At 45.4% G+C, this 69815-nt stretch overlaps 5 non-coding genes and 9 pseudogenes across 5 annotated transcripts; 9 read left to right on the top strand and 5 right to left on the bottom strand.

Annotated features, from left to right (window-relative positions):
* Positions 1 to 43470: 43470 nt before the first annotated feature.
* LOC118772253 lies at positions 43471 to 43578 on the bottom strand. The gene has a single exon (XR_005004653.1). It is a non-coding gene; the product is annotated as a U6 spliceosomal RNA (small nuclear RNA).
* A 373-nt stretch (positions 43579 to 43951) lies between these two features.
* Positions 43952 to 44086, top strand: LOC118772238 (annotated as a pseudogene).
* A 930-nt stretch (positions 44087 to 45016) lies between these two features.
* On the top strand, positions 45017 to 45135 carry LOC118772230 (annotated as a pseudogene).
* A 1257-nt stretch (positions 45136 to 46392) lies between these two features.
* LOC118772252 lies at positions 46393 to 46500 on the bottom strand. The gene has a single exon (XR_005004652.1). It is a non-coding gene; the product is annotated as a U6 spliceosomal RNA (small nuclear RNA).
* Positions 46501 to 46873: 373 nt separating this feature from the next.
* On the top strand, positions 46874 to 47008 carry LOC118772242 (annotated as a pseudogene).
* A 928-nt stretch (positions 47009 to 47936) lies between these two features.
* On the top strand, positions 47937 to 48055 carry LOC118772229 (annotated as a pseudogene).
* A 2753-nt stretch (positions 48056 to 50808) lies between these two features.
* Positions 50809 to 50916, bottom strand: LOC118772251. The gene has a single exon (XR_005004651.1). It is a non-coding gene; the product is annotated as a U6 spliceosomal RNA (small nuclear RNA).
* Positions 50917 to 51289: 373 nt separating this feature from the next.
* Positions 51290 to 51424, top strand: LOC118772241 (annotated as a pseudogene).
* Positions 51425 to 52351: 927 nt separating this feature from the next.
* On the top strand, positions 52352 to 52470 carry LOC118772228 (annotated as a pseudogene).
* Positions 52471 to 53727: 1257 nt separating this feature from the next.
* On the bottom strand, positions 53728 to 53835 carry LOC118772250. Its single transcript, XR_005004650.1, has one exon. It is a non-coding gene; the product is annotated as a U6 spliceosomal RNA (small nuclear RNA).
* A 373-nt stretch (positions 53836 to 54208) lies between these two features.
* LOC118772237 lies at positions 54209 to 54343 on the top strand (annotated as a pseudogene).
* A 928-nt stretch (positions 54344 to 55271) lies between these two features.
* LOC118772227 lies at positions 55272 to 55390 on the top strand (annotated as a pseudogene).
* Positions 55391 to 56641: 1251 nt separating this feature from the next.
* LOC118772249 lies at positions 56642 to 56749 on the bottom strand. Its single transcript, XR_005004649.1, has one exon. It is a non-coding gene; the product is annotated as a U6 spliceosomal RNA (small nuclear RNA).
* Positions 56750 to 57122: 373 nt separating this feature from the next.
* On the top strand, positions 57123 to 57257 carry LOC118772240 (annotated as a pseudogene).
* The last annotated feature ends 12558 nt before the right edge of the window (positions 57258 to 69815 follow it).

The following is a 69815-nucleotide window of genomic DNA, read 5'->3' as shown; positions in this document are numbered from 1 at the left end:
ATAGGCCCACGAGCCTACATACCTTACCAGTTTATGATTTACGTCAACGTGCCACAACGACTGTGGCCCAGGAACGGGAGTACTGCCTCCTTGAGATCAAAGATGCACGTAGGGTCCCTTTAAGGACACCTTCTGGATCCACTCTGTTCATGCTCTTGCGAATGCAACATTGTTGAATTTTATGGCCCATGGAGAGCAAGTGCCCTGTCATCATCTTATGCCAGTATTCGGGAACTGGCTCAGAACATTCTCCACCAGAGTATCTAGATCTGCATCACTTATGTCGGAGTACTTATGCTGCCCGTCCAATTGAAATTCTTTCAGACGGTGTCTTACAGTGTTTGGGTGAACACCAAGACATGCTTCTATTCTTACAGCTGAGTACCCACAATCTACAAACTGCGCAAGACTGTCATAAGATATATTCAAACGTGGCTTCCAATAGCACCACACGATTCAGGGCAGAAGACTTAACTGAACGAGGGGCTCCGGATCGTTAAAAGCAACCTCTCTTGTGGCCTCGGCCACCAGCTCCTCTAGCCTTGGGTTTATCAGTACCCCGCTGGATTGGGCATTACTGATAAAACTACAATGCCACTCCAACTGAATCGACAATATTTCATCGTTTATTTGGTTCTGAGCTAAATTCCTGCAAAAATGCAGTTTTTTGTAGAAAGAATTCTTCTACTTCTCCAACTGTATGTGCTGCGGCCATTGGCGGTTAGAGAACGCTGACAGATATTCACAATACTTACTGTATGCCAGGAGCGCGGCCAGGAGTCCCAAATACAAGATGGTGCTCGAACTCTGAAGAACAAGTCATGGGTAATCGATCCAGATCACAGTGGATGGGCGGGGCCATGTGATTGACAGCTGAACAGCAAACTAAACTCTAACTGCTCAAACTCTTGCAAAAGTAAATGAAAGGCACTTGAAGTAAATGGTGGCGCATGTAACCGAATGAACCTGAAATGAAGCACATCCATCAAAATGAAATATAATTTCAGCTTCAAATTAAATTTTGCTTCAAATTAAATGGCATTTAATTATCATTGATAGTTTTAAATTGTATGAATTTTATTTCTAATTTACGTTTAATTTAAATATAACTTCAAATTAAATTGCATTTAATTATCACTGATAGTTTTAAATTAGGAATTTTATTTTCAACGTTATTTTTAATTTAAATGTAACTTCAAATGAAATTGCATTTAATTATCATTGTTAGTTTTAAATTGTATGAATTTTATTTTTCTAATTTACTTTTAATTAAATATAACTTCAAATTAAATTGCAGTTAATTATCACTGTGTGGTAGGAAAAAACTGTATTAGCTTAGCAACACTGTGTATTAGCATGAGCTCACCGACAAAAAATTGTATTAAGTGCAACGTGCTGGCCTGGGGATTACTGTAGGGCAGGTGTAATGGACTCAGAGAGCTTGGGCCACTGCCAACTTAAGTTTGGAAGGATTCCACCCGTTTTAAAAAAATATAGCTTGGCTTAGCGTGAAGATAATGGAAGAAAAAAACCAGAGAAGCCTGAGACAAAATAAAGAATGGTTATGAGAGACAAATAAATAATAGTGTAAAAGTTTAATCAGACTGAAAAGGGGAAAAGAGGGAGGACCAAGAAAGGGGGGCTAACAGGTAAGCCCCGCAGTGGGAAGGTTTAGGAAAAAGGTATATAAGAAAAGATAGTTGAGGGGTATCCTCAGACCTGGGTCTCAAGGGTGAATGTGACTGCTTTGCTCCACGTGGACCAGCCCGGTTTACTGTATGTGATCTTTGATCTATATGCAATAAACCCATTTACATTAAACTTTGAGGTATAACTTGTATTAATTTTGGAGATTGTTATTTCTATATTTAAAATAGTATATTAAAGGCACAAGATCGGAAAGGAACCTCTGGCGGCGAGTGGTGGAGCTACCACAACTGATAGTTTTAAATTTAGGAATTTTATTTTCAACTTTATTTTTAATTTAAATGAACTTCAAATGAAATTGCATTTAATTATCATTGATAGTTTTAAATTGTATGAATTTTATTTTCTAATTTACTTTTATGTGGTAGAGAATGTGAGGCCTTATGTGAGGCCTAAAGCACTAGTATGCACTAAAGCACTGTTATTAATGAAAGGCATTATATTAAGTACTACAATAATAAGCATTACATGATATTGTTGTTTTACTACATAAGCACTATAATCAATACTATCATTAGGTGCTTATTAATTGAAGTGCCGCTATTGGAAAAGCATTAAGTACTGTTATTAATATGCTGTGATTCTGTATGATTATGGGTTTGGGTAAGGCCAGAGGTTATTCTAGGTTATAAGTATTTGAAAGCTATTGCAGGACAGTTGATGTCAGGATATGCAACCTTGAAGAAGGAACACTGCCTTCAGCATTGCCCTTCCTTGGACGTCACCCCAGAACCTTTGTGCGCTATGTTGTTGTTTCATAGTCATGCCATCCTCTTCTATTGGTTCATAGTCTACGCTTATTGTATCTTCTCTCCCTTCACTTCTATTGGTTCATAGTCTACGCTTATTGTATCTTCTCACCCTTCACTTTTATTGGTTCATTGTCTACGCTTATTGTATCTTCTCTCCCTTCACTTCTATTGGTTCATAGTCTACGCTTATTGTATCTTCTCTCCCTTCACGTCTATTGGTTCATAGTCTACGCTTATTGTATCTTCTCTCCCTTCTCTTCTCCTATTGGTTCATAGTCTACGCTTATTGTATCTTCTCTCCCTTCTCTTCTCCTATTGGTTCATAGTCTACGCTTATTGTATCTTTTTCCTCTGACTCATAGTCATGCCACCTTCGCTTATTGTATCTCCTCCCCTTGACATGCCCCTACAGCATGTCAGCCTGTTTTTGCCCCTTTTAACATATGCATCCCATTTTAGTTTTATATTTTCTTTTATGAGTTATACAGCTAGAAAATAACAGCTGATTGCCTGCATTGGCCTAGCTGACATCTACTGACAAATGCTTGCAAACTGTATGTGGATTTCCTGCAATTTGTCATAGTTGCCCATCATAGTAGTGCTGAGCTAATGGCCCCCCTTTGCAGGGTTTAGTTCTCCTGGCCCATCTCCTGGACCGTGTCCAGACGGGGCCTAGTTCTTACATTAACCCTTTGTTTTAAGGCCTAACCTTGTAGCTTATGACACATAGAAATCTGTGTGCCTTCTTACTGTCTGGCTAACGGAGTTATTTAACCCTTTTTATTATTTAAACGTGGGCCTGGAAATAATGGTGATATTCCAGGCATATATGCTTAAAAATAAAATGAACTCTGTATTATTCAATTATGTTTAAAAATCATATAGGTGTGGAGTGGAATTAATGGGAAATTTCAGAAGTGTTATGTTTAAGAATAATATACAATTTATGACTATGGTGTTTATGGGATTTTCTAGGCGGGGTAAATGTAACAGTTTAAAAATTAAATAATGGTGTATCAAATGGAAGATGGGGTGATCTTGAAGGGGGAGCCTGGGAGGAGTTGGAAGTTGGGGTCTGAGATAGGAGGAGTGAGAAAAGGCATAAAGGATGGATGCAGGATGAGGGGAGGGCAGAATGTTTGGGGATATGCTTGTGAATGCATTGTAACCTGTTGCTCCGCGGACCAACCCGGTTTGCTGTATATGACTGATCACCATATGCAATAAACCAAAAGCTAAATTACATCAGACTCTGTAAGAACTCTTATTTATTTTCCAGAAGGCACCGAAGTGTGGAGGAAGGCCCTTGGTCCCTCTGGCCCAAGGCCGGAGGATAGGCACCACATTTAATTTAAATATAACTTCAAATGAAATTGCATTTAATTATCACTGATAGTTTTAAATTTAGGAATTTTATTTTCTAATTTACTTTTAATTTAAATGTAACTTCAAATGAAATTGCATTAAATTATCATTGATAGTTTTAAATAACATGAATTTTACTTCCCAATTTACTTTTAATTTAGTTTTTGTTACTTCCACCCCTCATAGGAAACAGGTCTGCGAGAGGAAGCTGAAGGTTCTGCAAGGTAGAGCCGCCTGTGGCGGCAGGCCGCAGACAGGGACGGTCGCCCTCTGCCACCTGGCGGTCAGCACAGTACATTTAGCCAAGCTAGACGTGTGAAATTTCAGCTCCCAAAACGACTTTGGGCTATTTTTACTGATTTTTTGTGGTCGAAATAGGAATGATAGACCTCTCAAACAGAATTTCGAAGATCACTGTCAATCAAACTGTGTTGTTCAAGGCATCATCTCAAGCACATGGATACTTAGCATATTTCAACAAAATTACCATTACCACCATGATTTTTCTACAATTATTTCATTTTTAAGGGAGAATAAACTTTATCTAATGGTTGAATGTAATATGGAATAAATGTAATAAATCATTCACTGTTTGGTTGCTTACAAAATATAAATAAGGAGGAGAAAGTGTTCTTTTTTTTAAAAAAAAAAAAGAAAGAAAAAGAGTTTAAGAACACAAACACAAGTAAAATTTTAAAAATGATGAAAAAAGTTTTTTTTAAATAATTAAAATAAAGACAAGAACAATTTAACTATACAATATTTACAACTTAATGTCCGCTAGTGTTATGGCCACAGTCATCGCCAGGATCCCGTGTGCATATTCAGGGTCACATCCTTAAGTCATGGCCGCCTGGGGGAGAGTTGGAAACGCTGCTTGTGCACCGCACTGTGCCACAGGAGACCAACGATGAAGGGGGCTGATGTTGCATGCCCCTAAAGGAGAGGACTGCAGCTGGCTTTCAGAAAACAACACAACCACTGAGCGAACAAAAGAAACGCGGACTGAGCTGGCCTGGGCCAAGTTGAGGATTGCACGCTGGAGCTGGCCGGGGACGCAAGAGAGATTGCATTGTGGGGTCAGTGAGGTGCCTCAACCCGGTAAGCACCTTTATCTTTGTTGGCTGTCATTTCAAGCCCAGGATAATTCAACTGTGGTACAGTTGAAGGAGGCGTGCAAGGAATGTTAGGGTGTGGCAAGGGAGGTTTCCCCGTAGACCAACAATGCTTTTAGCACAGTTTGCCTCCTAGCTTACCTCTTGTGTCCACCCATAACACTAGCCACTGCTCCACAGTTCTGCCGTCGGCCCGGGAGAAGGTCTCCCTCTTGTAGCAGCTGTGGCCATATTCCTTGGTCTTGGGTTGGCCACAGAGCCTGCACGTGAAATGGGAGACCTTCCGAAATGGCTTCAAGTGCAGTCCTTCCTCCCGAGCAGGACGTTCCTTCTGCCTTCCTTCTTCCTTCACCTGCTGGAGCCTGTGCCTCCATGCGGTGGTCCGCGGAATAGGTCTAGCAGGAGAGGCGCTGGCGGCTGCGGATGGAGCAGTGGCGGCTGTGGAGGGGGCACCCACGCTGGTGGACAGGGTGGCTGTGGTGGCTGAGGCCGAGAAGGAGGATAAGCTGTCCTTGGCAGCGGCGATGATGAGGTCGTACACTTCCGGGGCCAGCGGCCCTTTGATGGTGGCAGCCAGACCAGAGGCGTCACGGGCAGGTGGTGCTGGAGAGGCTGGTCTAGCTGCTCGGGCTGCTGTGGCAGAGTCCTTGGGGCAGGCAGGGGTTCTGCTGCCATCTGGGGTGCGCTGGGCCCCGGGACCACCATTGCGATGGTCTCCCTCATCATTGCCTTGCTCCTCTGGTTGTGCCTGCGAAAACCAGACACAAAAAAGTGGACATTAGTAATCAGGAACACACACACATCATGGCACAAAAAGGATCGGGTCTTACCATTGGGTAAGGGTCCGCTGATTAACATCGTATAGCTGGATGCGGGTGCTCGCCATGAGGGTGAGGCAATTCAGGACGTTGTCCTGAATCCGACGGTAGTCCCTCATGTCGGCACCCCAGTGATGAATGCGGACCCCGCGATCGTAGTCGCCTCGCGACTGTGAGCGTGGCACAGTTCTAGCATGACGGCTTCCACAAGCCTGCTGGCCTTTGGAGACTGTGCCGCACCCGCCCCCTGGCCCAGGACGACATTGCAGAGAAGAGAGAGAGAGAGAGTGTGTGTATGTTAGTGAGGGTGGGTGACTGACAGGACAAGAACCCAAGCATGGAAGTGTACTTGCTGTGAATGCTTACCGCTTCACGCTATCCGCTCCTGGTGTGTGAGCGCGCCGGTGGCTCGTCTTGAAGCGGCCCTGGACGAGCTGGTCCTGGTGGCGTGGGGGGAAGGTCACCGCCGCCTTGTCCCGGTCTGACATCTTCTGCCAGAGAGCAACGATCCCTCTGGCTTGTCTCTGGGTGACAAAGGTGTGGTGGTGCAGCTGCACGAGGGCATGGGCCAGGGCCACGACGTGATGGTAGCCGCCGTGACCGTCTGGCCCGACTACGTCCTGCAAGAAAGCGCAACACAGAGACAGCTCGTGAAGCCACACAGCAAACCCACAGCTGACCATCACAACAGATGTGAAAACCGTGCTGTCACGTCCTCCTCTACCTCAGCCTGCTGCACCTCCATCCCGTGGTCAGTGCCGCCGTCTCGGGATGGAGGTGGGCGGGTGGATCCCGACTGGGACATCAAGGCCTCTGCGATGACGGCGGCGGCGGGCGCACCGCTGGGCTCCGCTGCCTGGAGGAGAGCAAAGTGGTGTTCTAGGAGATGGATCTCCTCCACCACCTCCTCCTCCTCAAAGCCCTCATCGCCATCTTCCCAGTCCTCCTTGGCCTCTTCGGTCCCATCCGGAGTGTCGGGATCACCCAGATCCCGCTGCAGCACAGTGCCCGTCTGGGACTACAGGTACTCCACCCCAATGAGTTCCCCTACGCAGACAAACACACACGGGTGTTAAATCACAGATGCCGCAAAGCAGCAGCAACAAGGTGCTGTCGCTCAGGTAACTTACCTGTGTACTTCCTGGGCTGGGTGTAGGTGTCAACTGGCGTGAGCCCAAGGAATTTGTGGCTCAGCTGGTTGAAGCTGTGCTGTAGCTGGACACTGTAGCAACGCAGCGCCGAGCGTTGTCCTCCCTCGACTGCCGCCCTGCCGCGGTTCTTGTTCCCCTGCACCAGGCCCTCCAGCAAGTACACCTGAAAGTGTACGTCGCTCGCAGATGTACCTAAAACAAAGAGCAGAGCCGCACAGTTAGTTTGAGAAGAACTAAACAAACATATATACAGAAAGCTTTTCTGCACGCGCGCACGTGGAAAAAAGACTCGCCTGGAATAAAGCGGCACAGGTGCAGGTGGAACGACTCGAGGAAAGTGGAGCCTCTGGCGCACCTGTAGATGGGAAGTTTCACCCCGCCTTTGGTGAGCTCCCCCGTCTTGGAGTAGAGCTCCACTCCCGCGGGGTCCTGGATGCAGTCGAGGTGCCGGCGCTGCGTGCTCCAGATCTCTTCCATGCGGGCGCGGTCGATCAATGCGTCCCCCATGCTGTCCGTCACCTCCCAGAAGGCGTCCAGCACCTCCCGGAGAAGCCACTCCGTCTCGGCCACACCACGGGTGCGGCGCCGACAGTGATGGGCGAGCTCCTTGCCAGACAGCTTCACGTGGGCGTTCCTCCCCTCAAACTGCTTGGCCTCCCTCAGGTAGGCGACGTCCTCTGCGTCCCACTCGAAGATGGCAAAGGAGAGCCTCGCCATGAAGGGGCCGTAGAGCTGGTGGCTGTCAGTGGTGACACCTCTTGCGAAGCGACACATGAGGTGCCACACGTCGAGTCTGACCACCAGCTTGTGCCACTCGTGGAACATCTGCGATGTCTTGGCCTGTCCCACGGTGACACATCAGTCCCGGTCCACGTACAAAACCTTGGGAGGGACCTTCCCGGCTTCGCGGTACTGCCGCATCAGCCCAGCCGCCATGTCGGCAAGTCCGTCCCCCTTGGCCGACGTTGGTGACCCAGGCGGCCGTCCCGGTGTCACCTCCCGCAGTGCCGCGCCCGGTGCCCGAAGCTTGCGAAGCACGGAAAGGTACAGCATCGACTGCGCCATCCACTCCCTGGTGTGCTGCTCCACCAGAGAGGCACGGAGGCGAGACGCACAGTTGCCCAGAGTGCGCTCCTTTAGCAGCCTGATCACCGCTCTGTCGCAGGACAACCTGGGAGGGAAATCACAGTTGCTGTGTTGAAATGTATTAAAGTGACTTACTTGTACGTGAGAACAGCTGGGAATTGCTCGCGAAGGGCGATGTCCAGCTGTTCCAAGATGTCCCGCGACCAGCCCGCCAGCTTCTTGTGACAGGAGCCGCATTCAAGGTACTCAGTACCCATGAAGTACCAGCCGCTCCTGTCCAAGACCCTCTGGACGGTTTTGTAGAGTCCAGCGCCCACGAGCTTGCCCCCACAGGCAGGGCAGCGGAAGTGGTATGCCCACATCCTGTAGGGCAGCCGGAGGCAGAAGGGGCGCTGGAAGAAGGGGTGGGCTGTGGCGGGTGGCTGCGTGTAGAGGGGCCGGGCGCCTGGCGGATACCACCACAGGTGGAGTTCAGAGGTGAGGACAACCTGCCCGCTGGCTGTCCTCCTGAACAGTGCCCGGCCCATCCACTCGTGCTGCTCCTCGGGTAGCGTCAGCCTCCAGGCACATGGTAGCAGCTGAAACACACAGCGGGATCAGACCGTTAAGGCCCATTTATACCCTCCGGTAATAACGGAAACGGACGTTTTCATCCGGTTCCGGAGGTCGTTTCACCCATCAGTTTGTCCGTTGGTCAAGAGCTTAGCAATCCGGTGAGCTCCGGGCGAAACGGAGCAATACCACATAAATGTGTGGGGGCAGTAGAGAGTCAGAAGTGTACAATTTCGAAAGTCCACGAAGAAGAGTGGGGTCTACGTCACATCCTTCTTTGGTCTACGTGAACTGTCAACACTGGACATTTAAAAATGGCGGCTAATTTGTAGGAGAGGATTTGCGAGTTGGTGAGGGGCTATGTACATCTGTACGACTCCACCGTACCGAGTCACCGTGACAAACAGCGTTGTAAAAACAGCTGGGAGGAAATAGCGGCAGTTGTGGGACTCCCGGTCAAAACAGTTGTTAACAAATGGACCCTTGCCCGTGACCGTTACGTTCGGGCGCACAACAAGGCAGCGGCAAAGAGGAGTGGGGATGCCGCTGGAGGACCCGAACATCCTGTCCTCCAGCGTCTAGCCTGGCTGAAGGTGCATGTGAGGCACCGAAATACTGCATCCAATTATGATGTAAGTGTATTATATTTATGTTTATTTTATATTTATTAGTATTTAATTATTTGATCATTTATTTGTGCTTTGTAAAACCATCAGTGTTAATGAGTTCGTTGTAGGTGCCATAGTCACTCACTTTGGTTATTCATGTCACATATGAATCAGTATTGGTTATATTATCTGTATTATTAGCCTAATAATAATAATAATAATAATAACAATTTTGTATCTTTACAGACTCAAGATCAAGCGGGGGGAGAGGAGCTGGAGGGAGAGGAAGAGAGGGAGGAGGACGACAACGACAATGAGGGTGTTTCCCTGCCTGCAGGGCCTGTGTCCACATCAGCACATGTGGAAAGTACCCCCTCTCAGAGTCCCCACCCTGGATCTTCAAAAAAGAGGAGGAAAAATTCTATGGACGAGGTGGATGCTGCATTGCTGGCAAGGCTGGAGGAGTTACGAAAACAGGAGCAACAAAATAAAAATGTCTTCAGCACCTTTACAGCCTATCTAAACACCGTGCTTCAAGAGCTTCCTCAAGCTGAAGCAAAGAAGCTGATGAAAGAGATCCAGCAGCTGATGTTTAATTATCAGTAAATTATCAGTAAGATGTAAAGTGTTTTTATTACTGTTTTTACTGTTTCACTGTTTTACTGTTTTTTTTTACCAAAGAGTTATGAAGCAATAGGTTCTTGTGGATTTAACTGTGTGTGTGAATTTTGTACCATCCCTGCTACTGAGGCTTGGGATACGCGCTGGGCGCGCAAGCCTGAGTAGTGAGTGAGTGCTCATTCAGTTTTGATGCCTTGAGTGAGAGTAGAGTATACTGTAAATAGTCATGAGAACACAGAACACATTGAATGAGGTGTGTCCAAACTTTTGGCATGTAGTGTATACACTATGTATTTGTTCATATGCTTTTCAGTTATCAATTTAGGTGTGTGCGTGTGTGCTCTTCTTTCAAGAATTTGACCATTGTATTATATTTTAGTTATATTTGCCCTTGCACTGTTCACTGTTCCCAGTGCCTATGGAGCTTAACTGTACTGTTTTAGGAAAATAAATTATCACTTTGTAATTGCCATTTTCCGACTGCCGGTATTTATTTGAAAACTTATTTAATTGATGCTTTTGCATTTTCCATGTCAAACAGGTTACTCCAAAATGCACTAGAATACAGTAAATTGCATCTAAGAAATCCATGGGGGATTTCCACCACAATACACATATAAAACATATACAACAAGGTAAAAAACTAACAATAAAAAGGGACCTAGTTTAAAAGTGTGCCACGTCTGACATGCCTGTCCTGCCACTCAATTCTTCCTTGGTCTGTTTGGAAATATTCCTTAAAAATCTCCCTAACAACCATGCCATCCTGCGTGGCTCTTGCAGCTGTGATGCGGCGGGTGGGGAGGAGGTTGGTGTCTCCCTGAATCACCTGTCTCCATTCTCCAGGAGCACCTTCCGTGTCGACCATTCCGGGTGGTATGTACCGCTGTTGTTCAGGGAGGGATTGGTCTCCTTTGGACAGGAAATTGTGCAGAGCCACACATACCTTTGTGACATCCTCTGCTGTTTCAATTGAGCACTCCATCGCCCTTCCGAGGATCCACCACCGGGCAGCAAGAATGCCAAAGGCGTTTTCGATGACTCTCCTGGCTCTCGAGTGCCGAAAATTGTAAACCTTTTCCTCCAGAGACAGTTGCTGAGATCCTATTAACAGAATATAATTAGGCTATTAGAAATTATATTTACAGAGGATAAACACATGTTGCAACAATGTAGCTAGTCAGAGCCTTTGGGTAAAAGGCAATAAGGCTCCATTATAATTAAATCTTAATGTCAAAAATGAATTAAAGATTTATTAGAAAGGCTACTCCACTCACTTACCAGGGAATGGGCGCATTAGATTTATCTTTTGTGGAAACGCTTCATCGGCCACAAAAACCGGAGGTGTGAGAACATCTGTTCCAGGCAGAGGAGCATGTAGAGGCAGAGGGAGACGTCCCTGGATTAGCTGCTGTCCAAACTTTGTTCTTGCGAAAACCCCAGCATCACTCTCCTTGCCGAAGGCTCCGATGTCAATGAAAGTGAAGCGATAATGTGCATCACAGGCAGCCATCAAAATAAAACTAAAAAAGCCCTTGTAATTAAATAAACTACTGCCGCTGTTTGCCGGGGCTTTCACGCGGACATGTTTCCCGTCCAGGGCTCCAATGCAGTTGGGGTAATCCCATAACCTCCAGAAATCTCCACGGATGGCTTCCCATCGCTCTCCATGTGGGAATCTGGCGTGGTCCTGCAAAACTACCCAGAGAGCCCGGCACACCTCCTTGATGATGTTGGACACCATCGCGGTGCCCAATTTGTAACTTGCCGCCAGGGCTTGTTGACTAATCCCAGCAGCCAGAAATCGGAGAGTGAGGGAGAGGCGCTCTGCCTCACAAACGGGAGCTCTATGTGACCCTACATGGGTGATTTCTGGTGTTAACTGGCGAAGCAAATAGTCAAAAGTTGCGGCGGACATACGGAAATAGGAGAAATGCCTTTCTTCATCCAGTTCCCGCATCGGCAACACGAGTGAGAAAAATTCACCGTTCACAAATCGGTCTTCATTCAGTGGCCTTACATGCCACCGCCTCGCAGACCTCTGATTCTTTCGTTTTCTCCTATTTCTCAATACTGTCAGTATGATAACCTCCTCTACTGAAGCCATTACTGTTGCCGGTAAGCAGCTGACCACTGTATGCAGCCAAAGATACTTAAGTTATCTTCCTTGAAACTCTCTGATGCAGCTGACAGAAGCGTTGACAAGGCAACGGCTGCCATGACAACGGCTCTGTAATTTACGACTCAACACTGCCCCCTAGAGGACACACTGACAAAACGCTGAAAACGGACAGAGGGTATGAACACCAGCTCCGGGAGCAACGTCTGGAAGGGAAAGACAAATTTCATCCGGATCTGGAGGGTATAAATGGGCCTTTAGTGTGCTGAACTGAATGTAAAACAGACACACGCACATAAACACACATTAACACAATCGCCATTCCGATCGTTACACATACATTACACGTGTGTTATACACGTGTGCACGGCATGATTGGGTTTTTGTAAAAATGCGTGCTTATGGGGAGAGTCGACCTCAATGCCAGCGGCCAGCAGCTCAGCGTCTGAAGGAGCAGCAGGGTCCGTGGATGCAGCGCCTGCTCGTACAGGGAACAACAAAGCACCGATTACGCGCCGACGCATTTATAAAAGCTGATATTCATCGCACAGACTTTTGCGTAGATACTGTAGTTACCCGGACGTGGGAGAATATGTGCCGGCTGGGCTTTGGGCGTCCTCTGCTCCTCATCCCGGGCCAGCACATACCTCTTCAGGTCGTGCATCTTGGACCCTGCTCCCACCTTCAGCTGCCTCACCCACTGCACATAGCTGTAAAGATAACAGAGCAAACACAAAATTAATCTCTCCGTCGCACACGCGCACACAAACGCACACACACGATACTTACGATCGACTCTCGGCATCCCTGGCCTCATACAGGGACTTCAAAGTGCGGTGGCCGTGCACTCCGATCCCCACCAGGCTGTCATCCAGGCCCCTCACGCTCTGGGAACCCTTGCGCATTCCTACGCCTGGCGATGGTTTCCGCCATCGCTGGGAAGAGCCTGGCGTAGGAGGCAAGGGCGTCCTTGTTCTGCATGAGGGGTGTCTGCATGCTGTCCCCGCCCTCTCTCTCCCCCTTGTGGGACACACCGATGGAGGACGCGTAGCCCACGTCGTTCTCCAGCAGCCACCAGAAGGTGTGACCCCGGTACTGACTGAACTGCAGCTCGCTGTTGGCCAGCACCGCCTGGAGGTCTTTTGGGTCACCGCCCTTCTCTGCCACCCTAGCCCTCGCCTCCGCGCGAACCCTGTCGGCCCTCTTTATCTGCCAGGCAGCACCCCCCCCCCCCCCCTGCGGTATTGAAGGGCCACCGCCTGTGCTGCGGCAGAGGGCTGAAGGGTTAACTCCTGGGACAAGGGCTCAAAGCGGAAAAGTGGCGCAGAATCCATTTTCTACAAGGAGAAGAAGACAAAAGAAATTAAAGCACACTGTATGGAAAGCATTTTGAAGACATACACACACAATGAAAGACAGTAATTACACTGATCACACTGCTAATACACATGAAACTTTTACACTCCCCGTGGAGCTGTTACAATAGCACAATAATGCACAGTTTGACAGTGGTTTACACACGTGGCCGTTCATTCACACACGTGTTTAACATAGCAGGGGTCCCATTTACACATCTAAAACATATTTAGACCTTTTATTTCGATTCCACACTGTTGTAACAACATCTCAGGGGTCTGAAAGGGTTAACCAAACAGTCTGATCGCGGTTTAAATGCATTTTGAGAGGTCGCCAGGTGATTTTAGAGCACTGATTGAAATTAGCATTCAAACGCATCGGAATGAATGAGCTAATAGCGGGTAACCGTGCTAATGCTTCTAAAGCGTACTTAAACTTTGAATTTAGATGGCACATGGTAGTAATACAATCATCTCCCAGGTGCCAACATATGAACCAAATACACAGATCGTGTTTTAAAGGCATTTTACCGCCGCGATCAATCTTCTACACTAGCGATTACCAGTAGTCAGGCTAGCGCGGTAGCATGCTAGGTCTGCTATAGGTCCGCTATATTAAGGTGAAAAAGGGCTTTTCGTGTAAGTAATCTCGCAGGCAGGTACCGACACATAAACCAAATACTCCGATCGTGTTTTAAAGGCATTTTTCCGCCGCGATCGATCTTCTAAACTGACGATTACCGGTAGTCAGGCTAGCGCGGTAGCACGCTAGGTCAGCTATATTAAGGCAGAAAAGGGCTTTTTCGTAGAAGGTAATGCTATTTTTTCGCCATAGCACATAGTGTCAAACATGAAAAAGTTGATAAAGTTGATAAAGTTTATGCAGTTCGACTTACCGCTGGGTGTTCTCCGCAAAGTTCAAGTTCAGAATGAAGAGCGGCGGGCTAAGTGGCGCTTGTCGAATCAGAGGGTGGTCTTGAAATGGAACAGGCCAATGAGACGCTGCAGCTTTTTCCCATTGGCCTGTTACACATAGAACGAAAGCCAATGAGAGCCCCGCTAGACCGGAAATGAGGGACTAAGATAAATGGAACAAGGCATAGAGAAAATGGGTAAACTGGAGGTGCAAAATCTCCTCTGTATCATTCCAATTTTAATATATGTGCTGTTGTAGCAAGCACACAACAGGCCCTCAGACATCAGCTATATGCCGGCAGTTGTTGGCCATCAGCTCCCATTCATGGTTACTTGTAAATAGGTGTTGTTTTCAGCCCTTCTCAGCTGTATCGGAGCGATGCAGCAAACTTCATGTTACATTCCTCCCCCTCAGTACCTTTTTGCGCTCTAGTTCTCTTTCTTCATTCACTCTATTTCTCCATTTTCCACTTATTACAGTAATTGCGCAATATTAGACAACGGGATACCTTAGGTAGCATCAGGCCAGGTAAAAATGCAAATTCAATTGGTCCGTAATCATCACTATTGGCAGATGTCAACATTAGACCCGCCCGCACAGATTTTTAGCCACGACTCTTTTCGTATTGCACTTTCCAAACCTACATTACTGCCCGGAGCAGGACCCCAAATCCCCGACGAGCTGAAGAGAAGTCGAAGATGCAGGGCCAGTACCAAACGGAGAGCAAGGAGGAGGAAATATAAACCATTTCTTCCCTCGATTGTCTTGGAGAATGTGAGGTACCTGGTGAATAAGATGGACAAGCTCTGGGCGCTGAGGATACAGTGGGAATATCGGGAATGCAGTATTATGTGTTTCACTGAGACATGGCTGCAGGAACATATTCCGGACTCTAATGCCACCGTCCCCGGCTTTCAGATGGCACAGGCTGACAGAGATTGCAGACAGCAAGAAAGGAGGGGGGGGATTGCAGTGTTTGTGAACAATAGATGGTGTAATCCTGGACATGTTACTTGGAAGGAGTCTTTCTCTAACCTGGACATCGAACTGTCAGCCGTGAGTTTTCATCCATATTACCTGCCGATTAACTGTATGCAAATGTGAGGGATGCACACAGCTCCACTGCCACCCCCCCCCCCCAACCCACCCCGGCCCCTTGGCGGGTCAGATCACAATCTGGTACTTTTCACCCCTACCCCTACCCCTTTGCATACAGGCAAAAGCTAGAGAGCAAACTCCAGCAAAACAATGTGCGGGATGTGTGGTCAGGAATCAAGAAGATTACAGGCTTCAAGGTGAAGAGGGATCAGGCTGAGGGAAGCCTGGACAGAGCCAAGAGAGTTGAACATGTTCTTCAACAGGTTCAGCACAGGGTCCTCAGCTGCCTCCTCCCCTGCCCCCAGCCACACAGACCCCACACCCTGCTTCCCTCTCACACCTCCCCCGATGATCAAGACCACGGACTCACACTGTGCCTCTCCTCACCCCCCAACCCCACCATGGACTTCAACACAGCCCTATCAACACCTCCCCCCATGTCAAGAAACACTGAGCCCCCCTCTACCTCCCCCACCCACCTGTCTGTTTCCAGCAGTCAGGTAAAGAAAGCAGCTGGAGAGACTGCGCCAGAACAAGGCTGCAGGTCCGGATGGTATCAGCCCCAGGGTCCTGAAGGCCTTCGCAGACCAGCTATGTGGGGTTCTACAGCACCTCTTTAACCTTAGCCTGAGCCAGGAGAAGGTTCCAGTGCTGTGGAAGACATCCTGCCCTGTTCCGGTACCTAAGAAGTCTTCTCCATCTGCCCTCAATGACTATAGACTGGTTGCCCTAACATAGCACAAATCCTGGAGAGACTGACATTGGCCCATCTCAGACCTGAGGTGAGCACCCCCATTGCAGTTTGCCTACCGCCCTGAGGTTAGAGTTGAAGATGCCATCTTCCACCTGCCTGCTTCAGCGAGCCCACTCTCACCTGGACAAAGCAGGCAGCAGTGTGAGCATCATGTTCTTTGATTTCTCCAGTGCCTTTAACATGATCCAGCCTACACTGCTGCGTGAGAAGCTCCAAAAGATGCAGGTAGATGCCTCCACAACCTCCTGGATTATTGACTACCTGACGGGCAGACCACAGTTTGTGCAGCTGAGGGGATGCATGTCTGAGCAGATGGTTAGCAGCACAGGAGCACTGCAGGGAACTGTACTCTCACCTTTCCTCTTCACCCTGTATACCTCAGACTTCCAATACAACTTGGAATCCTTTCATCTGCAAGGGGTGTTCCTGCAAGGGGGCCTAGTGTGTAGCTGAGCACAGGGGACAGCCACAATCCTCTGGACCTCTTCAAGTTGTTCTTTTCAGAGGATACTGTGGAAACCCTCTGCAAGGAACCCAACAAGCAAGCTGCCAGGAACATAGCCAGAGGTGCAAAGTATAGATGGATGGATGTTGGAGTTGCTGAACTTTACAGGTACATTGGACTGATATTCTACATGGCCATGAGGACAGAGTGAATGATGCCAAGAGGAGAATCTTAGCGCATGACAGACTGTTCCGGGTCAAACCCCTCATGTACACAATTCAGAATGCCTTACAGGCATTCTGTCATCCCCGTAGGAGTCTTGCTGTGGATGAACATATGGTGCTGTCAGGCTTTCTGGTAGAAGGACCCAGGCACAGACTGGGATGACAAGCCAGGCGTTTATTGAAGGATGTCCAAAATCATAGTAACAGAACAGTCCGAGTCAAAACCAGAGAATCCATGAGCAGAAAATCCAAAACACTAGGCAAGGGACAAAATCCAATGAAACAGGCAGAGAGTCAAAAAAAAAAACCCAGAGCAAGCAAACAACAAACAGGCGGGAACAAAACAGACTGAAACACTGTGACGAACTGGCAAAGAAACAGAGCAGATAGAGGGGTATAAATACACAGACTGATGATGAGACAACAGGGACCAGGTGTGCAGGATGGGCTTCAGGTGGTGGGTGTGGCAGCAGGGCAGATTGGTGGGACAGGAGGTGGGGCAATGGCTGAAAACAAAAACAAAAGCACATGCACGCAAGAAAAACAAAACAAATGACACACCCACACTGACAGACCGGAAGACAAAAAATGACACAAGCAGGACATCACATGGAAAGACTGACAGGTACCTTCCAAAGGACATACTGGCATGACACAGTCCATGAGGGACAAACCAACCAAGTGGGGTTTCAAGTTGTTTGTGATTCCAGATTCCAGCAGTGGGTACGCTGTGGACTTTTCTGTATACACTGGAAACTTCCCCACAGGCCATGGACTCTCTTATGACTTTGTCATGTCACTGATTGACAGAAGGTATTTGCGGTCTGGGTACCATGTGTACATGGACAATTTCTATACAAGCCCAAAGCTTTTCAAGGACTTGTTTGCTTGTAAGTTTGGTGCTTGTGGAACATACAGAGAGTCCAGGAGGGACTGTCCGTGCAGTGCTGTCAATGTACTGACAAAGAAGTCACCTAGAGGAATGTACCGCAGGATAAGGGACGGTCCTCTTCTCTTTGTGAAGTGGATGGAAAACAAAACAATTTTTTTAAATTACAGATTGGAAGATTCAGGGGCTAATTAAAACAGAAACAGAAACTGAGTTTCAATGCTCCAGTAGAATACCTTGATGATTATATAACCGTTACAGACATAGTTGTAAATATATAACGCATTTCCTTATACCTTATTCCTTATAAAATGTAGAAGACTTGACAACTCAGTTTCACATATCCTCCTTAAAGAACATAAAATGGCAGTGTTGACTTAGGTAGCTAGCCATGAGCTCATGAAATAAATGTTCTTTTACTTATCAAAGATGTAAAGATGCAAATGAAAATGATCTAAACAATCACACAAAATAATACAATAAATAGTACATATTAAGTTACAATAACACTCTTCAGTACTGGTAAATTGCATGATTGAAGTTACATGGATTTAAAGGACTATACCATATCGGAATAGTTTGCTCCAGGCTCTCCAAAAGTCACCATCAAATAGTATTAGGCCTAAGTGTGCTTTTTCATAAAATATAGTTAGCAGTAGCACTGTAACAGCATCCTTTCACAGCCTTTGACAGCAAGCACCAAAGCAACAGGTGAGCCAATGAATTACCAACTCTGCTCAGTGATGCTGTGGCACTGTAAGCTCTACCCAGCAGGTCATCCGTACGGCGGCACTCTGCATTTGGGCAGCAAATGACCTGACATAGGGCTTCATCAGGAGAAATTATAAGGGAGGCAACACTGGGCTCCACTGTAGGCAGTCCCCTGAGCCCCACACTGGCAGGCTCCGCCATTGCTACCAGTGCGCGAATGGTCCGCTCCAGTCTGGACGACATAGCTGATTGGTATGCTTCAGTGAGAACACCAGTGAAGTCTGGGCACTGCGGCATGCGAAGCTCATGAGGTGAATTTACAGAGCGCCGCAAGAGATTACTTGGTCCTGGCATAGCCTGTGGGTGTCCAGTTTAAGGCGGGCGAAGGCTACCTTGAGAGTGCTCTGAATGGGGGCTGGTGCAGAGGCTGACGCCGACGTAGAGCTCTGGGTGTCTGATCCACTCCCACTGAGTGAGTGGGCTGAAGGGGCATGCACTGCAGCAGCCACCTCCACCTCACTGTGATCTCTGTCTGAGCCATCAGTAAACAGGGACTCAAAGGCAGTCACTGACACAGCAACGGAGTTGATCTGGGTGAATGAGCTTACACTAGGCTGTGAGAGGGGTCAGGGAGGAACCTGTTGGCCCTCCACCTGTAGCTTGTCAGCGGGAGTCAGATGTACAGCAGTCAGCAACACTTGTAGATGCTCAACACTGGAGGATAGCTCAGATATTTAACGAGCTAATTCAGCAGACAATTTTCTTTTTTTCACTTTTGAGCCTGATATATCTCCAGATTTCCTCTTCTTACCATCACCAGCGCACACACCTGGAGGGGGAAGGGTGGTGTCTGACCCTGGGTCCAGCCCAGCTAAGGGCAAACGGCGCAGCTCCAAAGGCATTACGCTACAGGCTGGGCATGAGTCAATCAGTGCCTCATGTAGGTGGTTGATACCCAGACAGGGTGCACAACAGGGTGCATCTCCTGGAAATTTAGAGTGGAGCCGTTCAAACACGGGCACTCAATGCGTTGACTAGCAAGCACACTTACCAAGATTCCAGCGTTATCCGGTTAGCGATGTGTCAGTTATCCAGTAAGCTCACCGTCTGTGTGGGTGCTCACGGAGAGGTAAACAAAGCAAACCGACAAGCCCGGGTTTAGCAGGTGTTCGGCTGCAATGCCAATATAAGCAGTTCCTCAGGCTATCAACTCGGGCGACAGCTGTCAGCGGTGTCCCGGTGCAAAGCGAGTGGAGCTGATCAGTACAGGGGCACTCGACTCAATATTCTCCGAATCGTTGGAGAAAGAAGTATGAGTGGAGTCAACTCAAACTCAAATAGTCGCCTAGACAACACAATAGCTAGTGGAGCCGATCAACACATGGACATTCAGCTCAATTCACTTAGGGAGAAGCCTATGGATTGAGTGAGTGGAGCCGTTCAAACGCGGACACTCAGCTCAAATACTCACCTAGACAGAATAGCGAGTGGAGCCGATCAACACATGGACACTCAATTCACGTAGGCAGAAGCAACGGCTTGAGTGAGCGGAGCCGGCCAGTGTACGGGCACTCAACTCAATATACTCACGTAAGGGAGGAAATCCAAACGGAGTATCTAAACCTTCTGAGACACAGCCGGGGAGGGCAGAAGCCGCGGCTCCAGAGGGGCTGCATTGGTCTCAGATGATTGAAGTAATCCAAACAATCCAAATCTCAAGATCACGGCGAGAATGAGAAAGAGGAAGTCATGACTCGTGAGCAGGTGTATATATACCTCGCGTTTGTCATGATCATGTGGTGACAGACGTTTATACATTTCTAGACCAATGAGCGAGCGCATGAGGATTTCCATTAGTCTATTGACTGCCTCTGGCAGTCCGTAAGGACTGAAATAGAACCGAGAAAGTCCGGCGAAACTAGATAATTTACTGTATCAGACTATATACTTTTCATCTAGAATACAAGTAACTGACAGCTATTGACTGTATGTTTTGCACATTTCTTCTAATAATCACATGATCACGGAAAAGTAGAGTGGCTAAAAAAAGAGCGGCTGTCAATAGGTAGCTAGTTAGCTATCACTAGCTCTCTAGCGAGATAACCTTTTCACTATTTGTCAATCAACGTTAGCCAGCTAGTATTGTCAAATAGCTATCAGTCAATCTAATACAGTGATGATATATTGAAGGCTTAGTTTGTTGGTTAAAATAAGAGGTGATTTTGAACCTATCCCTCAAAGCTTTTAAAACGGTAGCTAAATGACGGGAAATACTCCGTTAAAGGAATCCCTGACTGTTCTTCAAATTTAGCTTTTTATTTAGCAAATCTAGCAAGTTGAACATTAAAAAATCAGAATGATTCAACTTTTTACGTTGTTACTGAATATTTTTTGTTATTATACCTCGAAGAACAGCCAACGCTGCTTGTGACTAGCCACTATTAGGAACTATTCGAGCCTTCGAATAGTTCCTTCTCTTCAAATAAGGTAGGATCTCTTCAAATAAGGTAGGATCAAGCCTACAGACCTCTTAAAAGACCATCACACATGTTTCCTTTATTTTCCTGTCTACATATTGCCTGTCTCTCTTCTATAATGACCGTTATTTTTGCTGTGGTTACCATATTGTTTTGTTCGGGACATAATGTTTGACACAATGTCTTGCAAAACGGTTGTGATAAAAACAGTTGCAGTATCTACTGGCAGTCGTTACAGTTGGAACACATTGTGTAGTGCATCCCTAGGTGGACCCTTTTCTGACATTGTAGGCTCCATGACAGAGCATTCTGTTCTACCATGTAGCCTGTCATTCCATCGTTCTTGCATATTTTGTTTTTGTTAAAAATGGCATGTGCTAATGTGTACAGAGAAAAATAGTCAAATGGTATGTGTGTGTGTGTGTGTGTGTGTGTGAGAGAGAGAGAGAGAGAGAGAGAGAGAGTTTTTTGGCATCAGGCCATTCTTGTGGGTACTTCTCTATAGCGTTACTGTAGAGCACTTGGTATAACAAGGTATATAGTGTTGTTGCTGTAACCTGGTATCTCGGATGTGATGCTGCTGTTGCTGCAGCATGAACTATTGATGGGCATAATGCATTTGTTAGCCCACCCACCCAATATCACCACCAGCCGTCACTGAGTGCAGTCATATGTAAACATAAAATCATTGGGCTCTAGCGCAACTAGGTAAGAGTCAAAGTAGTTCCCTGTCTTGGACAATAACTATGACTATCATCGATACTATTAGCCTATCTATGCCTGTTGACCGCCCCAATATGGCGACCACGCAGACACATGTTAAATCGCAAACACGGTATGTACGTTTCTATAGCCTATCTATGCGGAAAAACCTACTCAAGTAGGTACAGTAGACGTAACGACAGTAAGATACTTGTAATCCGTTACTATGCCACCTGTATTTGAATACCACTTTCTGGTGAAATTATTTATTACATTAAAAAAAAATCTTAAAGCAAAAAACAAAATTGAATTGTATCTGAACAAGATAAATGGGAAATGTGAAACAGCAGAAGTAAAATGTTTTTATATATGGGATTTGCTGTGTTATGAGCCCAGGATCATAGCTTTTGGACCACATTACTTTGCAACTGCATCGCACCTCACATGAGAATGAGGATTCGCGAAATAAATGGACAGACTGAGGTTGCTGGCCTAAGCTATATATATATATCTCCATGCATGATACCGGTTTTCACTTCACTTCGGAGACATATTGCAATTACGAGCGCTTACCACTGCTTTCATCGTGTTAATTTTGTGATCATGAAGTATTTGACGCATATATAATATGACAGCTATGCACGGGCGCCTACGGCTGTACGCACAGTACCACGAGATTGCCGATTTTTGAGCGCTCCACGAGAGAGAAAGATGTGTATTGTGTATATTTGTCATGCCTATAAAGCTCTTTGGAACTGAATTTTGAAATTTAAAATTGAGATTGAGAGAGAGAGGTGTCAGACATTAAAAAGGAGGAGACAGACCACTCGTTGAAACATGAATGGCATTGGCCGTAACGCTCAGTGTGGTTGCATTAAGAGAAGTCCCGCTTTTACACCAAACGGCCAATCGCTTTGTTGGTAAAGGCGTAACCTGGAAAAAGGCAAGCCTATCATATTCTTAAGGCGAAAATGAACACCCACAGCCCACTCTACTGTCACAATTATAGGTATGCAGCACACAAACGGGGCAAATCTACAAAATGAGTAGTAATATTAGGTACCAAGCAAACGTCCTATAGGCTATAATGTCTCTGATGTAGATCAGCGCATTATTGCGCCAGCAATGTCACCCGTTAGAACGCGCAGAAAGAAATTACACATTACCAAGCGAGTGTTGTTACTGCACCCTCGACAAGCACCCAGCCAGTACACAGTGCGACTACCCAGCAGCAAACGATCGTATCATCATTTTCCCATTAGCTTAGTTTTGTTTCATTCTAACAAATGAGAAAACAATATATGTTAAACTGTTGTTTTACACAGCCCAAATAAAATTCATGAATGATAATCTGTTACATAGGTATTCCTATCGCTCAAAAATACAAAAATGATCAAATTCAGGTTTGTGTGTTTGCTTGTCTTAATACATGGGCTTATAGATGCCTGGTAAATGGTTGAAGCCGTTAGTTTCCTTGATGTGATTATGTATGGTATGGTTAGGACTTCTCACAGCCAAATATGTGGGTATTTTATGTTATATCGTTAAATACAGTAAGTCTACTACTGATGGGTAATGCGGGTAATGCAGGTGTAAGACCCGTTATATTTGTTATAGGTCCACAGTCGTCGGAGCTCCTCAGTCCAACACCAACCCCCCCACGTTCCTTATTTCCATTTTAGGAAGTTGGCAACCCTAGTGCAAATTCACTTCATATTTCTCCTCCGAGTAAACACTCTTCAGTTAGACTATGTGATCAATGTCTGGTCTGTGAGGAAGTTCTCAAACAATTTTATGAGAAGGAGAGTAAATAGGTAGGCCAGATTTAATGATTCATTAGCGTTTCTCTCTCTCAGCTCTCTCGACGTGTGTGCGGAACAGGTGTCTGTGTGTACCCTAGGTTGACATCCTGCAGGCGACCCTGCAGCTATGCGTTTTAGTTTATCGGTTTTGTCGTACACTGTACGGAAATTCCTTATGCTCTGGAATTAGTTTTCACTTGAAACCCATTTGCGAATGGCTACCGTAATAGTACGTAGTCTGGGAATGGCAAAATTTCAAGGTTTATTAAAAAAAGACTTTTAACTTTTTAAACTATTCTCACTACTGCTGTCGGCCGTATTAACGGATATAAATGGTTGATGATTTTCTTCCTCAAATGCACTCTGTAAGGTCTGGCTCAAATTGTCATTTGAATTGTTAATATATCATGTTATGCAAACGTATGTAAACATGGAGAAAAGTGCAAGTCTCTGAAGCATGGGTTCAAAAGTCATCTAACCAGATTCATGGCTGCTTATCGTGTTATAACACCATATTTAATAAAAAGAGGAAGACAAGTTTGCTTTGTTGTGTTTTGATTTCCATTTATTTATTTATTTAGTTATTTATTTATTTCTAGCCAAAGAAAAGGAATTGGCAAAGAGAATAAATACACCGATGGAGGAGAAGAATGAGGCTGTAATGAGGATTTTACAGCTTAAAGAAAAAGTAAGTCTGTTTCCTCTAAATGGAGTTATTGGGAACACCTTAGATTGTCTGGTTTCTTTTGCCTTTACATCTTAGATGAAACAACATGAAAATCATGAGGACAATGTTGACAACCTGGTGGCTTCTGTCCAAAGAGACAACAAGGAGCTGAAGATGAGAGGCTGAAATCGACAATTAGCCCAGATGTTAACATTGTTAACACCTAAAATAGATACATCTTAGATTCATGCATCAAGAATTATAATGTATGTATTGTGGTTATTAAGCGTATATATTTGGATTGTGCATGTGTATTCATATGTTATAATTGTAAAAGAACTTTTTCAGGAAGCTTGTAAAAAGTGACATAGAAAATTGAAAAGTTCCAGTCCAGTGCAGAAGGGAACAGAGACAGCAAAGAACACCAGGCTGACAACATTAGACAGAGGCTTGAAACTGAACTCCAGATAAGCCACCAATACACCTCTGACCTTCCGGCACATTCTTAAATAGTTCAAACTATTGGTGGAGGAGAAAGATGTATAACTTTATATAACTACAGTAACTACTATAACTATAGAACAGCAGTACATAAGAGGCTTATAATATTGATATGAGCAGAAGTTTGAAAAGCCCCTGTGTTCCCTTTATTGCAGGAAGTTACGCCCCATCCATCAGGAACTTGTGCTTCGCCAGCTATTCTGACAATAGACACTAATGTTAGAAATTATGTATATGTGTTAATGAGAAAAAAAATCAGAAAAATCCAGTTTTCACCAGTGCAATTAACAGCAACTTTTGCAGAAGTTGTAAGCTTGTATTGTTTCCTTCTGCAGAAGGTGGGACAGCTACAGAGAGCCCACGTGTCCTTCCAGGCCTTTGGAGGATGGGTTTCAGTGGAGTCCAGGTCCTACATCTTTGGTTAGTGACATATTTATTCCGAGAACAGATTCTTTAACAGTCCAATTTTGTTTGTGAGCACATATCTGGAATGTTTGATATTTATTCTGTAAGGCTTCTGAGGCCAAATGTTTCTGATTCAAAACTGATGTAGTTTTTTAAAGTAGTACTGTTGAAGTGAGTTTGTACCCGCAGTTTCAATGACCGTGATCTTTTTCTCAGCACACCACAGAAAATCTGTGGCACTTTTCTATTATCTCAGGGTTGGAAACCCAGCTGTGGTGGTTTTCTACAAAAGAGCAGTCCACCCTGAGCCCAGAGGTAGGAGAGGTTTCTACCTTATACCTCACTGTGAAAAATGTAACAGAACATTGCTTCGTGCAGTAACAGATTGCTTTTCACCCTCATTACCACTATTACCTGGTCATCTTGTCTTTACAGGGCATCCCACAGCACCACACTGTAGAACAGACAGGTACTGGGATCCAGGTAAGACCTTAGGATTATATAGACCAAGTATGTGACACAATATTTCTCTACACCAATAAAACAAGTGCAATGTAAAATATACTGTATCTTAGAAATAGATAGATTGCTGTATATTCTTCCTCAGCTTTTCTCAATTATCAATTTCAGTGCTTTTTCTGTCTGGCTCTAAGGTCATTTCTGTAAATTGGGTTTAGCTTATTGTGTCAGGGTTTCCGGGGCGGCTTCCCACAACGACCAGCAGGCGTCCTCATAACAGCCTATCTGTCCTGGCGCCTGCTGCTTCCTCGAGCATCCACCAGAGGGACTTTTCTTCCTGTTTGTGTTTGCACTGTGTGTGTCTAATCATTGTCTGATTGTTCACACTGTAATTAGTCTTGAATGTTTGGTGTATTTAAACCCTGCCTGTGGCAGTGTTCCTTGCTCAGTCTTGAGCTTGCCTGTGTTCTGTGCCTTCATGTGACAATGTTTGCCTGTGTGGTAAAGATTCTTTGTCTTTTCTTTTAAAAAAGTCCCTCTGTGTTTTGAATGGTCTCTGCATTTGGGTCCTTCCTGCTCAGCTGTTACATATTAGGTCAAAGGTGGTCCAATTTGGGACGTACTGCTGGACGCAGACTTCCTGTCTAACAAACATTATAACTACCAGGTACACAGACACAGTGCCACAACAGAAAATGGATAAATGGATTCTTTTAATTTGTTGTTATAAATTACATATATGCTACATGTTTTATACACATACATATTCACTACTGACAACTGTATTTGCACAGAGGTCTTCTGACCCTTAGTTACATTATGTATTATTGTGGCGGGGGTCACGTTCACTTTAAATCTCGGGTAGTCTCACGGTGGTCATGTGACATGACGCGACACTGGTAGTTCGCAGCACACGGCTCTCTTTTGTTGTTTTAAATTTCATTCAGGCGGTAAACGCCAAATGAATAGCATCTGCACAAGTTCGCTGTGCTGGCGGTGAGAAAAACGGATAACTGAGACCGGGTTGTGGGCCCGTTGAGTTTTAAGATCTAGCGATTTGAAAGTAGGTATCTCTTGGTATTTTCCCATTCATTGTTAGTCAATCTGTGTACCTTACTCATGCACTCGCGTTATCTGTGCCATAGTTTCACTTGAGGAAACTTGGAACGGAGGACATCACTTTAGAGCAACGTTTGTTTGAAACTGAAGTTTACCGAGGTAATTTATACAACGTGTATTTAAGAGTGTTTTGTGGGCTAGCTATGCTCTATGCATGGCGATTGTATTTATATTTTATTTATGGCGTTTGTATTTATTCCGTGACTCTAGAATGTAATGTTATGTGTGGCTGCTGTTAGTTTGCCAATGGTTGTATTCATGCTATTTATGGCGACCCTGTGCCCGCTATGCATCAAGTATATGATGTTATTTATTGGTACTGCAGGTTATCAACGATTCCTGTGTGCCTGCCTGATCAGGAAACAAAGGCAAACTACAAACGTTAAGGTAGCCCTGTTACACATTGTGATATTTGTCTTTTTAAAACTTTATACAGTGGATTTGAGACTGATGTTTCTATCCTCTTTTGTGTTTTGTTTCTTTAGAATGTTTATGTAGCCACTGTTTTCCCTATCATTATTTTGTAGTCAGTGCTCAACTTAGGAGGCTACACAGGCCTACTACTAACTATTACTGTGCCTGCTAGCTGGGCCTGTAGCCTCAAGGAAATCTCATTGTGAAACCACCTCCAATCTTTCATTTTGTTGGTTTTATTTTCTTATTTTCTTTTCTTTTCTTTGGTCATAGCTGTGGCTGGGAACTTTTCCATGGGGAAGTAGATTGGGTTTCTGTACCTTCTCGGTGTGCTGTGCTGTGCTGTGTAAAGCCTAGATTAATTAAGTAGCCTATGGCTCCTGCTTGGTGTGTAGTGAACCAGCCTTCATGATTAGGTTCTTGTTTGGTGTGTAGTGAACAGCTTTTGTGCTTTGGCTCCTGCTTGGTGTGTAGTGAATAGCCTCTGTGATTTGGCTCCTGTTTGGTGTGTAGTGAACAGCCTTTGTGATTTGGCTCCTACTTAGTGTGTAGTGAATTCCCATCAAGGTTGCCTTATTGTAGGGTGTACTTCTGGTGCAGCCCTTAGTCTCTCCACCGGGTTAGTATAGCCACAGCTGACCTGTTTATGACTTTTATTTACGTTTATTACTTTTTTTTTGTATACTTCATTACAGTTTTGACCCATAAGCTCTGCATTTTTTAATGATAAAAATAAATATCGCATGAATGCACACCCCTTAACCTGAAATATCAGAAATTAAAGTGATTTATTTTTTTTATACACAAGCCTCCTCCCTTTCTTTATTCAATTAAATTGAATGTTTACACCTGCTATACTCTTAGTGACCTTGTGGGGGTTACATTATGTTTCATTGCATACTCTAATCTGAAAATACAGGGGGACAGCTGGCATATTTCATATCATGAAAAAGATATACACCATACTGTTTCCCTCTTCATGAAACATACCAATGATTAAAACACATGGCCTGGGCCACGATGAATCACACACAACTATATTAACTGTGACCACTTCCACATCTGAGTTATGGTGATCTTAAATTTCAGTCTTCATGGAGTCTCTGAAATTGGAAGGTGGTGTTGTCAGGTCCCGCTGTAGTGTTTTTGACAGCAGTTGGATGTAACACAAACCTTTGAATCCACTGGACAGCACAAAGATGGGATATGTTCTAATGAGTGGAGCAACGGCGAGGCAGGCACTGTTCCAATGGACACCTCAAACCATGCTCCACCCAAGAAGGATTTCTATCAGGTAAAAAGTGCAGCACACTAAGTAGTAATGCCATTGCACTCAGCATCCCATCTTTTAAACTGTGTTTATGAGAAAGGGAACCATTTTTCACAGTTTTTGAGTCTTTAATGGTTGAGTTAATATTGGAACTGTTCCATGTGCTGTAGTGAGTAAGGGTTTTGTCATTTATTACAGGGCTTAAAGAAGGACATCCCTGAAGTAAATGACGTCCTCAAACTCAGGTAAGCACTATGACTTGTTCCTCGAAATGAGTGACCTCCAGATCTACAGCTTTTCCTCATGACAAAAGCAACACTACATGGGAATTTCAGTATATTTCTGCAGTATTTTGGCAACGTGGTAATGTTTTGTTGAAGGTAACAGGCACAATAAGCTCCCTGTAAGGATACAATGGAATCTTAAGATCTTGTATCAGTGAATAAACAGCAGTGTCAGTTTTCAATTGTTACTGAAAGGTGTGTGTAAGGTTATTTTAGGTTTATTTTACACTGGTTAGCCTGTAAAACAGTAGCGAGTGGCATGGCACATTAATTCATTCTTATCCATACATGCCCTGATTTTTTAACACATTTAAATGCCTTTTCCAGGCTGTATTTTGAGGCTCTTGGAATGCAGGACATCAGCATGAAGCTGAATGCTGCTCATACGGCATTTGATGTGAGTAAATGTTACACACCATCACTGCTTTAATACAATTATAAGCAAAGGTTTGTGAGGTACCTGAAATGATATTGGAACTGGGAACCAACAAGGAAAACCTAAAAAGGTCAAAATTTGGAAAATATCTCTCACAGATAATCCTGGCAAAAGAGGAATGAAAAAAATCTCTCTCTGTGGCTGCAAAGATGATTCTAGGAGGCTGTGTGGCTCACCACAAAAAGGTAACCTTTTTCTGACCTCAGAATGACAACAGAATGCTCACTTCTGCTTGTAACAACTTTTATATTCATTATTGGTTACTCTGATGTCTGATTTTAGTCATCATTTTTATTAAGATCATTCTTAGAAATATAGCTACAAGCAGCAATTCCAGGGTCCAAGCACAAATAAGCTAATTGCCTGGGGGACTTGAATTTCATGCACTAAAAGTGTCAGTGCTCCCGCCCCCTAGCTGTTGTGTTTTTGTTTTTTCCCAATCCATGTGCTTTTGTTTTCCTTGTGTTTTAGCCCTGCCCTGCTCCCCGCCCGGTTCTCCACCCATCTGATTGCTCATCGCCTTCACCTGCCTACCTGCACACCTGCTTCCCATCCCCTTGTCAGCCCTGCCCTATATCTGCCCTGCGTGTCCCTGTTCTGTTGCTAGTTCGTAGCAGTTAGTTCCTGACTGTCTTCGTCCCCGCTGTTTTTCCCTGTTTGTTGCTGTGTTCGGTTTTCGACCTGCCTGTTTTTCGACCTGATTATTTGCCTGCCGCTCTGGATTGTTCGCCCGATCTCTCTGCCTGCCTGTTGTTCGACCCTGCCTGTTCCGGTTTACCCATTCCTGGATTATCCCTTGGACTGCCTCCCTGGTTTTCAACCCTGCCTGTGTACTGTTTGCGATCTGCTCTCATCTGATTAAATCTGCCCAGAAATCGACGCGCTGTGGTCTGCGACTGAGTCCTTGCCTGAGCCCTGACATTACGAACTAGCCCCCATGGACCCAGCAGACCTACCTCAGCTGAAGGCCGCTCTGGAGCTGCAAGGTGTGTTGTTGGGGGGGGGGGGGGGGGGCATCAGAGTCAGCTGGACGCCATCGGTCGATTCCTGGAGAACTTCACTGCCAGCCTCGTCGGTGTCACAGCTGAACCAGGACAGCCGCTCCTCTTCCCCTCCGTCCGCGGCGGCCACTCCACCTGTCCCGCCCGTGCCCCCGAGCCGGGAGCCCCGATTGCCACCTCCGGAGTCGTACGCAGGGGATCCGGGAACCTGCTGGTCGTTCCTGTCCCAGTGCTCCTTGATCTTCGAGCTCCAACCCTCTACATTCCCTACGGACCGAGCCAAGATTGCATACGTCATCGCCCTGTTGACAGGCCGGGCCAGGGAGTGGGGCACTGCGGTTTGGGACGCCGACGCTCCTTTCTGCCACGTCTACGCCGCCTTTGCCAAGGAGATGAAGAAGGTGTTCGATCGCTCCAGGCACGGGTGCGAAGCCACCAGGAAGATGCTGCTGATCCGCCAGGGGCGCCGGTCGGTGTCGGATTACGCCATCGACTTCCGCACCCTGGCTGCCACCAGTGGTTGGAACACCGAGGCACAATATGACACCTTCCTCCATGGCCTTGCTGAGCCTATCAAGGATGAACTGGCCACCCGGGAGCTACCCTCCAGATTCGACGCCCTGGTGCAACTGGCTGTCCGTGTTGACCTGCGCCTGACACAGCGACGAAGGGAGAGAGCCGCGGGGGATTGCCTGGCTCTGTTCGAGCTCCCCCATTAGCGCCGGCAGCACCGAGCCCCACACCTCCGCTTCCTGCCTCCCCGGAACCGATGCAGGTTGAGCGCACTCGCCTGTCCCCCGCTGAACGACAGAGGAGGATTAGCACCAGGTCGTGCCTGTACTGCGGGCAGCCCGGCCATTTCGTGGCGACCTGTCCAGCAAAAGCCAGTGCTCACCCGTAGCAAGGGGATTACAGGTGAGCGTCACCCCCATTTGCCAGTGCCCTGAAATCCGCCCCCTGTTCTCTGCTTCCCTGCTCGTCGGGGATCAGCCTTATGCGGTCTCTGTTTTAATACATTCAGGGGCCGACGGGAGCTTCATCAACGCCGACCTGGTGGCCCGCCTGTGTCTCCCCTGCGTCCCGCTGCACTCGCCTCTGGAAGCCCATGCCATCACCGGAGCCCCGCTGGTCCGCATCACCCATGCCACTCCCCCGGTGAACTTCCTCATTTCTGGCAACCACCGCGAGGCGATCGTGCAGCACATTATCAACACTCCTCAAGCTCCCGTGGTTCTGGGTTACCCATGGCTAGCCCAACATAACCTCCACATCAACTGGGAAGGAAACAAGATCCTGGGCTGGAGCCAATTCTGTCACTCCAACTGCCTTCGCGATGCTCTGGTCCCTGTATCGCCGGTTGCCCCTGCTCCTGAGGAGTTCCCGGACCTGTCGGCTGTGCCGCCGGAGTACATGGATCTGAAGCCGGTCTTCAGCAAGTCCCGCGCTACCTCGCTGCCCCCGCATCGTCCCTACGACTGCGCTATCAACCTCCTGCCCGGCTCGTCACCTCCTAGGGGGCGCTTGTATTCCCTGTCTCCACCAGAAACCAAGGCTATGAATAAGTACATCCGGGAGTCCCTCGCTGCCGGCATTATCCGTCCGTCCTCCTCACCCGCCGGGGCTGGGTTTTTCTTTGTGGGCAAGAAAGACGGCCCCCTCCATCCCTGCATTGATTATCGGGGCCTCAACGCCATCACAGAGAGGAACCGCTATCCCTTGCCACTTCTGACCTCTGCTTTTGAATCTTTGCAGGGGGCCACTGTCTTTACCAAGCTGGATCTTCACAGCGCCTACCATCTGGTTAGGATCCGAGAGGGGAATGAGTGGAAGACAGCCTTCAACACTCCATTCGGGCACTACAAATATCTTGTCATGCCATTTGGTTTAACTAATGTCCCTGCCGTGTTCCAGTCCCTGGTTAACAACATCCTTCGAGACATGCTTAACCGATTCGTGTTTGTTTACCTGGACGACATCCTTGTGTTTTCCCGCTCCTTGCCAGAACACGTCCAGCATGTCCGTTGTGTTCTCCAGGACCTGCTGGAGAACCATCTGTACGTTAAGGCAGAGAAGTGCCAATTCCACCGTAGCACTATCTCCTTCCTTGGTTTCATCGTCACGGCAGGGAGCATGCAGATGGACTGGCAGAAGGTCCACGCGGTGAAGGAATGGCCACACCCCGCCTCCCGCTGGGAGTTGCAACGCTTTCTGGGGTTTGCACATTTTTATCGCCGCTTTATCAGTGCACGGTGGCGGCTCCCGTCACGGCTCTGACGTCGGTCAACAGGGCGTTCCCTTGGTCCCCGGAAGCAGAAGAGGCTTTCTGACCACTGTCCGCACCGCTCTCCGGGCCGAGCCGGGTCCCAGCTCCTGTCCACCTAACCGTCTCTTTGTTCCCCAGTCTGCTCGTTCCCAGGTCCTGCAGTGGGGGCACTCCTGTAGACTCGCCTACCATCCCGGTGCTCGTCGCACCATGGCGTTCATCGGGCAACGATTCTGGTGGCCCACTATGGCGCAGGACATCCGGAGCTTCGTAGACGCCTGCTTGGTCTGTGCCCAGAACAAAACTACCACTCAACCACCCGCGACCCCTGCCTGTTCCCAGACGACCCTGGTCTCACATCGCTCTCGACTTCGTCACCGGTCTGCCCCTGTCTGACGGTAACACCACCATCCTCACCATCGTAGACCGTTTTTCCAAAACTGTTCACCTTATTCCGCTGCCTAAATTACCCTCAGCCAAGGAGACGGCCCAGTTACTGGTCAACCACATGTTCCGTCTACACAGTCTGCCCACCGATGTAGTGTCCGACCGGGGTCCTCAGTTCACCTCTCATTTCTGGAAAGCTTTTTGCAGGCTACTGGGCGCCACTGTCAGTCTGTCGTCCGGCTTCCACCCCCAGTCCAACAGCCAGACCGAGCGGGCAAATCAGCGATTGGAGACGGTGCTGCGATGCCTGACATCCCAGGAGCCCGCGGCGTGGAGCCAGCACCTTTCCTGGGTGGAGTATGCCATAAACTCCCTACCCTCTGCATCCACGTCCCTGTCCCCTTTCCAGTGCTGTGTGGGCTACCAGCCACCCCTATTCCCAGCCCAGGAGGAGGAGGTTGGCGTCCCCTCGGCTATGGCATTGATATGACGCTGCCGCCGTACCTGGAGACACGTTCGGCTTGCTTTGCTCCGCTCCACGCCCCAGATGAAGTGGTTTTCTGACCTCCACCACTCCAAAGCCCCTCGCTATCGCCAGGGTCAGCGAGTGTGGCTCTCCACCCGGGACCTTCCCCTGAAGGTGGACTCCCGTAAGCTGGTTCCTCGCTTTATCGGTCCCTTTCCGATTGCCAAGGTGATCGGCCCCGCAGCGGTTCGACTCAAGCTCCCGCTCTCCCTCCGTCGCATCCATCCCACTTTCCACGTCTCCAAGATCAAGCCCGTCGTCCGCAGCCCTCTCTGCCCTGCTCCCCAGGCTCCTCCGCCGCCTCGCCTGATCGACGTAGCGGAGGCTTACACCGTGCGCCGTCTGCTTAAGGTTCGGCGCCGGGGACGCGGATTCCAATACCTGGTGGACTGGGAGGGCTACGGGCCCGAAGAGAGGTGTTGGGTCCCTGCCAGAGATATCCTGGATCCTGCCCTCTCGTCTGATTAAATCTGCCCGGAAATCGACGCACTGTGGTCTGCGACTGAGTCCTTGCCTGAGCCCTGACAAAAAGTCTGTGATGAAGATTTTCATAGGCCAGAGTTAAGAAGAATTTGATGCTCATTTGCATATCAATTAGTAAATGAAGCAACTTGATTGGCTTGTGGTGGCCATGTTTTTTGATATAGCAACTTTTCCTTCATAAATTAGACAGAGGTCAGTGTAAGGGTTTTACATACCAAGTTTTGTGTTGATCAGGCTAGTGGTTCAGAAGCACATGAGTATTAACTGTCAAAAAACTCATTATGTCACCATTGCAATTTGATGAACACATAGCTCTGATGTTACTTGACGTAGCGGCTATTCCTTCACAATTTAGATAGAGCATACCCAAAGGCCCTACAAGTGAACTTTTGCATCAATTGAAGTTAGGGTTCATTAGAAGAAGATTTTTAAGTATATTTTTCACATATTAAAAATTGGGTTAAAAATGGGCGTGTTCATGTCCAATTTTTATTATTTTTTTAAATTTTATTTAGCCTTTATTTCACCAGGTTTGTCCCATTGAGATTAAAATCTCTTTTACAAGAGAGACCTGGCCAAGAAAAGCAGCACACCAAGTTTCAGACAAAACAAAAATTACATAAGCATTAAAAATACACAAAAAAGACAAAGGACAAGTAGAAAGTGCTAATTTTCAGCTAAAAACATTTGCAATTCCCAATAGACTCTGTTTCCCAACTCTTAACAATAGCTTTAAATTCACTGAGCGTGACCAAGTCCTGAAGTTTTAACTCTTTTTTCAGGCTATTCCAGGCAGAGGGTGCAGAATACATGAAAGCCTTCTTGCCAAACTCGGTTCGAACTTTAGGAACAGCCAAAGGCAAAAAAGCGTGAGACCTTAACCTATAAGTGCCTTTACATTTTTGTGACATATCATTACATAAATAAGAAGGAAGTTTTCCTAAAATGGCCTTATAGATAAAAACATGCCAGTGACTAAGTCTTTGCATAGACAGAGCAGGCCAATTGACTTTGGAATATAATGTACAATGATGAGTGAGGGCCCTACAATTAGTAATGAACCTCAAGGCCCCATGATAAACTGTATCCAACATATGAAGACATTGACTTGAGGCATTCATATATAACAAATCACCATAATCAAGAACAGGCATAAAAGTTGCAGCAACCAATCTCTGCCTGGCAACAAAAGAAAAACAAGATTTGTTCCTAAAATAAAACCCAAGTTTTAACTTAAGCTTATGAACCATGTGTTGAATATGAGGCTTAAAAGAAAGGTGATCATCAATTAAAATTCCCAAGTATTTGTATGTGGTAACCACTTCAATTTCTTTGCCTTCAAAAGTTACAATGCTCCTATTTAAATGCACTCTTCTGGAGTCTGGAAACCATGATTTTAGTTTTATCTGGGTTTAAGACAAGGTTCAGTTGACAAAGCTGAGCCTGCACTAAATTAAAAGCAGCTTGCAGGTACTCCAGAGCCTTTTTTCACAGTGAGAGCACAGCAATAGATAATTGTGTCATTAGCATAGAAATGGAAATTTGCATTATTTACATTCGATCCCAAACAATTAATATAAATTGTAAATAAAAGTGGACCCAGAACTGAACCCTGTGGGACTCCCTTTCTAACTAAGTACGTCAGATGTAAGGCCATCACATTGTACACACTGAGTCCTCTCTGCAAGGTAGTTGACAAACCAACTTATTGGAGGATCGGAGAACCCAATGTTACAAAGGCGTTGCTTCAAAATGTCATGATCCACTGTGTCAAATGCCTTTGATAAATAAATAATCAGAGACACACAATGCTGCTTATTATCCTGAGCTTCTATTATGTCATTAACCACCTTCATGGCAGCAGTTACAGTGCTATGTTTTTTCTGAATACTGACTGATATTTAGATAAAATATCATTTGTATATAAATACTCCTTAATCTGGTCACTTACCAGAGTTTCCAGAACCTTTGCTAAAACTGAAAGTTATGAGATTGGTCTGTAATTGTTCAGCAGTGTAGGATCTCCCCCTTTTAACAGGGGGAGAACATAAGCAGCCTTCCAGACCTTAGGGATTTTATTAGAAACCAAAGTAAGATTGAAAAGATGTGTCAGAGGTTCAGCTATATAGTCTGCTGCTAATTTTAGGAAACCTGCTTCCAGGATATAAAATGCTCATTAAAACAGTTCAACATTTCTGACCTATCAGACACAATAATAGAGTCCTTAATTATAGAGGATGGTATATTATTAGAGTTATCACAGGCTGACAAAGATTTAATAGTTTTCCAGAATCTTTGTGGATTGTTTAAGTTTTCTGTAGTTACAGATAGATAAAACTCAGATTTGGCCTTCCTAATAAGAGACGTACTTTTTTTTCTTAACTGTCTAAAGATAAGCCAATCAGCCTGAGCACCAGACTTCCTTGCCTTTGCCCAGGCTGTGTTACGTTCATAGAGAATACTCGAGAGCTGCGTTGTGAACCAGAGGTTGTCCCGCCCCTCAATTCTATACTTGCAAATGGGAGCATGCTTATTCAAATTTTTTAAAAAGCTGTCTTGGAAAAAATTCCAGGCTGATTCAACTTCATCAATAAGGGCAATTCTGTGCCAATCAAAATAAAATAAATCATGCAAAAAGCCCTGCTCGACAAATACCTTCATGTTCTTTCTTTGCACAAAACGAGGTTTGCACTTAGGGACCTTAACATCTCTAATAGCTGCTATAACGCAGTGATCACTTACATCATTGGGAAAAACACCAAAAGCAGAATATTTAAAAGGAACATTTGTTAAAATTAAATCAATAAGAGAAGATTTCTCGGGACATTCGGGTTAGGCCTAGTAGGTGAATTAATTATTTGTGTCAGATTCATAGAATGACATTGTCTTTTAAAAGCATCTGACACAGGCATCAACCAGTCCCAGTTTAGATCCCCAACTATAACAATTTCATTGTAGTGCAACTGAGACAAAAAATTAAACAATGAAGATAGAGAGTCATTTGATGCAGATAGGGGCCTGTAACACCCAACCACAGTAATAAAATTCCCTTTAGAAACTTCAAGATTTAGGGCAAGGATCTCAAATTGTTTGGTCAAGGAGTCAGAACGAATTGAGTTAACATGAAATTTGCATTTGATGTAAACAGCAACACCACCACCTTTTCTTGGGCGATCAGTTCGATACACATTATAGCCGTCAATGCAAACTTCCTTATCAAGAACGGATTTAGTTAGCCAGGTTTCAGATAATACAACAACATCTGCGTCAGTCGATTTCACCCAAATTCTCACCAAATCCAACTTTGAGATCAAACTCCTAACATTAAGGTGAATAATGCCCAAGCCTGACCTAGATTTAAAATCCATAGGGGATTGAATACAGTGCATGTCAGGACCAGGGTTAGGCTGAACATTCCCCAACATCATTAACAAAAGTATTATCAGAAGTCTATGCTTTGCGGCTTTGTGTGGGATATCATTTTTTGGATTTATGGAGTCCAAAAAATCAGGAAGAGAGTCCAGGGTAACTGTGAAAGAGTCATTTAAAATTAATAGGCTTTGAAGGCAGCGGAAGTTTGTAGAATTCAAAGTCACAGATACACGCGCCGGTACTGTACCCTTTGGAGCAAGCGAGATAGATAGGGTATCGCCATAGAAAACATCTAGGCTCGGGGGGAGGACATTTTCAGTCTCAAATACAGAAGAAAATTCATTTTCCCCGCAGTCCCATGATGTTAAAAAACAAAACAAAACCCAGAGTATTTTCATAGGCACTGCAGTTCAAATTGTTCGGGCTTTAAGAGCTCTGACAGTGGGGAAGGGATGAGGGAAAAGACGGGGTAGACAATGCTCTCTGAGCGAGCGTGTGTAAATTTTACTGTTTTGGGTGCAAGGCTCAGTGAATTGCAGATCCTTCCAAACAAATGGGGAGCGCTGAAATTACTCGCAACCATGTCCAGAATAGAAAGGCGCAGCAGCGGCAGAGATCCAGCCAGCGAAATACAGACACAGTACACCGACATGAAGAGATAAAATTGAGTTTTAAGTTCGACGTGGAACTTGCAAGTTGAGGATCACCTTGAGCAATGTCCAAATATACGCAGATCTCAGGATTGACTGATTGAAGTCTGTGCATCCAGAAACGGTGAGTTTCAAGCCGTCATGTCCACAAACAGGCTTTCTTCAGTCATTTTCAACGAAGTAAAATGATCAGCACTGAAAACTTCAGTATTATTCAATAAATTAGCTTTAAAAGGTTTTACTACAGCGAGGTGAAAAATGTATCAAGGACGCCAATTTATATATATATATAAAACTACTTTAGTACTTAAAAACTCTAAGAAACAGACAGAGACAGAGACAGAGATAGACGTGCTGCCATCTTGGATTTGTCGTTTTTATGGCGGACTTGAAAGGTTCAAGAGGCAAAGTTGTTCCTTGTGATGAGGGGAACCTGTATACCAAGTTTCGTGACTTTTTGTCAAATGGGTTAAGGGGGCTGAGCTTTTGAAAATGGCGATTTCAATCCAAGATGGCTACCAGGTCATGTGACCTATGGGCGCCATATTGTAGACAATTGTTCAGGAGATGACCCTCTACCATCCTACCAATTTTGGCTTTTCAATGCACGGTTTTGGTTTTATGGGCAAGAATGGAAATGCGGAAGAATAACAATAATAATAATAATCCAAGTAAAAACAAGAGGGTTCGGTGCTTGGACCCCTTAATATAGATGCAAGCAGCAATGAAGGGGCCAAGCACCTCAGGGCCACCAGGTAGATAACTAATGAGAACAACCCCTGACCAAGACACCAATCCACCACAGGGTGAACAGACACATTGACACCCACTCGTACACTCACACCTATGGGCAATATAGCATGTCCAGTTGACATTACCTGAATGTGTTTGGACTGTGGTAGAAAAACCAGAATACCCAGAGGAAAGCCACATGAACACAGGGATGAGGTACAAACTGAATGCGACGCACCCCAAACTTGAAACCTCCATAATGTTAGGCAGTACTGCTACCCATTTGCACCACCGCACTGCCCCCTACTACATATATGTCAAGCTTAAGGATAAGCAGTGCCCTAACATGCAGTGTGCCTTCTTGGGACATTGCAATGAGAAGTGCCAACGCTGTTGGAGGAGCGCAATTTTTGGGTATTTGAAAAAATCCAAAATCATGGGAAAATGGCAGAGAACATACCATATTAGCTGAATATGTCCCTGATTAGAAAAGGACCCCTCATTTTTTAACACATTTGTTTGGCAAAAAACGTTTTGAAGATCAAATCTTATTTATTTAAAGAAATCATTTCATTTGATACCACCAGGCTTCTAAATAACTTCATACCCCAGGCTGTGAAGATCATGAACACTCTTGCCCCCCCCCCTCCCCCCCTCACTGAACCATTAATCCCCCCATAGGACCAGACAGACACTATTCTCCACTAGTGCAATCCATTTCATGCTGCACCTGTCACTTTTTGTACAGACAAAAAAAATCATTTATTGACAGTACATGCTGCTATTCCCCTCCAACTATACCATAAAGACATGCCGCCATAGAGTCATGCTGCTATTCCCCTCCAAATGTTTACAAAACTGAGTGTATTGTTTATGGATATATGTTGTTTTAATTCTCTTTGTAATTTATATACACTGTTGATATAGGAGAAACTGCATTTCATTCTTGATTGTACGCAAGTGCATGATAAAATGACAATAAAGGAAATATCAATCTGGAATCAATTTAATAAAATACACTGAATAAAACAAGGTACTCTGATATATTTTCTACATCTGCTAGATGAAATTACCACATTTAAATAAAAATAAAGATAAACTAGTCTACTGGGATTTCTAATACCACTCAACAATCTCAGATAAATGGCACCATCTGCTGTTCTTAATGTATAATGACATTAAAAAGTCTAGTCCTTCCGTATATGACAACCCCACTTTTCAGATGTAATTTCTGAAGTAGAACAAAAAACTGCTGTCTAACATTCAGGCCAATATGGAAAGTCCAAGTATTTCTTCAACAGTATTTAGTGTATTAGTTGTGGCAATAGGTCAAAAGGTGCAGGAGATGTGGCTATTTTAAGCGCTACAAACTGATTGTATCTTAGCAGCCATGCCATTTGGACATTGAACTATGTGTTCATTTTACAGTTAGGACCTGATATGTAATGATGTAATGACCTACAAAAAATTGGTTGCAATATCTGCTTTTCTTTGTGTGGTCTGTGCCTTATGGTGTCCATTAGAACAAAATGTCATTAAAATCTAAGTACATGGACACATGGGTGTTTAAACCTGATTTTCAGTATAGCACCCCAAAGTTCAGGGATTGATGGATTGACTCCAAATTTGGTGCCTGGATACCTGGGACTGTGCTCTATGAGGGTGCCAGATTCCACCAACATCTGCCTAGGGCTTCTATGGCCTGCCATAGAAAACCATTGAAAAAATGATGATACCCAGATGACGAAAAACAAAATGGCCGACACACAGGTTTCATGCTTTCCCAGCTAGGGTCCTTCACTGTGATGATGCACAAGAAATTTGGTTGAAACATTTGCTTTGGTTCCAAAGCTATATGCATTTGAATTTTTTTCTGTTTTTCTGGTATAGCGCCCCCATATGGCCAAATTTCATGAAACTTGGTGGGTACCCAATATTCCCCCTGGCAATAAAATATACCAATTTTGGTGTGACTCCAACCAAGCATTGCTGACATATGGCTCACTTCCTGTTTTGGTGTCTTCGGCATGGAAATTCATTGGACGACAGCAGCCACATTGTTTGCCCCTAGCAAAATTCTTTGAATAACTTTTGGTCACACCCATCTGTAGATGATACGTACCAAATTTGGTGGTGATAGGATCAACAGCCTAGGACTAGTTCGCAAAAGTAGGTTTTTCGAAAAATTCAAAATGGTGGAAAATCCAATGTGGCAGAATCGTCATGGGAAAGAAAGGGGAAAAAATGATCACAACTCTAGGACAAACGGTTCAAAAGTAATAAGCAAAAATGTACCTTGAAGTTTGTCCTGTTGGTGGTGCTACAGAGATGGATGGATTGACCCCAAATTAGAGGCCTGGATACTTTGGACTGTCTTCTATCAATGTGCCAAATTTCATAAAAATCCACCAAGGGGTTCTATGGGCTGCCATAGGCTCCCAGAGGAGAAAGTATAATAATAGTGAAAAATTCTAACAATTACAATAGGTGCCTAGCACCTTCGGTTCTTGGCCCCTAAATATAGCTGCAAGCAGCAATGAGGGGGCCAAGCAGTGAAGCAGGCCAGAGTTGCCATGGCAATGTGATGTTATTACGTCACGCAACTATAAGCAATCACAAGCAGTTTCATGTGAAATATAAATTCCAACTTATAAACAGTTATCAGCTAAAATACTTTTACAGTGCCCCCCTAGAGGCAAAATACCACCAAATTTCGTGTGCATCCCCCCAATGGGGTCCCAAGTCCATGTATCAAGTTTGTTTTTGATACGTGAAAGTGTTGCAGAGAAATGAGCTCACTTCCTGTTTGGCGGCTTCGCTGCTGATTTTGATTGGCTGTGTTGAGTGAACGCTTTCGAAAATGAAAAATCCATTTGATAACTTTTGTGAGGATTGGTCTGAAGATCATGTGTGCCAAATTTGGTGAAGATTGGAGAAAATTTGTGACCTGTGAAATATTTTTCGTGTTTTTGAAAAAATCCAAATGGCGGAAATTGACAACATGGGGTGCCTTGAACTCGGCTTGACCCAAGGATTCCAACGGTACCTCATTTTTGAAAATCGGACAAACGGTTCAAAAGTTACATGTGTAAACGCAGGTCCAAATTTGACCTATTGGTGGCGCTAGAGCACTCGTGGTGCAGGTATGAAACTTGGTGAAAAGAATCAAGGGAGGGTCTCGAATCAGTGTGCCAAATTTCACAACTTTTTACCAGACGGTTCTATGGGCTGCCATAGACTTCAATGACAGAAGAAAGATGTGTAATAATAATAATAAGAAGAAAAGGTAGCAGCTTCGCTGCTTGGCCCCCAATAATAATAATCCAAGTAAAAACAAGAGGGTTCCAGCACCTTCGGTGCTTGGACCCCTAATAATAATAATAATAATCCAAGTAAAAACAAGAGGGTTCCAGCACCTTCAGTGCTTGGACCCCTAATGATTGCGTGATAATCATGTTGCAGGACGTAGGCCAGTTTGGATTTTCAGTTGCTTCCGTTTCCTGGGACTACAGATCTCTGACGACCTAGTGTGGACCCACAACAGGGAGATCATGCTCAAGAAGGCACACCAACGCCTCTACCCCCTACAGTGCCTTAGGAAATTGGGGCATAAGCATGCGATGGCTTGTGAACCTTTACCGTGGCACCACAGACAGCGTTCTCACAGGTGGTATCACTGTGTGGTATGGCAATACCACTGTACAGGACAGGAAAACCATCCAGAGGGTCATGAGGACGGTGGAAAAGATCATCGGGTGTGCATTTCCATCCATCAAGGAGATCTTTCGGTCCAGGTGTAGAAACAAGGCCAGCTCCATCATACAGGACCACAATCACCCTGGGTACCAACTGTTCTCCCCCCTGCGGTCCGATTGCTGGTACCGCAGCATTCATACCAGGACAAGTAGGTTCAAGAACAGTTTTTACCCACAGGCAGTGCGCCTACTGAACTGTTAATCGCTCAATTACTGGACTTATAGTTAGACTGGGAACTCTGCTACAGAGCACACAGGCACTCTCACTGTACTGTACTGCTCTGGTCACTTCATTATTATCATTATGATTCACCATTACCACCTTATTATCACTATTTATTATGCCATTATTATCACTGTACTGCATTTGGTCACTTTACTTTTTTTTTTTTGCACCAACCGCCATGGTAGTATAACTCTTGCTTAGTCACATAACTCTTCTTAGTCACTTTTTATTGTAACACATTTATTGTAATGTACTTACTTGTTGTTTATAATTTATGTTTAGAAGTGATACTGCGAGAGTGAGTAGGGAGTAAGCATTCCATTGTACTTCTACACATGACAATAAAGAATCTGGAATCTTGAATCTAAAGAAGGGCAGACGCCCACAGGCCAGAAATATAACTAAATGTTATACTCGATCCTTTCAGCGTCTATTTATTTGTCTTTTGATACAATCATGTACACTTAAGTTAAGGTGATCTAAAGAAGGGCAGACGACCCCAGCCCGGATATAGACCTATACATTTTCTTCATCTGGAAGGTCTGAATCTGTCTGAAAGAGCTCGCCGGCATAGTCCCCAGTCGGTTTTGGTAGGAGTGTCGCCATTAAATAAAAAATCCAGTGGCATTTTCACTACAAAAAGGACTAATGAGGTCTTTCCATTAGCCATACTCTTGTGGCACTGCGCAGCCCACTTGCAGGAGTCTGTCGTCAGTCTGTCAGACTAGTCTGTCGTATGGCTGGATTTGAAACAAGAGCGCTTTCCACTTAAGGAAATTATTACACTTGCTGTACTGATTGTGTTGGATGAACGTTCAGGCTTGGGTAATGACATAAACGGCAGTAAGTGTACGGTGAAATCCATACGACGTCATGCCGAAATTCAAAGGGACACGTATGAGAGTGCTTTTTGAAGACGTAGGCGTAGCTTACGGCCATACCACCCTGAATAAGCAGGATCTCAGAAACTAAACAGGGTTGAGTCTGCTTAATACTTGGATGGGAGACCACCCTGAGAATACCCGGTTATGTGAGTTTTTTCCCTGGACAGGAGGCGCTATTTGACCACAAACACAGATTTTTGTTATTACTCCTTCCCTTCAGCTTGTATTTATTTCTCTCTTGAAACAAGGCGTATTTAGTCCACAATTTCAGGCGATATGTTTCAAATAAAAGTCCCGTATGCAAAACAGTTAATCGAAGGATTTTTTTCTTTCCCCCAAAACATTTCATACTGTGGTCATGTCACGTTCAAAAACATGGAACGCTTCACGAATTTGCGTGTCATCCTTGCGCCAGGGGCCATGCTAATCTTCTCTGTATCGTTCCAATTTTAGTATATGTGCTGCCGTAGCTAGCACGCAACAGGACCTCGGACATCAGCTTTATGCAGGCGGTTGTTGGCCATCAGCTCCCATTCATGGTTACTTGTAAACATTTGTTGATTCCGGCCTTTCTCAGCTCTATCAGAGCGATGCAGCAAACTTCATGTTACATTCCTCCCCCTCAGTACCTTTTTGCGCTCTAGTTCTATTTTCCTTCATTCACTCTATTTCTCAATTTTCCACTTATTACAGTAATTGCGTAATATTAGTCACCGGGACACCTTAGGTGGCATCAGGACAGGTAAAAATGCAAATTCAATTGGTCCGTAATCGTCACCATTGGCAGATGTCAACATTAGACCCGCCCGCACAGATTTTTAGCCACGACTCTTTTCGGAGAGTGTGAAGTAGACTTTCCATGCAACAGACACCATTTAAACAGTCATTGCACTCCGGCTGTGCTGACCCCTGCGAATTCCCCAAATGTGGGAATCTCGACTGCATAATTTCTGCTAGTGCGCCACTGCGTTCGCGCTCTCCCCTGATTTTTCATGCTCAGTGTTACGGCCGGCCCGTCGGACCGCAGCATAAAAAAGGGAGGAAGACAACAGAAATGACTTTCAAACAAAGAATACATTTGTTAAAGTTTCTAAAAAAGAACGTAAGAAAAGAATATGTCTAGGGGAATGAATGGGTGCGTGTCTGTAGGAGGAGTAGACAGGTGCGTGTGTGTGAGGAGTGGACATGCGCAATGCGACGAGACTCAGAGAGACGCGCGCTCACGGTCATATAGCTCACCCCGACGCCAGGTGTGAATAATAAGCAATTAACAGTTCCCACCGCGGCCTGAAACCTCTGCGTGGCCATCACAGGAACTACAGGGGAAGCAGGGGGTCGTAACACTCAGAAAGAGATGTTCAATGCTTATGCGTGATGCTCTATTGAAAGTAAAAAAATAAATAAATAAAACAAAACCTGAAGACAGAAACGAGCTGACGTATGCGCTCTTACATAGGGGATGTTGTATTGATTTCTTGTTTATCCTGTTTTTTTGCTCACTGCTTGAATTAGTAATCGCTACAATATTTTTTATTGTTTGTTTTGCCCAATAAGATCATTTGATAATGTACATGGTTTTGGTTGTATCGTTGTATCAGTAACATGACTGAAGATGAAAAAAGAGATTGTAACTTGCGCTGCGCCTGCATTTTACAGCGCAATGGAAAGTGAGTGTAGTATCAAAGTGAGTATAGAGCTAAGAATGAAGAGGACTAGTCTGTCGTATGGCTGGATTTAGAGCAAGAGCGCTTTCCACTTAAGGACATTATTACACCTGCTGTGATGATTGTGTTGGATGAACGTTCAGGCTTGGGTGATGACATAAACGGCAGCAAATGTATGGTGAAATCCATAAGACGTCGTGCAGAAATTCAAGGGGACAAGTATGAGAGTGTTATTTGAAGACGCGGCTTTCGCTTACGGCCATGCCACCCTGAACACGCCCGATCTCGTCCAATCGCGGATGCTAAGCATGTTTGAGCCTGCTTAGTTCTTGGATGGGAGACCGCCTGGGAGTACCAGGTGCTGTAAGCCTTTTCCCTCCACAGGAGGCGATATTTGACCGCAAACACACATTTCTCTTATAACTCGATACATTCAGCGTCTATTTATTTGTCTTTTCATACAATCATGTACACTTAAGTTAAGGTGATCTAAAGAAGGGCAGACGACCCCTGCCCGGAAATAGACCTATACATTTTCTTCATCTGGAGGCTCTGAATCTGTCTGAAAGAGCTCGCCGACATAGTCCCCAGTCAGTTTTTAAAAATAATAAAAATAAAAAAGCGAAGACTGTCTGTGGTGCAGTGAAACGGGTGAGGGCGCTCCAGAACTGAACGTTCATATTTCAGCCTGGGGAACACGGATGGGAATACAAGGACATTATTACACTTGCTGTGATGATCGTGTTGTGTTTGTGTGTTTGTTTTTTCTTGACTTTTTTTTTTTTTTTTTTTTACAAGTAATGCAATTGCACTCCTTTGATCGGAGTGTCATAGAGGGGCTTTCCCCCTCTTTTTTTCTTTCGCGCGTATGGCATTCATAGCAACTTCTGTCTCCCGCATACGCATCCATTGCTGAATACGGAAATGGACAGTGTAGAATTATGGGCCAGTTGAACGGTATTGGTAGGAGTGTCGCCATTAAATAAAAAATCCAGTGGCATTTTCACTACAAAAAGGACTAATGAGGTCTTTCCATTAGCCATACTCTTGTGGCACTGCGCAGCCCACTTGCAGGAGTCTGTCGTCAGTCTGTCAGACTAGTCTGTCGTATGGCTGGATTTGAAACAAGAGCGCTTTCCACTTAAGGAAATTATTACACTTGCTGTGCTGATTGTGTTGGATGAACGTTCAGGCTTGGGTAATGACATAAACGGCAGTAAGTGTACGGTGAAATCCATACGACGTCATGCTGAAATTCAAAGGGACACGTATGAGAGTGCTTTTTGAAGACGTAGGCGTAGCTTACGGCCATACCACCCTGAATAAGCAGGATCTCAGAAACTAAACAGGGTTGGGTCTGCTTAATACTTGGATGGGAGACCACCCTGAGAATACTCGGTTATGTGAGTTTTTTCCCTGGACAGGAGGCGCTATTTGACCACAAACACAGATTTCTGTTATTACTCCTTCCCTTCAGCTTGTATTTATTTCTCTCTTGAAACAAGGCGTATTTAGTTCACAATTTCAGGCGATATGTTTCAAAATAAAAGTCCCGTATGCAAAACAGTTAATCGAAGGATTTTTTTCTTTACCCCAAAACATTTCATACTGTGGTCATGTCACGTTCAAAAACATGGAACGCTTCACGAATTTGCGTGTCATCCTTGCGCCAGGGGCCATGCTAATCTTCTCTGTATCGTTCCAATTTTAGTATATGTGCTGCCGTAGCTAGCACGCAACAGGACCTCGGACATCAGCTTTATGCAGGCGGTTGTTGGCCATCAGCTCCCATTCATGGTTACTTGTAAACAGATGTTGTTTCCAGCCTTTCTCAGCTCTATCAGAGCGATGCAGCAAACTTCATGTTACATTCCTCCCCCTCAGTACCTTTTTGCGCTCTAGTTCTATTTTCCTTCATTCACTCTATTTCTCAATTTTCCACTTATTACAGTAATTGCGTAATATTAGTCACCGGGACACCTTAGGTGGCATCAGGACAGGTAAAAATGCAAATTCAATTGGTCTGTAATCGTCACCATTGGCAGATGTCAACATTAGACCCGCCCGCACAGATTTTTAGCCACGACTGTTTTCGGAGAGTATGAAGTAGACTTTCCATGCAACAGACACCATTTAAACAGTCATTGCACTCCGGCTGTGCTGACCCCTGCGAATTCCCCAAATGTGGGAATCTCGACTGCATGACGTCTGCTAGTGCGCCACTGCGTTCGCGCTCTCCCCTGATTTTTCATGCTCAGTGTTACGACCGGCTCGTCGGACCGCAGCATAAAAAAAGGAGGAAGACAACAGAAATGACTTTCAAACAAAGAATACATTTGTTAAAGTTTCTAAAAAAGAACGTAAGAAAAGAATATGTCTAGGGGAATGAATGGGTGCGTGTCTGTAGGTGGAGTAGACAGGTGCGTGTGTGTGAGGAGTGGACATGCGCAATGCGACGAGACTCAGAGAGACGCGCGCTCACGGTCATATAGCTCACCCCGACGCCAGGTGTGAATAATAAGCAATTAACAGTTCCCACCGCGGCCTGAAACCTCTGCGTGGCCATCACAGGAACTACAGGGGAAGCAGGGGGTCGTAACACTCAGAAAGAGATGTTCAATGCTTATGCGTGATGCTCTATTGAAAGTAAAAAATAAATAAATAAAACAAAACCTGAAGACAGAAACGAGCTGACGTATGCGCTCTTACATAGGGGATGTTGTATTGATTTCTTGTTTATCCTGGTTTTTTGCTCACTGCTTGAATTAGTAATCGCTACAATATTTTTTTTGTTTGTTTTGCCCAATAAGATCATTTGATAATGTACATGTTTTTGTTTGTATCGTTGTATCAGTAACATGACTGAAGATGAAAAAGGAGAATGTAACTTGCGCTGCGCCTGCATTTTACAGCGCAATGGAAAGTGAGTGTAGTATCAAAGTGAGTATAGAGCTAAGAATGAAGAGGACTAGTCTGTCGTATGGCTGGATTTAGAGCAAGAGCGCTTTCCACTTAAGGACATTATTACACCTGCTGTGATGATTGTGTTGGATGAACGTTCAGGCTTGGGTGATGACATAAACGGCAGCAAATGTATGGTGAAATCCATAAGACGTCGTGCAGAAATTCAAGGGGACAAGTATGAGAGTGTTATTTGAAGACGCGGCTTTCGCTTACGGCCATGCCACCCTGAACACGCCCGATCTCGTCCAATCGCGGATGCTAAGCATGTTTGAGCCTGCTTAGTTCTTGGATGGGAGACCGCCTGGGAGTACCAGGTGCTGTAAGCCTTTTCCCTCCACAGGAGGCGATATTTGACCGCAAACACACATTTCTCTTATAACTCGATACATTCAGCGTCTATTTATTTGTCTTTTCATACAATCATGTACTACATGATGATATGTTTTTAATGCCCTGTACTCATGTTGTACGCATTGGTGTTGTTTGGGGTCAATTTGACCCCAGGCTGTTTTAGCTGTATAAAACATATAAGAAATATCAACATTTTACACACATTTGTTTTACTTGTTTTGGATGATATTGAGGACACTGCAACATGCAATTTTATAATTTAATTTTATAATATAATATAAGACTTCCCTCTGTTTTAGGGCCATAACCTATCATAATAATGCCTGTAGTAGTGCGAGAACCACGGACAGTTCACATGACATGGGGGAGGGGAAAACATAATTTCCATGAGAATTTTGATATTTCCCGTGCTGTGAGGGAGGGGAACTATGGTTCCCACACCTGTGTCTGCGCATGACAGTAGAGGAGGAGCAAACATATAAAAGCTTGCACAGCATCCTTCAAAACCATTCCTCTTGGTGCTCTGTGTGCTCTCTCTTTATGCTCTCTCTCTCTCTATTGAAAATGAACTCTAAGCAAAAGTTTTCTGCCAATGAGGTTTTGTCACAGCTGTTTGCCAGTGAGAGTGACATAGAGGAGACTGTATATGAGACAGAGGATAACGTTGAGGAGGACCCTGATTATGAGGCATCCTCCTCTGATGAGAATGAGACTCTAAGTGTTGACCCTCCTGTTTCTCAACCACCAGAAGGCATGTTACCTTCAAAAAATGGAAAGTTATTATGGTCCCTTTCCCCACTTGAATGACAGGGTAGACTTAGTGCTGCTAATGTCATCAGGATGGTTTCAGGCCCTACCAGATACGCTGTCAGCCATGCCCAAGACATAAAACTAGCATTTGAGCTCTTGATAATCAATTGAAAAGGATATACTGGAGATGACAAACGTGGAGGGGAGGCGTGTGTATAGGGGCAGTTGGAAACACTTGGATGTGACCCACTTGCAAGCCTATATTGGGTTGCTCATTTTGGCAGGAGTTTACAAGTCAAAAGGCGAAGCAACAGCAAGCCTTTGGAATGCTGACAATGGAAGGGCAATATCTCCAGCCACTATGTCTCTACAGAATTTTCATCTTTTCTCCTGTGTCATACGCTTTGATGACAGAGAAACAAGGCAGGGCCGACGAGAGCGTGACAAACTCGCAGCAATACGGGATGTATGGGATAAGTGGGTTCAGCGATTACCTCTTCTTTACAATTCAGGCCCCCACATGACTGTGGATGAATGTCTGAGTGCATTTTGTAATAACATAACATATAACATATCTGTACTTAGAAATAATATAAAGGCCTTAACATACCAAAAAGATCTTTCTCTTCAATTTTAGGTTAATCAGTGAGATTTTATGGTGATTGTCATGTTTTTCCATAGTTGCATAATAGGTATTCTACATGTATAGGGGTGGGGGGGTGGGGGGTGGGGGGTTATTTAAAGCCTATTTACGTAGTCAACAAAGAAACATAAAGTACCTCACACATAAATTTGGGTAGCAATTTTAATTTCCACCATTTTCTGGATTAAGTTAAGGTGATCTAAAGAAGGGCAGACGACCCCAGCCCGGATATAGACCTATACATTTTCTTCATCTGGAGGCTCTGAATCTGTCTGAAAGAGCTCGCCGACATAGTCCCCAGTCAGTTTTTAAAAATAATAAAAATAAAAAAGCGAAGACTGTCTGTGGTGCAGTGAAACGGGTGAGGGCGCTCCAGAACTGAACGTTCATATTTCAGCCTGGGGAACACGGATGGGAATACAAGGACATTATTACACTTGCTGTGATGATCGTGTTGTGTTTGTGTGTTTGTTTTTTTCTTGACTTTTTTTTTTTTTTTTTACAAGTAATGCAATTGCACTCCTTTGATCGGAGTGTCATAGAGGGGCTTTTCCCCTCTTTTTTTCTTTCGCGCGTATGGCATTCATAGCAACTTCTGTCTCCCGCATACGCATCCATTGCTGAATACGGAAATGGACAGTGTAGAATTATGGGCCAGTTGAACGGTATTGGTAGGAGTGTCGCCATTAAATAAAAAATCCAGTGGCATTTTCACTACAAAAAGGACTAATGAGGTCTTTCCATTAGCCATACTCTTGTGGCACTGCGCAGCCCACTTGCAGGAGTCTGTCGTCAGTCTGTCAGACTAGTCTGTCGTATGGCTGGATTTGAAACAAGAGCGCTTTCCACTTAAGGAAATTATTACACTTGCTGTGCTGATTGTGTTGGATGAACGTTCAGGCTTGGGTAATGACATAAACGGCAGTAAGTGTACGGTGAAATCCATAAGACGTCATGCTGAAATTCAAAGGGACGCGTATGAGAGTGCTTTTTGAAGACGTAGGCGTAGCTTACGGCCATACCACCCTGAATAAGCAGGATCTCAGAAACTAAACAGGGTTGGGTCTGCTTAATACTTGGATGGGAGACCACCCTGAGAATACCCGGTTATGTGAGTTTTTTCCCTGGACAGGAGGCGCTATTTGACCACAAACACAGATTTCTGTTATTACTCCTTCCCTTCAGCTTGTATTTATTTCTCTCTTGAAACAAGGCGTATTTAGTCCACAATTTCAGGCGATATGTTTCAAAATAAAAGTCCCGTATGCAAAACAGTTAATCGAAGGATTTTTTTCTTTCCCCCAAAACATTTCATACTGTGGTCATGTCACGTTCAAAAACATGGAACGCTTCACGAATTTGCGTGTCATCCTTGCGCCAGGGGCCATGCTAATCTTCTCTGTATCGTTCCAATTTTAGTATATGTGCTGCCGTAGCTAGCACGCAACAGGACCTCGGACATCAGCTTTATGCAGGCGGTTGTTGGCCATCAGCTCCCATTCATGGTTACTTGTAAACAGATGTTGTTTCCAGCCTTTCTCAGCTCTATCAGAGCGATGCAGCAAACTTCATGTTACATTCCTCCCCCTCAGTACCTTTTTGCGCTCTAGTTCTATTTTCCTTCATTCACTCTATTTCTCCATTTTCCACTTATTACAGTAATTGCGTAATATTAGTCACCGGGACACCTTAGGTGGCATCAGGACAGGTAAAAATGCAAATTCAATTGGTCCGTAATCGTCACCATTGGCAGATGTCAACATTAGACCCGCCCGCACAGATTTTTAGCCACGACTGTTTTCGGAGAGTATGAAGTAGACTTTCCATGCAACAGACACCATTTAAACAGTCATTGCACTCCGGCTGTGCTGACCCCTGCGAATTCCCCAAATGTGGGAATCTCGACTGCATGACGTCTGCTAGTGCGCCACTGCGTTCGCGCTCTCCCCTGATTTTTCATGCTCAGTGTTACGACCGGCTCGTCGGACCGCAGCATAAAAAAGGGAGGAAGACAACAGAAATGACTTTCAAACAAAGAATACATTTGTTAAAGTTTCTAAAAGAGAACGTAAGAAAAGAATATGTCTAGGGGAATGAATGGGTGCGTGTCTGTAGGTGGAGTAGACAGGTGCGTGTGTGAGGAGAGGGCATGCGCAATGCGACGAGACCCAGAGAGACGCGCGCTCACGGTCATATAGCTCACCCCGACGCCAGGTGTGAATAATAAGCAATCAACAGTTCCCACCGCGGCCTGAAACCTCTGCGTGGCCATCACAGGAACTACAGGGGAAGCAGGGGGTCGTAACACTCAGAAAGAGATGTTCAATGCTTATGCGTGATGCTCTATTGAAAGTAAAAAAATAAATAAATAAAACAAAACCTGAAGACAGAAACGAGCTGACGTATGCGCTCTTACATAGGGGATGTTGTATTGATTTCTTGTTTATCCTGGTTTTTTGCTCACTGCTTGAATTAGTAATCGCTACAATATTTTTTTTGTTTGTTTTGCCCAATAAGATCATTTGATAATGTACATGTTTTTGTTTGTATCGTTGTATCAGTAACATGACTGAAGATGAAAAAAGAGATTGTAACTTGCGCTGCGCCTGCATTTTACAGCGCAATGGAAAGTGAGTGTAGTATCAAAGTGAGTATAGAGCTAAGAATGAAGTGGACTAGTCTGTCGTATGGCTGGATTTAGAGCAAGAGCGCTTTCCACTTAAGGACATTATTACACCTGCTGTGATGATTGTGTTGGATGAACGTTCAGGCTTGGGTGATGACATAAACGGCAGCAAATGTATGGTGAAATCCATAAGACGTCGTGCTGAAATTCAAAGGGACAAGTATGAGAGTGTTATTTGAAGACGCGGCTTTCGCTTACGGCCATGCCACCCTGAACACGCCCGATCTCGTCCATTCGCGGATGCTAAGCAGGTTTGGGCCTGGTTAGTACTTGGATGGGAGACCGCCTGGGAATGCCAGGTGCTGTAAGCCTTTTCCCTCCACAGGAGGCGATATTTGACCGCAAACACACATTTCTCTTATATCTCGATCCTTTCAGCGTCTATTTATTTGTCTTTTGATACAATCATGTACACTTAAGTTAAGGTGATCTAAAGAAGGGCAGACGACCCCAGCCCGGAAATAGACCTATACATTTTCTTCATCTGGAGGCTCTGAATCTGTCTGAAAGAGCTCGCCGACATAGTCCCCAGTCAGTTTTTAAAAATAATAAAAATAAAAAAGCGAAGACTGTCTGTGGTGCAGTGAAACGGGTGAGGGAGCTCCAGAACTGAACGTTCATATTTCAGCCTGGGGAACACGGATGGGAATGCAAGGACATTATTACACTTGCTGTGATGATCGTGTTGTGTTTGTGTGTTTGTTTTTTTCTTGACTTTTTTTTTTTTTTTTTTTACAAGTAATGCAATTGCACTCCTTTGATCGGAGTGTCATAGAGGGGCTTTTCCCCTCTTTTTTTCTTTCGCGCGTATGGCATTCATAGCAACTTCTGTCTCCCGCATACGCATCCATTGCTGAATACGGAAATGGACAGTGTAGAATTATGGGCCAGTTGAACGGTATTGGTAGGAGTGTCGCCATTAAATAAAAAATCCAGTGGCATTTTCACTACAAAAAGGACTAATGAGGTCTTTCCATTAGCCATACTCTTGTGGCACTGCGCAGCCCACTTGCAGGAGTCTGTCGTCAGTCTGTCAGACTAGTCTGTCGTATGGCTGGATTTGAAACAAGAGCGCTTTCCACTTAAGGAAATTATTACACTTGCTGTGCTGATTGTGTTGGATGAACGTTCAGGCTTGGGTAATGACATAAACGGCAGTAAGTGTACGGTGAAATCCATAAGACGTCATGCCGAAATTCAAAGGGACGCGTATGAGAGTGCTTTTTGAAGACGTAGGCGTAGCTTACGGCCATACCACCCTGAATAAGCAGGATCTCAGAAACTAAACAGGGTTGGGTCTGCTTAATACTTGGATGGGAGACCACCCTGAGAATACCCGGTTATGTGAGTTTTTTCCCTGGACAGGAGGCGCTATTTGACCACAAACACAGATTTCTGTTATTACTCCTTCCCTTCAGCTTGTATTTATTTCTCTCTTGAAACAAGGCGTATTTAGTTCACAATTTCAGGCGATATGTTCCAAAATAAAAGTCCCGTATGCAAAACAGTTAATCGAAGGATTTTTTTCTTTCCCCCAAAACATTTCATACTGTGGTCATGTCACGTTCAAAAACATGGAACGCTTCACGAATTTGCGTGTCATCCTTGCGCCAGGGGCCATGCTAATCTTCTCTGTATCGTTCCAATTTTAGTATATGTGCTGCCGTAGCTAGCACGCAACAGGACCTCGGACATCAGCTTTATGCAGGCGGTTGTTGGCCATCAGCTCCCATTCATGGTTACTTGTAAACAGATGTTGTTTCCAGCCTTTCTCAGCTCTATCAGAGCGATGCAGCAAACTTCATGTTACATTCCTCCCCCTCAGTACCTTTTTGCGCTCTAGTTCTATTTTCCTTCATTCACTCTATTTCTCAATTTTCCACTTATTACAGTAATTGCGTAATATTAGTCACCGGGACACCTTAGGTGGCATCAGGACAGGTAAAAATGCAAATTCAATTGGTCTGTAATCGTCACCATTGGCAGATGTCAACATTAGACCCGCCCGCACAGATTTTTAGCCACGACTGTTTTCGGAGAGTATGAAGTAGACTTTCCATGCAACAGACACCATTTAAACAGTCATTGCACTCCGGCTGTGCTGACCCCTGCGAATTCCCCAAATGTGGGAATCTCGACTGCATAATTTCTGCTAGTGCGCCACTGCGTTCGCGCTCTCCCCTGATTTTTCATGCTCAGTGTTACGACCGGCTCGTCGGACCGCAGCATAAAAAAGGGAGGCAGACAACAGAAATGACTTTCAAACAAAGAATACATTTGTTAAAGTTTCTAAAAGAGAACGTAAGAAAAGAATATGTCTAGGGGAATGAATGGGTGCGTGTCTGTAGGTGGAGTAGACAGGTGCGTGTGTGAGGAGAGGGACATGCGCAATGCGACGAGACCCAGAGAGACGCGCGCTCACGGTCATATAGCTCACCCCGACGCCAGGTGTGAATAATAAGCAATCAACAGTTCCCACCGCGGCCTGAAACCTCTGCGTGGCCATCACAGGAACTACAGGGGAAGCAGGGGGTCGTAACACTCAGAAAGAGATGTTCAATGCTTATGCGTGATGCTCTATTGAAAGTAAAAAAATAAATAAATAAAACAAAACCTGAAGACAGAAACGAGCTGACGTATGCGCTCTTACATAGGGGATGTTGTATTGATTTCTTGTTTATCCTGGTTTTTTGCTCACTGCTTGAATTAGTAATCGCTACAATATTTTTTTTGTTTGTTTTGCCCAATAAGATCATTTGATAATGTACATGTTTTTGTTTGTATCGTTGTATCAGTAACATGACTGAAGATGAAAAAAGAGATTGTAACTTGCGCTGCGCCTGCATTTTACAGCGCAATGGAAAGTGAGTGTAGTATCAAAGTGAGTATAGAGCTAAGAATGAAGAGGACTAGTCTGTCGTATGGCTGGATTTAGAGCAAGAGCGCTTTCCACTTAAGGACATTATTACACCTGCTGTGATGATTGTGTTGGATGAACGTTCAGGCTTGGGTGATGACATAAACGGCAGCAAATGTATGGTGAAATCCATAAGACGTCGTGCTGAAATTCAAGGGGACATGTATGAGAGTGTTATTTGAAGACGCGGCTTTCGCTTACGGCCATGCCACCCTGAACACGCCCGATCTCGTCCATTCGCGGATGCTAAGCAGGTTTGGGCCTGGTTAGTACTTGGATGGGAGACCGCCTGGGAATACCAGGTGCTGTAAGCCTTTTCCCTCCACAGGAGGCGATATTTGACCGCAAACACACATTTCTCTTATAACTCGATCCTTTCAGCGTCTATTTATTTGTCTTTTCATACAATCATGTACACTTAAGTTAAGGTGATCTAAAGAAGGGCAGACGACCCCAGCCCGGAAATAGACCTATACATTTTCTTCATCTGGAGGCTCTGAATCTGTCTGAAAGAGCTCGCCGACATAGTCCCCAGTCAGTTTTTAAAAATAATAAAAATAAAAAAGCGAAGACTGTCTGTGGTGCAGTGAAACGGGTGAGGGCGCTCCAGAACTGAACGTTCATATTTCAGCCTGGGGAACACGGATGGGAATGCAAGGACATTATTACACTTGCTGTGATGATCGTGTTGTGTTTGTGTGTTTGTTTTTTCTTGACTTTTTTTTTTTTTTACAAGTAATGCAATTGCACTCCTTTGATCGGAGTGTCATAGAGGGGCTTTTCCCCTCTTTTTTTCTTTCGCGCGTATGGCATTCATAGCAACTTCTGTCTCCCGCGTACGCATCCATTGCTGAATACGGAAATGGACAGTGTAGAATTATGGGCCAGTTGAACGGTATTGGTAGGAGTGTCGCCATTAAATAAAAAATCCAGTGGCATTTTCACTACAAAAAGGACTAATGAGGTCTTTCCATTAGCCATACTCTTGTGGCACTGCGCAGCCCACTTGCAGGAGTCTGTCGTCAGTCTGTCAGACTAGTCTGTCGTATGGCTGGATTTGAAACAAGAGCGCTTTCCACTTAAGGAAATTATTACACTTGCTGTGCTGATTGTGTTGGATGAACGTTCAGGCTTGGGTAATGACATAAACGGCAGTAAGTGTACGGTGAAATCCATAAGACGTCATGCCGAAATTCAAAGGGACACGTATGAGAGTGCTTTTTGAAGACGTAGGCGTAGCTTACGGCCATACCACCCTGAATAAGCAGGATCTCAGAAACTAAACAGGGTTGGGTCTGCTTAATACTTGGATGGGAGACCACCCTGAGAATACCCGGTTATGTGAGTTTTTTCCCTGGACAGGAGGCGCTATTTGACCACAAACACAGATTTCTGTTATTACTCCTTCCCTTCAGCTTGTATTTATTTCTCTCTTGAAACAAGGCGTATTTAGTCCACAATTTCAGGCGATATGTTTCAAAATAAAAGTCCCGTATGCAAAACAGTTAATCGAAGGATTTTTTTCTTTCCCCCAAAACATTTCATACTGTGGTCATGTCACGTTCAAAAACATGGAACGCTTCACGAATTTGCGTGTCATCCTTGCGCCAGGGGCCATGCTAATCTTCTCTGTATCGTTCCAATTTTAGTATATGTGCTGCCGTAGCTAGCACGCAACAGGACCTCGGACATCAGCTTTATGCAGGCGGTTGTTGGCCATCAGCTCCCATTCATGGTTACTTGTAAACATTTGTTGATTCCGGCCTTTCTCAGCTCTATCAGAGCGATGCAGCAAACTTCATGTTACATTCCTCCCCCTCAGTACCTTTTTGCGCTCTAGTTCTATTTTCCTTCATTCACTCTATTTCTCCATTTTCCACTTATTACAGTAATTGCGTAATATTAGTCACCGGGACACCTTAGGTGGCATCAGGACAGGTAAAAATGCAAATTCAATTGGTCCGTAATCGTCACCATTGGCAGATGTCAACATTAGACCCGCCCGCACAGATTTTTAGCCACGACTGTTTTCGGAGAGTATGAAGTAGACTTTCCATGCAACAGACACCATTTAAACAGTCATTGCACTCCGGCTGTGCTGACCCCTGCGAATTCCCCAAATGTGGGAATCTCGACTGCATGACGTCTGCTAGTGCGCCACTGCGTTCGCGCTCTCCCCTGATTTTTCATGCTCAGTGTTACGGCCGGCCCGTCGGACCGCAGCATAAAAAAGGGAGGCAGACAACAGAAATGACTTTCAAACAAAGAATACATTTGTTAAAGTTTCTAAAAGAGAACGTAAGAAAAGAATATGTCTAGGGGAATGAATGGGTGCGTGTCTGTAGGTGGAGTAGACAGGTGCGTGTGTGTGAGGAGAGGGACATGCGCAATGCGACGAGCCCCAGAGAGACGCGCGCTCACGGTCATATAGCTCACCCCGACGCCAGGTGTGAATAATAAGCAATTAACAGTTCCCACCGCGGCCTGAAACCTCTGCGTGGCCATCACAGGAACTACAGGGGAAGCAGGGGGTCGTAACACTCAGAAAGAGATGTTCAATGCTTATGCGTGATGCTCTATTGAAAGTAAAAAAATAAATAAATAAAACAAAACCTGAAGACAGAAACGAGCTGACGTATGCGCTCTTACATAGGGGATGTTGTATTGATTTCTTGTTTATCCTGGTTTTTTGCTCACTGCTTGAATTAGTAATCGCTACAATATTTTTTTTGTTTGTTTTGCCCAATAAGATCATTTGATAATGTACATGTTTTTGTTTGTATCGTTGTATCAGTAACATGACTGAAGATGAAAAAAGAGATTGTAACTTGCGCTGCGCCTGCATTTTACAGCGCAATGGAAAGTGAGTGTAGTATCAAAGTGAGTATAGAGCTAAGAATGAGGAGGACTAGTCTGTCGTATGGCTGGATTTAGAGCAAGAGCGCTTTCCACTTAAGGACATTATTACACCTGCTGTGATGATTGTGTTGGATGAACGTTCAGGCTTCCACAACGACACGGCTGACATAAACGGCAGCAAATGTATGGTGAAATCCATAAGACGTCGTGCTGAAATTCAAGGGGACAAGTGTGAGAGTGTTATTTGAAGACATGGCTTTCGCTTACGGCCATGCCACCCTGAACACGTCCTACGTCTGACGTCACTCTGAGTTTTTTGGTATTCGCGCCGGCAGACGGTGAGACAGGCTCACCATTTCTTTTCTATTTCTGTTTTTCTGTATATTTTTGTTTTGTATTACTTCTTTTCTTTCTTTCTTTTGAGTTTGGGATTGCCCCCTAGTAGCTTGGCTGCTTGGGGGTTTCCCCTTTACTGTGTTTGAAGTATGACGGATATTTTTGGCAAAGAAATTGGAACGGCAGGAGGATCACGAATCGGTAAAGACCATGGAAACGGAGGAGAACCAGAAAAGGTATTTGAAAACGGATCGAAGAGAGAACAAGAGTTGGGGAATATCGCTTTGAAAGGATTTAAGGCTTCGTTTAATTATAAGAAGGAAACTACGATTGTGTTGGAACTTGATGCAATGAAGGAGATTACAGCAGGAGAGATTATTAAAAGCGTTATTGGGAAAATTGGATACGGAAAATTGTTGGCATTACGACCAAGACCTAATAATGAATTTGAGATGACTTTGACTGATCAAGAATCGTGTGAGCGGCTGATGGATGGCATTACCATTAAAGGAGTAGTTTGTGAAGTGAGGAAATTGGCGTCCAAAGAAGTAATGGTTTCGTTTTTGCATTTGCCGGCATACATTGAAGACAGGGAAATCATCGCGAAATTGAATGGCTGGGGAGTGACGCCGATCCTACCAGTCAAGCGGCGCTTTTATCCGGGCACTGACATTGCAGACGGGACGAGATATCTCAGAGTGAGATTCCCGAAAGAAGTAGTGTCCCTGCCATACAGTGTCAAATTTGAGACGGCGGAAGGAGTGCAGTATTTCAGGGTCATGCATGATCGGCAGGTGAAAATCTGTCGATTGTGTATGAACCCTGGACATATACTGAGAGACTGTCCGGAGTTCAAATGCCGGGATTGTTTGGAGCAGGGACACTTCGCGCGGGATTGCAAAGCGGTGAGGTGCCCGGATTGCCGCCAAATGATGATGAGGTGTGAGTGCGAGACGGATCATGAAGGGGAGGAGGAAGACGCCGCAGAAGGGACAGAGGAGGATGCAGAGGGAGTTATAGGCGACCCCCCTGTTGAGGGAGAGGGTGAAGTTGGAGATATGGAAGGTGGGGAGCAGACGAAAGAGACGGGCCATTTAGAACACGCAGAAAAAGAAAAACAAGAAGAGCTAATGGAGAGTGAGATCTGGACGCCCATAGATCTCACTGAAATCACAACAGAGATGATAAAAGAATCGGATAAGCCAAAGAGTATGGAGGAGAACGATGTGGAGGAGAGGAATGGGGAAACGGCAGGAAAAGGGATAACGGAGGCTACAGTAAGAAGTTTACGACGAAGAACAATAAAGGTAACCCCAAATATAGAAGCGGGGAAAAGAAGACGAAAGCGAGAGGAGGGGAAAGAAGGAGAAACGGACACGGGAGGTATGAAGCAGAGTAGATACGGGGTGTTAGTAGGTGCGGAAGAGAAAGATTAAAAGAGAAAATGATGAGGATGGTGTGTTTCCTGTGGCTTTTAATGACTCTTTGTATTGCTTCAATCAATGCGAGGGGTTTAACAAGAGCGCAGAAATTTCGGAGTTGTTTAGTGTTATGTGAAAGAGCGGATGTACTACTATTGCAAGAAACATATTGGAATGACGAATCTGTGAATGAAATGAAATCTATGTGGGATGGAGAAGTGTTTTATAATAATGGGGGAAATCAAAGAGGGAGAGGGGTTGCCATTTTAATTAGAAGGGGGGCATGTGAAAGAGTAGAAGAGGTTTATAATGGGAAAGAAGGAAAATGCATAGCAGTTAGAATATGGAACATGGGAGAACCTGTAGTGTTATGTAACCTGCATGCACCTAATAAGGAGAGAGAGAAAGAGAGGTTTTTTAAGAATTTGAGTGTTTTAATGGATGGGTGGGGAAGAGTGGCTCTTGTGGGGGATTTTAACACAGTTTTTAGCAGAATGGATATTGCAGAGGGTATGGTTTTTAAAACTGATGTGGGGAGGGGAGAACTAAAAAATTTAATGACAAAACATGATGTGATAGATATATGGAGAGAACGAAATGAGGGGAAGAGGGGTTTTTCAAGAAGACAAATTGTGGGAAACTTTTTGTGCCAGAGTAGGATTGATCTTGTTTTATGTGATAGGGAAACTGGAAAATATATAAAGCAGGTTTTTTACAAAGAAACAGCATTTAGCGATCACGACTTTTTATTTGTAAACATGGATTTTACAGAGGTGGAAAGGGGACCAGGAGTATGGGTTTTAAATACAGAGCTTTTAAAAGATCAGTTTTATGTGATGGGGGTGAAGAGTATTATCAGCGGGGGGATAGAACATGAATTGTTTAAAGACGATAAAAGAATTTGGTGGGACAATATCAAATACGACATAAGGAGGTTTTCAATGGAGTACGGCAGGATGGTGCAGAGAGTAAAAAGAATGGAAGAACGAAGAGTGAGGGAAGATTTGGGAGCAGAGTTGAGGAGAGTGGATGGGGATGTGGGTCAGATATTGTTATTGGAGGAGAAATTAAGAGAAATTGAGGAAATGAAGTGTAGAGGGGCGATGATAAGAAGCAGAGCAAAAAATGTGGTGGAAGGGGAACGATGCACCAAATTCTTTTTTAGTTTGGAAGAGACAAGGCAAAGGACAGAAATGATTAAGGAGGTTTTAAATGGGGATGGACAGAAGGTGATGGGAACAGAGGGAATATTGCGGGAGGTAACAAGGTTTTATATGGAAATGTTTAAGGGGAGGGGAGTGGATGAGAATGAAGAAAAATTTTTATTACAGCAGTTGAAAGTGAAGGTATCGGACAGGGATAAGGATGAATGTGAACAGGAAATATCAGAAGAAGAGATTGACATGGCAGTAGCTCAGCTAAATAATGGGAAAAGTCCAGGGACAGATGGTTTACCGGGAGAATTTTATAAGGCTTTTAAGGATATTTTAATTCCCATATTGAGGGATCTATATAAGGAGGTGTTTGAAAAGGGAGGAATGAGCCAAACAATGAAGATGGGGGTGGTTAAACTCATTTTTAAAAAGAGGGGGGACCCAGCAGACCTGAAGAATTTTAGACCGTTGACAATGTTGAATACGGACTACAAGATTTTAGCGAAAGTTTTAGCAAACCGTTTTAAAAGGATTTTACCAGACATAATCAAAACAAACCAGGCATATGCCATACAAGGCAGAGATATATCAGATATAGTAAGCAGCATAAGGGATATGGTGGCATATATGGGAGAGAAGGGGAGGGGTGGGTATTTGATAAGTTTGGATTTAGAAAAAGCTTTTGACAGAGTTGAACACAAGTACTTGTTTGATTTGATAGAACAGTTTGGTTTTGGGGAGAAATGTGCAAAGTGGTTAAAGTGTTTATATTCAGATGCAGTAAGCTGCATTAAATGCAACAGATTCGTAAGCGAGGCTTTTAAAATAACAAGATCAATAAGGCAGGGGTGTCCACTCTCTGCATTGCTATACAGTTTAGTGGCGGAGCCGTTGGGATTGGCTGTAAAGGCAGATGGGCGAATTAAGGGAATAAGAGTGGAGGGTGCGGAAAGTGCAGAACCAATTTTCCAGTACGCTGATGACACGACATTACTAGTAGAAGACGTTGAAAGTGTGGAGAATGCAATGAAAGTCATAGAGAGATATTGCAAGGGGTCAGGTGCAAGAGTGAATCTAGAAAAAACAGTTTTTATGAGGTTAGGGGGAGTGGAGTCACTGCCATTTTATTTGCCTTTTAAAGAACAAAAAGATAATATAAAGATTTTAGGGGTAAGGATAGGAAAGGAAGAGAGGAAAACGGGGGATCTGGTGTGGGAGGAGGTAGTAGGAGGGATGGAGAGAAGGCTGCATTTTTGGAAACAAAGAAATTTGTTTTTAAGAGGGAAGGTTTTAATTGTTAATTCTCTAATGCTGTCAAAAATGTGGTATGTTTTAGGGGTAACGGCAATGCCAATGTGGGTCATTAAAAGAGTTAAAAGGAGTGTTTTAGATTTTTTATGGGGAGGGAAGCCAGCCAGAATTGCATATGACACTTTAATTGGAACAAAGGAGGAAGGGGGGCTGGGACTTCTAGATCCAACGACACGTATGAAGAGCCTTAGAGTTAAAGCGATTAAGAAGTTTTTAAGCTCTGAACAGGTGGGGATATGGAAGGGAGTCATGAAATATTTTTTAAACAAATGTGGGGGATTGGAAATGGGAACAAGCATTTTATGGATGAAACTAAAGAAAAGCATGATAACAGGGATATCAGAATTTTACAAAGAGGTTTTATGCTCCTGGGCAGAGTTTTTACCAAACACCACCTGGGAGCTTAAAAGGAGAGAGCAGTTTTTAAATCAACCATTATTTTTAAATCCTAGGATTTTAGTGGAGGGAAAAGAGGTATATTTTAAAATTTGGATAGAGGCAGGCCTCGGGAGAGTTAAAGATGTGCTGTATGAGGTAAGGGAGGGATTTCTACCATTACAGGCAATAGTGGATGCAGTCGAGCAAGTTGGTGGAGAGGTCAGAAGAGAGGTTTTAAGAAAACAATATGATCAGATCAAAAGGGCAATACCGGGTGAATGGGTAAAGGGAATTCAGGAAGGGGAGGGGGGGGGGAGGGGAGGGAATGCCAGAGGTTTATTGTAAAAGGAAGGACAATAAAATACACATTGGCTCATGCCTTTTAAAAAGCTTTTACAGTGTTTTTAGAAATGCTGCTTTTACGCCACCAAGATCAAATGAATACTGGGAAAGACTGTTTCCCGGGATGGAGGTGAGCAGGATATGGAAGAACGGCAGATTCAAATACATGGAACCAGCTTTAGAGCAATTCGACTACATATTGAGACACAATGGCATTCTGACAGAGATGAGGTTGTGTAAAATTGGTTGGGGGCAGAACGCAAGGTGTCAAGTATGCCAAAAGGAGGATGAGGGGATTTTACATCTGTTTTTATACTGTTCAGGTTTGGAGGGTTTTATGAGGAAATTGAAAGAGGTTGTGGGAGGGCTGATGAAAGAGAAATATGACGACATGTTACTGCAGGGGGGGTGGGAAGTCTTGTTTTTATTTGGTTTTAATGGGAAATGTGGAAATGTATATGCTCTTAATTTATTTTTATCTGTTGCCAGATATTCAATCTGGTGTAGACGAAATGTCCAATAGAACAGAGACTGTGTTATTTCACTGTGGACATTATACAAAAGGAAATTACAACAATCAATTCAGACCCTATATGACTATTTTAACATGAATGGACAATGGGACATTTTTGACAATCTGATCATAAAAAACAATCCTTTCATTACACATACAATAGGAGGTGTTGCACTTAATTTTCCAAACTAAAAATCTTTTTATGGAATGTTTTGATGGGCTTTGATGGCATAAATGATTGAATGGAATTTTTTTTTTGATAGACAACGTTGATAAATAAAAAAAAAAAAAACACGCCCGATCTCGTCCCTTCGCGGATGCTAAGCAGGTTTGGGCCTGGTTAGTACTTGGATGGGGGACCGCCTGGTAATACCAGGTGCTGTAAGCCTTTTCCCTCCACAGGAGGCGATATTTGACCGCAAACACACATTTCTCTTATAACTCGATCCTTTCAGCGTCTATTTATTTGTCTTTTCATACAATCATGTACACTTAAGTTAAGGTGATCTAAAGAAGGGCAGACGACCCCTGCCCGGAAATAGACCTATACATTTTCTTCATCTGGAGGCTCTGAATCTGTCTGAAAGAGCTCGCCGACATAGTCCCCAGTCAGTTTTTAAAAATAATAAAAATAAAAAAGCGAAGACTGTCTGTGGTGCAGTGAAACGGGTGAGGGCGCTCCAGAACTGAACGTTCATATTTCAGCCTGGGGAACACGGATGGGAATACAAGGACATTATTACACTTGCTGTGATGATCGTGTTGTGTTTGTGTGTTTGTTTTATCTTGACTTTTTTTTTTTCTTTTTTACAAGTAATGCAATTGCACTCCGATGATCGGAGTGTCATAGAGGGGCTTTTTCCCCTCTTTTTTTCTTTCGCGCGTATGGCATTCATAGCAACTTCTGTCTCCCGCGTACGCATCCATTGCTGAATACGGAAATGGACAGTGTAGAATTATGGGCCAGTTGAACGGTATTGGTAGGAGTGTCGCCATTAAATAAAAAATCCAGTGGCATTTTCACTACAAAAAGGACTAATGAGGTCTTTCCATTAGCCATACTCTTGTGGCACTGCGCAGCCCACTTGCAGGAGTCTGTCGTCAGTCTGTCAGACTAGTCTGTCGTATGGCTGGATTTGAAACAAGAGCGCTTTCCACTTAAGGAAATTATTACACTTGCTGTGCTGATTGTGTTGGATGAACGTTCAGGCTTGGGTAATGACATAAACGGCAGTAAGTGTACGGTGAAATCCATAAGACGTCATGCTGAAATTCAAAGGGACACGTATGAGAGTGCTTTTTGAAGACGTAGGCGTAGCTTACGGCCATACCACCCTGAATAAGCAGGATCTCAGAAACTAAACAGGGTTGGGTCTGCTTAATACTTGGATGGGAGACCACCCTGAGAATACCCGGTTATGTGAGTTTTTTCCCTGGACAGGAGGCGCTATTTGACCACAAACACAGATTTCTGTTATTACTCCTTCCCTTCAGCTTGTATTTATTTCTCTCTTGAAACAAGGCGTATTTAGTCCACAATTTCAGGCGATATGTTTCAAAATAAAAGTCCCGTATGCAAAACAGTTAATCGAAGGATTTTTTTCTTTCCCCCAAAACATTTCATACTGTGGTCATGTCACGTTCAAAAACATGGAACGCTTCACGAATTTGCGTGTCATCCTTGCGCCTCCGGTTGGCCCTTTTTCTCTATTCTTTGTTTCATATACCTTAGCCACGCCTTTCCGGTCTAGCTGGGCTCTCATTGGCTTTCGTTCTAAATGAAACAGGCCAATGGACAACAGCTGCATTTTTTGATTGGCCTGTTTCATTTCACGTCCGCGCTCTGATTTGACAAGGCCCGGTTTTCCCGCCGCTGTTCTTCATTCTGAACTTGACCTACTCCGAAAACACCAGCGGTAAGTCGAACTGCGTAAACTTTATCCACTTTATCAACTTTTTCATGTTTGACGCTATGTGCCACGGCGAAAAAATAGCTTTACTTTCTACGAAAAAGCTCTTTTCTGCCTTAATATAGCTACCGCGCTAGCCTGACCACCGGTAATCGGCGGTTTAGAAGATCGATCGCGGCGGAAAAACGCATTTAAAACACGATCGGAGTACTTGGTTTATGTGACGCTACCTGCCTGCGAGATTACTTTACACGAAAAGCCATTTTTTCGCCTTAATAAAGCGGACCTATAGCAGACGTAGCGTGCTACCGCGCTAGCCTGACTACCGGTGATCGACAGTTTAGGAGATCGATCGCGGCGGTAAAACGCTTTTAAAACACGATCAAAGTGCTTGGTTCATATGTTAGCACATGGGAGATGATTGTATTACTACCTAAATTCGAAGTTTAAGTACGCTTTAGAAGCGTTAGCACGGTTACCCGCCATTAGCTCATTCATTCCGATGCGTTTAAACGCTATTTTCCGTCAATGCTCTAAAATGATCTGGCGGCCTCTCAAAATGCATTTAAACCGAGATCAGACTGTTTGGTTAACCTTTTCAGACCCCCGAGATGTTGTTACAGCAGTGTGGAGTCGAAACAAAAGGCCTAAATATGTTTTAGATGTGTAAATGAGACCCCTGCTTTGTTGAACGGCCACGTGCCTAGGCCATTGTAAAAACTGTGCACCATTGTTCTATTGTAAGCAGCTCCACGGGGAGTGTAAAAGGTTCATGTGTATTAGCAGTGTGTGATCAGTGTAATCACTCTCTTTCATTGTGTGTGTGTGTGTCTTAAAAATGCTTTGCTTACGGTGTGCTTTAATTTCTTTTGTCTTTTGTGTGTTTCTTTTGTCGTCTTCTCCTTGTAGAAAATGGAGAGCGCCCCGAAATTCCGCTTCGAGCCCTCGTCTTTCGACTTGACCCTCCGGCCCTCCGACGCAGCGCAGGCGGTGGCCCTTCAACACCGCCGGGGGGGGGGGGGCGCCGCCTGGCAGATAAAGAGGGCCGATAGGGTCAGCGTGGAGGCGAGGGCTAGAGTGGCAGAACGGGGGGGTGACCCAAACGACATCCAGGCGGTGCTGGCCGAGACGGAGCTGCAGTTCGGCCAGTATCGGGGTCACAGCCTGCGCTGGCTGCTGGAGAACGACGCGGGATACGCGTGCTCCATCATCGCGTCCCACGAGAGGGAGAGAGAGGGCGGGGATACCATGCAGACGCCCCTCATGCTCAACAAGGACGCCCTCGTCTCCTACACCAGGTTCTATCCAGCGATGGTGGAAGCCATCGCCAGGCGTAGGATAGGTGAGGGTTCCCAGAGCGTGAGGGGCCTGGATGACAGCCTGGTGGGGATCGGAGTGCACGGCCACCGCACTTTAAAGTCCCTGTACGAGGCCAGGGATGCCGAGAGTCGATCGTAAGTATTGTGTGTGCGCGTTTGTGTGTGCGCGTGTGTGACTGAGAGATTAATTTTGTGTTTGCTCTGTTCTCTTTGCAGCTATGTGCAGTGGGTGAGGCGGCAGAAGGTGGGAGCAGGGTCTAGGATGCAGGACCTGAAGAGGTATGTGCTGGCCCGGGACGAAGAGCAGAGGACGCCCGAAGCCCAGCCGGCACATATTCTCCCACGTCCAGGTAACCACATTATCTATGCAAAAGTCTGTGCGATGAATATCAGCTTTTATAAATGCGTCGACGCGTAATCGGTGCTTTGTTGTTCCCTGTACGAGCAGGCGCTGCATCCATGGACCCTACTGCTCCTTCAGACACCGAGCTGCTGGCCGCTGCCATGGAGGTCGACTCTCCCAGTAAGTAGGCTTTGTTACGAAAACCCAGTCATGCAGCGCGTACGTGTACAGCACACGTGTAATATATGTGTAACGCATAACTTTGCTATGTGCCCTCAGGCTCATCCAGGGACGCCGATCCCCCCAGGACCCCCGCCCAGCCATCGTTCTCCGGCGCAGAGGTACGCTCAGTGATGAATGGCGATTGTGTTATTGCGTGTTTGTTTGTCTGTGTGTGTGTGTGTGTTTTACATTCAGTTCAGCACACTAACAGTCTGATCCTGCTGTGTGTTCCAGCTGCTGCCACGCGCCTGGAGGCTTACGCTGCCGGAGGAGCAACACGATTGGGTGGGCCGGGCATTGTTCAGGAGGACAGCCAGCGGGCAGGTTGTCCTCACATCTGAATTCCGCATGTGGTGGTATCCGCCAGGTGCCCGGCCCATCTACACGCAGCCACCCGCCACAGCCCACCCCTTCTTCCAGCGCCCCTTCTGCCTGTGGCTGCCCTACAGGATGTGGGCATACCACTTCCGCTGCCCTGCCTGTGGGGGCAAGCTCGTGGGCGCTGGGCTGTATAAGACCGTCCGGAGGGTCTTGGACAGGAGCGGCTGGTACTTCATGGGCACCGAGTACCTCGAGTGCGGCTCCTGTCACAAGAAGGTGGCGGGCTGGTCGCGGGACATCTTGGAACAGCTGGACATCGCCCATCGCGAGCAGTTCCCAGCTGTTCTCACGTACAAGTAAGTGGCTTTAATGCATTTCAACACAGCAACCCGGCACAATGCAGCAATGTGTCTGTTTTTTTATTTTCCCTAGTAACGTCTGATTTCCCTCCCAGGTTGTCCTGCGACAGAGCGGTGATCGGGCTGCTGAAGGAGCGCACTCTGGGCAACAGTGCGTCTCGCCTCCGTGCCTCTCTGGTGGAGCAGCACACCAGGGAGTGGATGGCGCAGTCCATGCTGTACCTCTCCGTGCTCCGCAAGCTTCGGGCACCGGGCGCAGCACCGCAGGCGGTGTCGCTTCCACAAATGCACCCGGTGCCCAGCGTAGCCTGGCTGATCTCTGTCTACGTCCAGGACGCCCTGACGAGACTAGACGAGATGAAGGCCAGGGTCACGTCCATCTTTGGTGACATTTTGAAGATGGATTCGTCCAAGAAGGTAAGCTTTGTCGCCCGCCGCAGCGTGCCGTCGCCTGCCCTACCCACGTGTGCGCGACGTGCGTCTAAACGTTATGTGTCGCTGTTTTGCGCAGGTCACCAAGAAGCTTGCGGGCGGTGCCGCCGGGACAGCCACCTGGGTCACCAACGTCGGCAACGAGCATGGGCAGGTGCTCGTGTCCGTCCTCACGGCCGCCGAGGGGGACGGACTCGCCGACATGGCGGCCGGACTGATGCGGCGGTACCATGAAGCCGGGAAGGCCCCTCCCAAGGTCTTGTACGTGGACCGGGACTGCTGTGTCGCCGTGGGACAGCCCAGGACATCGCAGATGTTCCACGAGTGGCACGAGCTGGTGGTCAGGCTCGACGTGTGGCACCTCCTGCGTCGCTTCGCGAGAGGTGTCACCACCGACAGCCACCAGCTCTACAGCCCCTTCATGGCGAGGCTGTCCTTTGCCATCTTTGAATGGGATGCGGAGGACGTCGCCCGCCTGAGGGAGGCCAAGCAGTCCGAGGAGGGGAGGAACGCCCATGTGAAGCTGTCCGGCAAGGAGCTCGCCCGTCACTGTCGGCGCCGCACCCGCGGTGCTGCCGAGACGGAGCGGCTCCTCCAGGAGGTGCTGGACGCCTTCTGGGAGGTGAAGGATAGCATGGGCGTCCCTTTGATCGACCGCGCCCGCATGGAGGACATCTGGAGCACGCAGCGCAGGCACCTCGACTGCATCCAGGACCCTGCGGGAGTGGAGCTCTACGCCAAGACGGGGGAGGTCACCAGGGGCGGAGTGAGGCTCCCCGTCTACAGGTGCGCCAGAGGCTCCACTTCCCTGGAGTCGTTCCACCTGCACCTGTGCCGCTTCATTCCAGGTAAGTCTTTTTTCCCACATGCGCGCGTGCAGAAAAGATTTCCGTCTGTATGTATGTATGTTAAGTCCTTCTCAAACTAACTGTGCGGCTCTGCCCTTTGTTTTAGGTACGTCTGCGAGTGATGTTCACTTCCAGGTGTACCTGTTGGAGGGCCTGGTGCGGTGGAACGAGAACCGTGGCAGGGCGGCAGTCGAGGGAGGACAACGCTCGGCGCTGCATTGCTACAGTGCCCAGCTGCAGCACAGTTTCAACCAGCTGTGCCAGGAGTTCGTCGGGCTCACGCTGGTTGAAAGTTACACCCAGCCCAGGGAGTACACAGGTGAGTTACCTGAGCGACAGCACCTTGCTGCTGCTGCTGCTGCTTTGCGGCGTCTGTGATTTAACACCCGTGTGTGCGTTTGTCTGCGTAGGGGAACTCATCGGGGTGGAGTACCTGTACTCCCAGACGGGCACTGTGCTGCAGCGAGATTTGGGTGATCCCGACGCTCCGGATGGGACCGAAGAGGCCGAGGAGGACTGGGAGGACGACAGCGATGAGAGCTTCGGGGAGGACGAGCAGATGCTGGAGGAGATTCGTTTCCTCGAGCACCACTTTGCTCTCCTCCAGGAAGCGGAGCCCAGCGGTGCGCCCGCCGCCACCGCCGTCGTCGTCGCAGAGGCCTCGACGTCC

This window comes from Megalops cyprinoides, chromosome 25 (genome assembly GCF_013368585.1).
Source record: "Megalops cyprinoides isolate fMegCyp1 chromosome 25, fMegCyp1.pri, whole genome shotgun sequence".
Lineage (NCBI taxonomy): Eukaryota > Metazoa > Chordata > Actinopteri > Elopiformes > Megalopidae > Megalops > Megalops cyprinoides.
The sequence above is the reverse complement of the archived record's forward strand: the minus strand, read 5'-3'. Positions and strand labels throughout refer to the sequence as shown.